General features: G+C 38.2%; 2 protein-coding genes across 2 annotated transcripts; one reads left to right on the top strand and one right to left on the bottom strand.

Moving 5' to 3' along the window:
* Positions 1 to 7,026: 7,026 nt before the first annotated feature.
* Positions 7,027 to 28,190, top strand: LOC140242398 (betaine--homocysteine S-methyltransferase 1-like). The gene is made up of 7 exons (XM_072322133.1): positions 7,027 to 7,042; positions 16,467 to 16,657; positions 18,009 to 18,203; positions 19,245 to 19,356; positions 25,775 to 25,974; positions 26,819 to 26,900; positions 27,916 to 28,190. Exons 1-7 carry the CDS (start codon positions 7,027 to 7,029, stop codon positions 28,188 to 28,190), a joined length of 1,071 nt encoding a protein of 356 aa, XP_072178234.1.
* Positions 28,191 to 31,009: 2,819 nt separating this feature from the next.
* Positions 31,010 to 55,586, bottom strand: LOC140243038 (NADPH oxidase 4-like). The gene is made up of 17 exons (XM_072322777.1): positions 55,528 to 55,586; positions 49,093 to 49,188; positions 48,554 to 48,664; positions 47,933 to 48,014; positions 46,975 to 47,072; positions 46,377 to 46,404; positions 44,404 to 44,476; positions 41,518 to 41,598; positions 38,161 to 38,377; positions 37,374 to 37,538; positions 36,414 to 36,476; positions 35,391 to 35,451; positions 33,968 to 34,040; positions 33,104 to 33,223; positions 32,292 to 32,412; positions 31,367 to 31,539; positions 31,010 to 31,130 (listed from the first exon to the last, which is right to left on the bottom strand). Exons 1-17 carry the CDS (start codon positions 55,537 to 55,539, stop codon positions 31,010 to 31,012), a joined length of 1,695 nt encoding a protein of 564 aa, XP_072178878.1. The 5' UTR covers positions 55,540 to 55,586.
* Between the last annotated feature and the right edge of the window lie 12,123 nt (positions 55,587 to 67,709).

Raw genomic sequence — 67,709 nt, 5'->3', positions numbered from 1 at the left:
GAAGATTGTTGAAAAGAGAGCAAGCGAAGAAGGAAAATGTACGTTTTTTGTATTCTGTTTTAGGCATGGGGATGAACAATGGGCAAGATAAGGCATATCGAGTTTCGTACGTGATTTGACGCCTTGTAGCCATAGGACATAAGTGTGATGGGGCTAATCCGTTCAAGACTTTATATACAGCTACGCAGTACTGATACTCAATGCGTTTTTGTACACCTCAATCTATTCAACAAGTTGTGAACGGGAGAATAATAGTCTGCCTGCATTACGAGTCGGGCAGCTTTGTTTTGGACCCTTTGTAATTTGACCAAGTTAGTCTTGGTGCATGTGCCCCAAACAGTACAACAGTAGTCTATGTTTGGCAATACCAGTGAGAAGTATAGTTGCGCAGCCATTTTCATGGTAATACAAGACCGAATGCGCCGAATACAAGCTAATGTGCAGGCCGTCTTTTTTATGATACGTTCAATGTGAAGTGACCAATCTAGACTGTCTGTGATAATTACTCCAAGATATTTGATATCATTGACAATATCCAGATACTGACCATCAAATTCTAAACTCATATCTAAACCATTTCTTTTCCTTTTCGAAGCAAATATCATAACTTTTGTTTTTTCACCATTAACCCTCATTCCGTTGTTCTGAAACCAGGAAGAAAGAGTGTTTAAATCTTTTTGCAGCGAGGCCTGAATTGTACGAACATCCTTAGAAGAGTTGAAAATGGCTGTGTCATCGGCATACAGAGAAATTCTCGTCTTATCATGAAATTGCAATCTACTATGTCGTTGATATATACACAAAAAAGAAGCGGCCCAAGGATAGAGCCTTGAGGTACACCGGATAACATTGGAAGGAGCCCACTCATTACACCTCTGAAAGACACACATTGTTGTCTATTTTTTATATATGAGGCAAACCACGTAAGTTCGTTGCCCTGAACACCATAATACGGTAGTTTTTCTAGCAGACCTTCATGCGGTATGATATCGAATGCTTTTTTAAGATCTAGAAATACAGCGCCGGTGATTAACCCTTTGTCTAAACAGTCCAAAATGGAGTCGCAAATTTCTGTCAGACATGTAGTTGTAGAATGTCCTGGACGAAATCCAGATTGTCTCTCAGATAACAGGTGTTGCCTGTGTAAATAATCATATAATTGCTTTTGAACAGCTTTTTCAAGGATTTTTGAAACGATGGGCAGAATTGATATAGGTCTGAAATTCGACATCTCAGTTGAGTTTTTGGACTTTGGAATAGGAATGATTTTCGCACGTTTAAAATCATTGAGTACGTCACCAGTTTGTAATGAACAGTTAAACAAAAGAGCCAAAGGTTTTGCTAGAAAATGAGATCCACATTTGAGAAGTCTTGGGTGAATATCATCAAGTCCTATACTCTTCTTACAATTGATTTTATCCAGCTCTTTCTGTACAAAATTTGTTGTTATCTCATCAAAAGTAAACCTTGAATCTACGGTTGCTAGTGTACACATCTTATTCACATCAATTGGGGGCAAGTTGTTATTCATGCTCCCTATACGACAAAAGAGAGCATTAAAGTCGTTTGCCAGCTGTACACGGTCAGTGACAATTTCTCCATCTACAGTGATGCTATTATCTTGAACCTGTTTTTTGTTAGGTAGAAGGTTGTTTAAAACTTTCCAGGACTTATTGGGGTTATTACAGGTTTCAGACAGTCTGCTTAGAAAGTATGTATACCGTTCATAAAGCTGTTTCAAGACACTGTCGACCTTGCCGTCATGATATATAGGCATATGCTGCTTCTCCGCTGTTGTTTTTACATTGTTCTTGATAGTATAAATTGTATGCATTCCATCCATAGCATATGATGATAATGATCTGAGAACACAAATTTGCGTCTTCTTTCTTCTTCTTTCTGTTAATGGACTTTGCCACGATTGTGATTGCAATATGGTCAACACATTCGTTGTAGATTTATTTTGAATAAATGTTGGACACGTTTCCTTGGCAGCATATCCGTGTATCAAACTGTGCATATATCTGTATTGATGCAGACACCTCTAGCCGCTCTCCCTGTGACGTACCGAACTACAGAGGAGCACCCGTCCTTCTTGTCCATTCCTGATCCAGTGAGGGGTGAGGGCGCTATATCAAAGTGGCCGCAATAGTCCTTTATGATACACAACTCCGTATCTGAATTTAAAGTAAATGACAAGCATGTATGTGTATACATTTAACGAAGTTGTATGATTATTTCGTCAGAAGTCTCTTTCCAAAAGAATTAGAGATAGATCTATTATACTTGTATCAGGAGTATTTCATTGACATGTACGCCTACGCATTACTTCGGCCTGGTATATGGTTCTAAGGTAATAATGATTCCTATGTTTTGGTAAAATAAGGTAGTTTTAAAGGGGCATTCCACATGATTTTCATAATTTCACATCATTGAATATATAAATCAACAGCTCCATGTATAGATTTGTGAAATTTATTGTGATCCTTAAGCAGAGAAATCAATATTCTAAGAACCTAAAAGAAATTACACTGAACAATGTTGATGACATAGGAACCTCATATATTTCTGAAATGTAGCAGTGTACCATCACAATACAACGGGCTTAGCAAGTTCACCTATGTATTATTTATGCATGCTTTCTTCTTTTGTGCTGCTTCCTTGAGCCCCTACGTATGCATTCTTGTGGTGAGGCTGCCATGTTATCATCCTTGTTCATTGTAATTTGTTATAAATTTTGAAAACATTCTTATTCCTCATTCAAATCACTATAAATTCTCAAACTCTGTACTAAATATTAACAATTTGTAGTTATTCATTGACATATGTAAAAATCTGAAAATCTCTAAAAAAAAAAAAAAATCATCTGGAGGTCTCCTTTAAGCCGCTTTGTCGATGTTGATAGAATAATGTATGTATTCTCCATATCGTTCAGATACTGATGAGCAATGACAAGTTGTTCTAGATTTCCCATCTTCAAAGGGGCGGGAAGTTTCAGCTGAAGTTCTTTTTTTTCAATAACTTTCGCCGCAGGAAATAATGTATTTCCCGTGGACCTCGACTGTCTGCTGTGCTCGAGGAGCGACATCGTGGAATTCGGTCAACGCTGCGCCAAACTCAAAATCCCGTACGTGGGACTGTGCTGTGGTAACTCGCCGCACTACACGCGCGTGTTGGCCGAAACGCTGGGTCGGACCACCGAAGCGTCTCGCTTTTCTCCCGATATGTCTCTCCATGGTTTCTACGGCACCAACAAAACCAAGCTCAACGACTATTACAGTAAAAACAATAGTCTGTATGCGTCATACAAGAAGTAGTAGTAGTGCCATCTGGAGATAGATTGGTTTCGCGTGTAGATGACAACCGTCCAGTAGCAGTACTATCTAGAGGCGAGTTTAGAAAGCGATATACGCATGTTTTACTTATCCACATTAACTTTACCTCATAATCGAGCAGAAAGTTGCGAAACAGAGTGGATACTGATCGACAGCTTTTACTTAGAACAAGATTTCATCTGAAGTGCAGTCTGAACTGAAATATCCTGAAATCTTATTCAAAACCTTTAATGGTGTTTTAGAATGCTCGTTTTTGAAATATGAGACAAATAGAATTCAACAAATTGAATTTGAAGACAAAAGATGACAAAATATGAAGAAATGATTGGAAAAAGCAGTAGAATGACCAGCTGCTTTTACGTGTTAGCTGGGATTAAACTGTGTCGGAGCTACACTAAATGTCGAAGCGAATAATTACAAAAACATATATACAGAAAAACACATTACGTACAAAACGTGTTTGTATTTTCCGATGTGTGTTTTTTTTTTCCTCTGTTTTATGAATGTACGCACGTTGATCAACTTTATAGGGCTTACACGTGACAAGCTCACAGAGGAAAACATTAAACAACAACAAGAACGCACTCATGTGTTACTTCTTGCTACTGTCCCCACGTCAGAAGCGTCTTTTGATAAATGAGGCTCCATTTTACATCATGCCATACCGCTTATACCGAATTTCTTCCCGAGGTCAATAGTTTGGTAGTGTATAAAGCACATCACTACTTCGTTAACATATTATATTTCCGTATATATATATATATATTTATACATATATCATATATATATATATATATATATATATATATATATACATATATATATATATATATATATATATATATATATATATATATATGTATATATACATCTATGATTCCCTCCAAGTATATTCATCTTTTGAATGAATTCGCCCCTGACACAGTGAGAGACAGGTTTACTTTGCAATAATGGCAATCTGCATTATCATTATTCTGAGTCTTCAACTTTCAGTTCTGATTTGATGCGCTCAGAAACGCCCGTATTGAGAGCTATGCAAATGTTATCTATCACAATTCTCACTGGTATATTATTCTTGATCCATTTATTTTCATTTAAGCTCTTGTTGGGTATTACATGTTCACATTTTATTGTCCATTCCTTTGCCGCCATTGCATTTTATTAGGTTATTTTATGTGATTACTTTGAGAATTGTGTTCAATGTAGAAGGAATAAAAAAATCATTTATGATCTAGAGTTTTCTCACTTGCGAGAGAACGTGTAAAATACATGGCTGAAAAAAGATTGTATTATAGTGGTACAATATGTGAGATGTTCTAGATTGTTTACTCCGAACGGCCAACAAAACTTATTTGCAGTCTAAGAGAAGGGCTTTAGGCCTAAAAGCCATCGCCTTCACCATGCGCGACAGTTTTTCTTTTCATAATCAGCTGTTTTTAAGCTATTATTACCACAAAAATGCTTAATACCATATTTGTGAAGGGCGGACATGCACTTAAGGTGTATCCAGTGTCGTAATGTCCCGTGTGTTTTCTTATTATCTTGCTTACGTCTTTACATCAGTATAACCAATTTGGATTTATGGTGATATTTCCATTATCCATCTATGCATTTTCCATGACATACAATTTCGTTGGTAGGTATAAAATTGAAATAAAATACTGGATAATCAAGAATAACAAATAAGAAAATTTAAAAATGCGTATAACAACAACAACAACAAAGACACAATGAGAAATAGTTCGATTGTAAAGATTCTATCTATTCACAACTGGTTGTCATTTTGCGCAGTTATAACAAATTTTCAAAGCCTCTACAGGCGCGGTGGAGCACCCCAATTTGCATCTCATTATCGCCCCGTTCTATCTGAATTTCCAACGGGCATCCACGGCTGCCCGAAACTGTGTGCATGAAAAAGTCAAATCTTTACCTTCTCCTTGTGCCGCTATGCGTGCCGCTAGTAAACTCAAACTTCCCACACTATCTAAGTTTTTAAAAACCTTCCTTTTGATGAAAAAATTATGAAATTTGCTGCACTAGAACTTGAGATATTAAAGCGTTTTGAAAATCACCTCTCGCAAAACATGCTCTCTGTTTTTTTCCGACTGGACTATGGCCGGGCTCCAATGTGTCCGAAACTGGCAACATAAGTTCATCAGGCCTCAATCCATATATGGTGAAAGTTTTCGCTTTGTACCACCTGTACTTTTTGAGAAATCAACTTGTTTCTACAGGGTTTGGAATAGAAAATTGTAGTCGGCGAAACAATTGAAAATGACGTCATTTCTTTTCCCGTAATATTGGGCATGCGTGGTACGTGAGATTCAGGATTTCGTGCTCATTGTTGGTTTGCATGTGACGCAGTCAATTTTGCTGAGTGTCGCACGGCGGTGATTGCTGAGCTGCTGCCGCGCACGCTGCATGCAGCAATGCGTTGTGTGTGCTGTGACATGCAACGCCACAGTGACGCGATTAATTATACATGGGGCCGACCTGTACGCTTTGCGTTCGTGTCATTTTTGACATCACCTTCTGTTTTTTTCCGACACAACCATGGCCGGGAATATTATGGTATGAAATTTAAAATGCAAGCAGATAAATAAATTTCGGTGTACTTTGTTTGAATGGCGCTTTTGTTCCGCAATCACACTTCGTGAATTTTAGGATGATTTTCGAGGCATATTTTTGGTAATTTTGCTCGCCAGGTTTTCGCTAAAATTTCACATTTTATCATTGTCAAATCCTTTAATATGTTATATGTGCATATTCGGACATGTTTTCAAATTCAAACTAACTCAATTTTAATCCGAAAATAGGTTTCCTGAAATTGTTATTAGCTTGAGAAGTTGTTTACTTTTTCTCAACTACGCGAGTACATGTTGTTTACTTTATGCAAATGAGGCTCGGCTGCCGATGGATTTCTGCGAGATAATTGGGGTGCTCCACCGCGCCTGTCTATATAGACCACTTCGTTTTACAATAATAGGAAAGTTTCAAGACGAAAAAAAAAAAGGGAAGAAATCTCATGACATTTCTGCCAAACGTTTGATTGATTTTTTTTTAATTGCTTTTCAAGACATTCTATAACCCCTTTACTAAATTTTTCAGAAGTCCAGAGAAAGGATGAGAGAGAGAGAGAGAGAGAGAGAAGCAGCCCACTTTTTTGTTTGTTTGTTTGTTTGTTTGTTTCTCTTTTTTATGCAATTCTCGAGCAGGATTTCGTCTTGCGAAAAGTATTTATTACCCCTTAAATAATCAAACTGGAAGGAAGGAAAGGGGGGGGGGGGGTGGGGTCGCCGATAGCCTCATGCGCCAGTGCTCGGCTTCAATTCCTTGAATTTATCTCACAGACAGTAGACAGGAATTACATAATCTACATTTGCTTCTGCGCGAGACTGTCCTTGAGCATTCGTACGGTTTTAGCTTGATTAGCGTTTGCCGTCATGTTTGGGAAAGCAGCACGTATGTTATGATAGCAAGAGAGTTCGGCCAGTTATAGAGACTGACTGTAGGCCCTATGTAGGGCACGAGCAAACCGATACAAATTGACAGCTTCCACACGCACAGCAGAGTCGAGATTCGCCTCCCTTTACGTCTGCTGCCTTCAAATTACATCAGAGGTGTATATTGATTGCCGACTGCTGACAATTAAATTTGACAAAAACGACCAATTTGCTCAACTGGAGGAATAATGCCGAAATCAAAAGGTGAGAGTATAACCTCTATTTCAACTCTTCGATCTTATGCGATTGCGGGATATGTTTGTCCCTTGTTCGTGAGGTGATCAGACTTGCCTTCATCATTGTCCTTCTCCTTCCTATCTTTCGTCCTTCTTTTCTAGAATCATCGTTCCTTTTCTCGTCTTCTCTGACCTTCTTTCTTACCTATCCTTCCTGAAGCTCTGATTTATGACTGAAGCCTCGTTGAATATTCTCTCATCTTAATGACTACATGATTAGTTTTTGTTTGCGATTAGTTTATTTTTTTTCCTGCTTTGTATTTACTTTCTTGTGGGGATGAACCAGATTTCACGAAATAGACTCGTTTATTTCTTAGCTGCACTGCATTTGTGTTACATATCATAGTTTTGCCTGTGACATGTTCACATTGCACTTCCTGATAAAAGAAAGCCTGATATCTACCATTGTCTATAACCCTGCATCACAAAAGCAACAAAAAGTCACAGACGTGGAATTTTTTTTCTTCAGATTTTGAAAGAGCAGACACTAAGCTTGAAATGATGTATAACATAATGCAAATGGAATCTCCTACCCCATATTTGAAAGGAAGCACGCACTCTGGAAAAGTGTGTAGGCCCCTATACTGAGAAAAGAGGCTCTGAATTATAGGGTCTATATTGAAGCACTTTATCTTATCTTACCAACCATGCCCTGTGCCTTGAATGGGGGGGGGGGGGGAGGATAAAAACTCCATAGCAACAATTACAAAGAAGGGATTATCAGATTACGCTGAGATTGAGCATGCTCTGTTAAATCTTTCTATCCATAACTATACCACCTTTCAAAGCTGCAGCAGCAGCATCCTTTCAAACGTCACTATAGAGTTGAAAGTGCAGAGTGTGTAAACATGGTAAAGGGTTTGCAAGAAATGAAAAGGGGCCTCTGAGATATACCTGCTCACATCACTCTACAAAGAGTGTTCTAGAAAAAACAAATGCTAAAACACGATTCCATTCATTCTATGGTCCCAAAACTTAAGAATAATGTAGAGAAGAAGAACTGCTAGCTCTTTCAGAACATACGAAAAACTCAAGATTTACTAGGTTAACCCACTTCACATAGTATATTCTGAGTCCTCACGTCCGACTTTTTGTTAGTTTTGTGATTCACGGTCTCATACTACGTGTTTTGATCATACACTCCTCCTCTCCCTCTTGTTCCCGACAAATTTGCCCGAGGAACTCTTCTTCAGGTTCTGTCGTAGTATAATGGCTTTATATCCCCTTCTAGACTATAATGTTTATGTCAGGCAAGTCTTTGGTTTGCCGAACATAGAAGCAGAAAGCGGACCCGAGAAGAGTTTGAAGGGATGACACAGTTTCCGCTGAGATGAGGCTTCAGGTTTCCAACGTTTTTTTTTAATGATGACTTTTTGAGATAATGAGAAACTTCATATGAAATAATGTAAGAATACACTAGGCCTATATTCTGATAAGATGAACTCAAAGTTTATTAGATGAAAATTGGTTTTGTAATGGCTGAGATATCCAAAACAATGCGATCCTAATAAAAGGTGAGACCCTCCTTTTATTAGGATCGCACGCTTTGTTTTACTTTGTATTTGATATCTCAGCCATTTCAGAACCGATTTTCATCAAATAAACTTTGAATTCCTCTTAGAATTGTATGCTCTTTAACATTTCATGAAGGGGTTTCTGAGTATCTTGGAGAAAGTTAAAAGCTGAACCCTCACCTCAACCATTACTTTTGATTTCGTTGGATATTATTTCATGACAATTGTTGAGCTGCCAGCGGCTTTTTGTGGCCTTTTGAAAAGCGTCTCCAGGATACCTTTTCAAAATGTGAATTTTTAACCCTGATTCATGCAGGTAACACTCTTGATTGTTAAGCAGCACATGGGCGTCATCGGGAGGGTGCTCTGGGGTGAGGACGCACCCCCCTTCAGATAAAAAAAAAATAAAAAAAATCACCACTTCAGTCTGCGAGCGACCTCTACACTGGACGCTAAATATCTATTCTTGTTTTGTTTTGTTTTGTTTTTTTATTTTGCACCAGGGACAACAAAATCGTGGGCAAAAACGATTCTCATCCTGGGCTCTGTCAGCACTGATTTTATACATATCTACGAGTATTCTACAGTGTTTACCATTTATCGACCGTACTGCACATCCGTACGGTACGAAGCACGTACGTTTGCTTGTACGTGTGCTACCTATGCAAGTATGTAGGGTCTATGTACAGCACGTTACTTCTGACCAAACCATATTGATGATGCGAGCCCAAGTGCGAGCCTTAGCCTTATAAAAAAATTTGGAGGGGCAAGTATATTATTTTGCCCACCCCCCCCCCCATAATTCCCGAGACGAGAAGATTTTCTTGTTTGTTTGTTTTTTTTTGCCAGAAAAAAAAAAGTTTATCCCCATAAAAACATTGGAAGGGCAAGCATATTATTTTACCCCCCCCCCCATAATTAATAATTAGTGAGATGAGACGATTTTCTTGCTTTTTAACCGAAAAAAAAGTTGTACTGAATTGTCTCCATAAAATGTTCGAGGGGCAAGCGCACCATGTCTGCCCCACTCCACATAATTATAATTCCTGAGATGAAAAGATTTTCTTGCGTTTTTTTTTTGTTAGAAATCTGTCCAATTATTCCCCAAAGTGTGCACCAGATGGCAGGTTGCTGAATTTCAGTTCTGAAAAAGCAAAGTCTCTCTCGTGTGGGAGAGGAATACCTCTTCACACACCTTCCCCCGTTCGGTCTATTTTCCATGGATTTAATACACCTATAGATTGACAGGTTTACAAATGTTTCATCGAAAGTGTGCACCAAATCTGTCACGTCACTTAATAAAGAAAATGCAAAAGTTCCGTCGTGGGGGAGGGGATATTATCTCCTTTCAATTAACAATTAACCCTTTCCCAATGGCGTAGCCAGGGGGGGGGGGGGCGATGGGGCAGTCGCCCCCCCCCCCCCTTAAGATTTTGACCGGGGATTTGGAAGGCGGAAAAATATAATCGAATATGGGAGAGGTATCTTACCACCCTCCCACTGCCTTGTCCCTTCTGTAGACTTAGTACACTATGGGGAATGACAATTTCCGGATTTTCCACAAAAAGTGTGCTTCAGATCGCTTTATTTCAATTCTAAAAACTCAAAAGCTCCGTCGAGCGGGAGGGGGTATCCCCCTCCCACATCCTCCCCTTTAATAAGCTCTACCTCACTATACTTTTTACATACACAGAGAGGATGCACACTCGGAATAAGAGCCATTAACATTTCACCGAAAAAAAAACCTATTAATTTTGTTTAAATTATTATTTTTTGGAGGGGGCTGCAAAAAATTCAAGTACAGTTGTATTGCACCAAAAGTTTGCACCAGATCGCTGAATTTCAGGTCTGAAAATACAGAATCATCTTCGTTTGGGAGGAAAAATACCCCTTATGTACACCCTCGTGTGCATGCTTTTTTTTTCTTTTTAATTGCTTAACAGACAACGTTCATAATATTCAGTATAAGAATTAATACAAGAAGTTAAAACTAAATTACACCATTTTGTAGGCAAATTGTTTAATAATGATTTAGATCAAAATGTACTGCTACCTAAGGCTACGGTCACAACCCCCAAAAACAGCCTGCTCGGCGACCCGTCGGCGAGTTTTTAGCCAATTTCGATTGGAGAACAACCGGTGATCAACCAGTGACCGACCAGGCACCACTGATTTTTAGGGCATCGGTCAGTCACCGCTGACGTGTTTACAACATCATAATGCAACTAGACTTGGAATTTGTCAAGACTGACAAATTAGGTGATCCGATTTTTTTTTTTTAATCAATGATTCGAGTCCTGATCGCAATAGACATGACCATATACGTTTCATCTGTGTTTAGAGACATTCACCAAGATACAGGTTGAAACATTTATGACCTTTGACCCTAATTTACATACCCAAGATGGTGTCTGATCAAGTAGTTGTTATTTTATGAAATAATGTACGTGACATGAACTAAACATGTGCAAAATATGGGGATGAAAGGGGCTGTTTTTCTCGAGTTATTGCAAAGAAAGTTGCAGAAAGAAAGAAATATCTCAATACATCGAAGATAAGTTTGATTTCAACCAAGTTTTTTGACGTGATCTCGGCGTCGTATGAAAAATTAAAGAGAACATAACGATAGCCCATAGTCTCAGCTACAACATATTAAAATCTGGGAGAAATTCACCGAAGAGTAAGTGAACTAGTGCTCGATAAAGACCGCCATGTCAATTTTCATTTCTAGAAAAATTCCCTCCCATAGAGATAACACGTAAACTGGTTAAATTTGACAAGGTTACATTATATCCATTTTCACGAGGTGAAGACATCATCCGATTAAATCTTTGATGGAATAGAACTTAAAGAGTATTAAATTGGCTACAACATACTAAAATCTGGAAGAAATTCACCGAAGGGTAAGTGAGCTATTTGTAGATAAAGACAATCATGTCAATTTTCACATCTAGAAAAATTCCCTCCCATAGAGATAACACGTCATAATGAAGATAAAGAAAGAAGTACATATGACCTTTGACCCTACTTTGCACAGACAAGATGGCGTCTGAGCAAAAAGTGGTTATTTTGTGAAATGATTCTTGTAACATGGTCTTTACGTATGCAAAATATGGGAAAGATAAGACATGTATTCACCAAGATACAGGATGAAACATTTTTGACCTTTGACCCTAATTTACATACCCAAGAAGGTGCCCGATCAAGTAGTTGTTATTTTATGAAATAATGTACGTGACATAAACTAAACATGTGCAAAATATTGGGCTGATAGAGCTTGTTTTTCTTGAGTTATTGCAAAGAAAGTTGCAGAAAGAAAGGAATATGAAAATACATGGAAGATAAGCTTTAATTTCAACCAAGTTTTTGGGCATGATGCCGACTCCGTATGAAAAAAGGAAGGGCACACTTACGATAGCCCAAAGTCTCAGCTACAACATACTACGATATGGGAGAAATTCACCGAAGCATAAGTGAGCTAGTGCTCGATAAAGATAGTCATGTCAGTTTTCATTTCCAGAAAAACTGCACTCCCATAGAGATAACACGTAAACTGGTCAAATTTAACAATGTTACTTTTAATCCCTTTTTACGAGGTGATGCCGTCATCCAATCAAATTGTTGTTATTATATATCTGAAAGACCATTTAATAAGCTACAACATATTGAAATTTGGACGAAAATCAACTAAAGAATAAGTGAGATATGCTTGAATGAACTTGAAATTTGATGACGTCATTTTGAAAATTTACTTTTTTAACTTTATTAAGAAATTTGATATATTTTAATCATTTTTCCACCATTGCCAACCCATGAAATGACATGTACAACTCATCAGCTTTCAGAATATGTAAAGAAAATGGGGGGTCACCGTCCATCCTGACGAGTAAAATCGGATTTGAAATTGGCAGTTTTTTGGCATTGTTGCACTGTATATCGCCATTGACGCGCGCGCGGAATTTCAACTTTGACGGACCCGTATGACGTCATTTTGAGTGGGATTGACTTGAAACTTGGTAGAAATATTCCTTGACATTTCAGACATCCGATCAAAGTGAAAAAACGGGAAATTTTCATTGCATATGAGCTGTGCGTGCGTATATGTGCGCGCGCGTACGCGTCCGTCCGATTTTTTCAATTTTTCAAAAAATGCTCCAAATGGTCTGAAACGTGTGCAAAAAAATTTTGAGCTCGATTTGAGCATACAAATATTTCAACGCGCGCATACGCGCACGTATTAAGAGAAAATATGAATTTTGATAATATGAATAGAATGTGCATAACTTGAAATATATGTGACGTAAATTTCATTGAAAAATTCCATTCCATTAATGAGATATGATTGAAAATGTGTTTTCATATAATGACGTCATAGTGACGTCACGGTCGACTGATCACTACGATTTTACTTGACCCGTTGTCTTTGGGACATGATACACATATGGTATAATTTTGACATTGATAGGAAGAGGACTTTCTGAGCTAATCGATACACAAATTTTGTCCAGAAATAAAGAAGAAGAAGGAAAACTAGAGATTGTAATTTATCATCACTGACAAATTAAGGTGATCCGATTTTTTTTTTTTAATCAATGATTCAAGTCCTGATCGCAATAGGCATGACCATGCAGGTTTCATATGTGTTCAGAGACATTGGCCGTGTGATGTTTGGATTCTCATTTAGAAAAGGGAGTCATATCTGCCATCTTTGGTACCAAATCTGTATACACTATAACGAAGATACAGCAACAAGTACATATGACCTTTGACCCCACTTTGCACAATCTAGATGGCATCTGAGCAAAAAGTGGTCATTTTGTGAAATGATTTTTGTAACATGGTCTTTACGTGTGCAAATTATGGGAAAGATAGGACATGTATTTACTAAGATACAGGATGAAATATTTATGACCTTTGACCCTAATTTACATACCCAAGATGGTGTCCGATCAAGTAGTTGTTATCTTATGAAATAATGTACGTAACGTGAACTAAACATGTGCAAAATATGGGGGTGATAGGGGCTGTTTTTCTTGAGTTATTGCAAAGAAAGTTGCAGAAAGAAAGAAATACCTCCTTACATCGAAGATAAGTTTGATTTCAACCAAGTTTTTTGACGTGATCCCGACATCATAATGAAAAAACAAAGGGCATGTAACGATAGCGCAAAGTCTCAGTTACAACATATTAAAATCTGAGAAAAATTCACCGAAGGGTAAGTGAGCTAGTGCTCGATAAAGACAATCATGTCAATTTTCACATCTAGAAAACTTCCCTCCCTTAGAGATAACACGTCATAACGAAGAAACAGAAAGAAGTACATAATTGACCTTTTGACCCCACTTTGCACACACAAGATGGCATCTGAGCAAAGAGTGGTTATTTTGTGAAATGATTCTTGTAACATGATCTTTGCGTGTGCAAAATATGGGAGAGATAGGACATGTATTCACTTAGATACAGGATGAACCATTTATGACCTTTGACCCTAATTTACATACCCAAGATGGCTTCTGATCAAGTAGATGTTATTTTATAAAATAATGTACGTGACATGAACTAAACATGTGCAAAATATGGTGGTGATAGGATATGTTTTTCTTGAGTTATTGCACAGAAAGTTGCAGAAAGAAGAAATACCTCAATACATAGAAGATAAGCTTTAATTTCAACCAAGTTTTTTCACGTGATCCCGACACCGCATGAAAAAACGAAGGGCACACCAACGATAGCCCTACGTCTCAGCTACAACATATTAAAATCTTAGAGAAATTCACCGAAGCATAAGTGAGCTAGTGCTCGATAAAGATAGTCGTGTCAATTTTCATTTCCATAAAAATTGCACTCCCATAGAGATTACACGTAAACTGGTCAAATTTGACAAGATTACATTCAATCCATTCTTACGAGGTGATGCCGTCATCTAATCAAAATGTTGTTATTACATTAATGAAAGAACATTTAATAAGCTACAACATACTGAAATCTGGGTGAAAATCGACAAAGGATTAGTGAGATATACTCGGAGAAACTTGAAATTTGATGACGTCATTTTGAAAATTTACTTTTTTTACTTTATTAAGAAATTTGATATCTTTTAATCATTTTTGCCAGCATTGCCACCCCTCGAAATGATATGTACAACTCATCAGCTTTCAAAATATGTAAAGAAAATGGGGGGTCACCGTCCATCCTGACGAGTAAAATCGGAGTTAAAATTGGCGGTTTTTTGGCATTGTTGCACTGTATGTCGCCATTGACGCGCGCGCGGAATTTCAACTTTGAAGGGCCCGTATGACGTCATATTGAGTCGGATTGACTTGAAACTTGGTAGAAATATTTCTTGACATTTCAGACATCCGATCAAAGTGTAAAAACGGGACATTTCTATTGCATATGAGCCGTGCGTGCGTATATGTGCGCGCGCGTACGTGTCCGTCCAAATTTTTCAATTTTTCAAAAAATGCTCCAAATGGTCTGAAACGTGTGCAAAAAAATTTTGAGCTCGATTGGAGCATACAAATATTTGAACGCGCGCGTACGCGCACGTTTTATGGGTATAGATGAATTTTGAGAATACGTGTAAAATTCGCTTGACTTGAAATATATGTGACGTAAATTTCATTGAAAAATTCCATTCCATTAATGAGATATGAATGAAAATGTGTTTTCATATAATGACGTCATAGTGACGTCACAGTCGACTGATCACAATGATTTTACTTGATCTGTCGTCTTTGGGACACGATACATATATGGTATAAGTTTGACATTGATAGGAAGAGCACTTTCTGAGCTAATCGAAACACAACTTTTGTCCAGAAAGAAAGAAAGAAGAAGAACAAAGAATCCGTACAGATACAGAAGGTGATCCGAGAGGATACTCGGATCACCTAAATAGGTTCTCACCGTGGGAGGGGGACAACCCCTCCCACACCCTAAACCCTCGCTCGCTCCGCTTGCTCGGGCTCGGTCGCGTTCATGACATCAGTGTAAGAATTAATACAAGAAATTTATTTAAATGATACCATTCTATAGGCAAATTGTTCATTAACAATTTACATCAAAATGTACTGCTACCTTAAACAAGTGGACTGTTTCAAGTCGATAAAACAAGCAAAAACCTGCATCACATTGCACCATTTACAACATCAAAATGCAAAAACTTCTCACCGTGGGAGGGGGACACCCCCTCCACCCCATCCCACCACCTCCCCCACCCTCCCCTCGCTCACTGCACTCGCTCTTGTTTCGTCGCGTTCATGATATTCAGTGTAAATATTAAAACAGGAAGCTTATTCGGATGATACTATTTTATAGGCAAATTGTTCAATAATAATCGACATTAAGATATACTGCTACCTTAAACAAGTGGGACTGTTTCAAGTCGATAAAACAAGCAAAAACACGCATCAAATTGCATCATTTACAACATCAAAATGCAAAAAGTTCTCACCGTGGGAGGGGGACAACCCCCTACGCACACACCCTCCCCCATTTGCTAGCTCCGTTCGCTCGGGCTCGATCGCTTCGCTCCGTTCGCTCGTTCTCGGTCGCTTCCCTCCCTCGCATACTAACAGCCCCCCGAAAAAAGTTGAAATCCTAGCTACGCTGGTGCCCTTTCCCCACTTGGTTTCCCTAAAAAATCCTATAAGTCTGGGGATTGAGAGCTTCCTGAATTCCAAATGTCTGTCCAAAAAATCTCGTTACATTTAGTGTCAAAACGCACCCCCTTGGAAAAAAAGCTGGTGACGCCCCTGTCAGCATCAGCATGACCGAATAATATCACAGTGCATAACCCAACATGGCTTGACGATAATGACGCAATAATATACAAAGTTCACGTGACACAACAGATCGTCTTTCATCAACATCCAGGTTTACTCGAGCGAATCAATGAGGGCGAAACCGTCATTTGCGCGGAGGGATACCTCTTGGCCTTCGAACGCCTTGGCTATCTTCAGGCGGGACCTTTCACCCCGGAAGTTGTCGTTGACTATCCCGAATTGGTGAAACAAATGTACAAGGACTTTGTCAGGGCCGGAAGTGACGTCGTGCAGGCATTTACGGTATATATCGTAAAATATTCAGGTCACATATGTGCCGACTTGTTTGTCTTTGATATCTCATTGCAAAGTGACCTCGAAATCGCTGTCAGAAACCAATATAATTGCAGAAAGTTCATTTAATACCGAAATATCATATGTTCAATGGAAAGTACAATACACTGTGCTGTTAATCGTGGAACATCATGACTATTGAGCTTGTATAGCTGTGTTGTTTTATTGCAACGTTTACTCAGTCTTTATGTAAAGACTACAGAAGCTTGAATTGGAGGAACATAAACACTTGTCAAGATGAAATAAAATTGATTAAGTCCTCTTCTGCAAAGCAATAGCCTCTTGTGGTGTCTCAAGAAAGGCGCCTATTCATTCTGTTTTTGGCTGAGCAAAATAATACAAGCATACAAAATAATGATTAACATGCATGCATTTCTTGACAAATTTGTTTACAGAGATAGAAATGTCTGGCAATGGTCTAATGGTTATCATACATCACGTAGAATATCATCATCGTAATTGGTGATTAGTGCTATGAGATGTGTTATTGTTGAGCACGATTAGTTTTAACTTTATGTTTGTGCTATATGCATTTACTCCCAAACCGTTTAAATTTCATCTTTACCAAACGAACATAATGCAATCTACCAACGGTCCTCTTCAGATTAACCCCAATAACCCTTATCAGCATAACACTTTTTGTGATAACCTTGATTCTTTCGACTGGATGTGGGCGCGTCTTGTGTGATGTGGTCACTATCATGTTTGTACAGATACGTGTTACTTCGGTTACAGGTCTTGATTCCGCAGGTTCGTTATTCGGAAGGTTCGGTAATCCGAAAATGAAATGAGGTTCGTTATCCCGAAGGCTCGTTATTCCCAAAATGGAAAAAGGTTGGTTATTCCGAATGTTTGCGGATTCGAAAATGAAATAAGGTTTGAACCCCCTCCCCTGCCAAATACCAAAGGTTCGATAGTACGCACCGCATATTTGTTTTCGGATAAAATGAAACATATTTCATTTTCTGATTAACAAACCTTCGGAATAACTGAAATAATTTCATTTTCAGATTTGCAAGGCTTCGTACTAACGATCCCTGTTTCATTTTTGGAATAAAGAACTTTCTGAATATTGAACCTTGCTCCAGTTACGGATTAACGAACCTTCGGAATAACAAACCTCAGAAAGAACGCCACAAATTTTCGGATAAACGAACCCTTTTTCACTTTCGGATTAGAGAACGTCGAGGTATACGGAATTCGCGTGATTCGGAATAACGAACCTGGGTAGGTTGTAACGAACATTGCCTTTAATTTCGTGTCATAGTCGCATTATTCTATCTTCCCTTCCTCTCTCAAGTACTATGGGAACCGTCATAAGCTGGGCGTCGTAGGCCGAGCCGAAGAGCTCGAACGTCAGAATCGCCTCGCTCTGCAGATGGCCCGAGAAGTTGCCGACTCGACAGGAACGCTCATGTGTGGCGACATTTGCAACACGTTCGTCTACCAACCTGGCAACGAGGGCGCCATCCAGGAAACGAAGGATATGTTCAGGGTAAACTACAAAGATCTGGGGGTGTTTCATCAACGCTTGTCAGTGCCGACCACTGTCGGCGCTGACCAATTTCAGCAAAATCCTTGGTTTTGATTGGCTGAGATGCTCTGGTCACCGACTGTTACTATGGTGATTCAATTTGTCAGCGCCGACAAACGTTGATGAAACACCCCCCAGAATGAGGGTGACCTTTACAATTATCATTATTTGGACTGCCCTTCAATCAGAGGGGGGCAGCGTCAACATTAGTGAATACCATCAATTTTTGACATAACTCACTCGAGTCCAAAGGATATCGTCGGTGGTAAATCATCATAACCATCATGGATGTACGCCCCTGCTTGTCTTCACCTACCATATCCAGAACCTCGTCTTCGACGCTATTGATAGTGTTCAGGATGTTTGTAGCATCAATTTCCCATCATCCGAGCGAGAAAAGTTTTGTCATTGTTTTGTAGCGCACTGAATGCTATAAGAATTTATATAGACGCTTGTAGATGTTATTGACGAGGTTGTTTTTCGTCCAAATCTTGTTACCAATGCCTTGTGCCTGTCCTGGTCCTGTACGTTTGGCTATAAGGGAATATTTTGTTGAGAACGTGTTAGTACGTATGTGTTGGCGTTATGAATACTGTTAGGCTACGGGGTTACTGCATTTGTGGTACAAATCATGACATGGAACCATGTGGACGTTTAGTTGGGTTTGTTTTGACGTATAAGGAATCTATTGTGACGCAATTTTACTCCGTGTTCAAATTTGTCTTTCAAATAGTGCATGGAGTAAATTCAGGCACACTAGTGACAAACGCCTCATCAAAATCGCAAATGAAATGATTGAATTATAAAGAATAAAATTCTGAAATTACAAAAGTATTTGGTACGCAGTGTTGCAGCTTTGTAAACTATATGAGATGACAATGTCATCATATTACAACTCAATTTTGCCTCATTAATCCTCTCAACATTAACATCTATAAGGTACCATATTTAAAAAAAAATTATCTGTTTCTGCTAATGAATTATGCTTTGTTATGATGTCAGGAGCAAATTGAGTGGGCCGTTGACGAAGGGGCGGACTTTATCGTCGGAGAAACTTTCGATCATTGCGGCGAGGCGGTGTTGGCGGCTAAAACCGTGAAGGAATATGGCAAAGGTTAGTACATATACACTGTATTTCTCCCAGAAGTGGAAAGGAGGTCACCCCACGAGCTAGACACTCACGAGTCATACGTCTCACGAGCTCGACATAAAAACAGGATCCATGAGTTATACACCCACGAGTCGTACAGCCCATGAATAATACAACCTACGAGCTATACGAAGTAAAACAGGCCCATGAGCTAGACATTATAGGCAAATAAATCCTAGTGTCCAGCTTCTGGACCTTATGGCCCGTGGGTCTATTTTACTTTGTGTCAAGCTCGTGGGCCTTGTTCACTTAGTGTCTAGCTCGTGGGCCACATGACTGTATAGCTGTGACTCGTGGGCTGTGACTCGTGGACTTTATCTCATGGGCTATATGACTCGCTGTGGGTGTCTGGGTCTGCATCCTTGGAAACAGCTTCGTAGATAAAGTATAACGAAAGCCTAAACTTTAAACTGTAGCGAGAAGGCGACTTGTACTTGCCTAGGTACATTTTTTGTAGGGACGATCAGGGGTGAAGGCGACTTCTCCGAGCTCGCATCAAAAAGGCGCTAAGGCGTCCTCTCAAAATTCACTGATCTGAGGCACTAAGTTGCCTTTTGTCTCAAACAAGGCGTCTACAGGCAGCAAGTCACCGATTCGCCTTTTCGTCCAAAACAATTACGACGCCGACACTTGACCGAGGCAAATTTCAACAAGCCTCCTCGAGTCACGCTCATGTAGCTTACGTAACATGATTATACAGTTACCAGCTACTGTATAGTCTTTTTAAAAATCCTATAGCACTTCTATCTTAGCCAAGCAATAATTGATGATAATCACAAATTATATATTATTCGCAGTATAGAGTGACTTTCCGCTGAATCACTGTACATTCTTTAACATTCATGAGATTAAAGAGAAACTAGTCGATGCTTTGACTGTTTGAGAAGGCATTTGTGGACACACATGTCAATGACCTACGGAGTTCTTGTCTGAGCGACCGCTTTATTAAGCGTGACTTGATCTGAGTTATGTGTCATGAAAAAGAAACGGTCCTTCTCACCGATCCATCACAATATGTCACCAATGGGTAGGCCTTCTGTGGAAACTCGAGGTGCATTATTGTTATTATTTTTTATGTTAAAGAAGAAATTTATAGGAAATAATATAGGTTTTCCCATTCATTTTCAAACTTTTTTCATTCAATTTCACAAACTTTCACTTCAATTTCGTCGCGGAATGTCGGGAGTAGGCCAATCTTACTTTCAAATTCGTCTTTCGTCGTTCATTTTCAAATAAAGTCCATTCAATTTAGTCATTTGGCATACATTTTCGTCATTTACACTTCAAATTCGTCAGTCTCACTCGCAGCGCTCAAAACATTAGGATCGATTTCGTCTTTTGTCAGTCGTTTTCGTTAAATGTTCATTCATATTCGTCTCATATCTCTACCCAGCGTGATTTTCCAGTCATTCATGTATTGTTTGTTTGTTTGTTTGTTTGTTTTTTTCTGTAACCGTTCACATTTTACATTCAGGAGTTAACATACACACAAGTGCCCCCCCCCCACACACACACACATAACCACAGATACAGACACACAAGCAATCCGAGTATACACTGATACAAACAGACGTATACCGTCTCGCAAACGAAAACACTGACAGTCCAAGCATGGACCTACCAAGCAAGTACCCTGTGAGGGATAAACCTGAAATACCCTCTCAGGGCTATTCAGCGGCTCAACGAAGCGTTGCGATCGTCATCTCTATTCTCATTGCCGGTCGTTCCGATCTATGACTGGAAATTCTGCGGATTTTGCTGGCTCGTGCGAGCGCTGCACACTCGGCGTGAGCTGGGTGGCCTTGTACACCCACATGCAGGCCGGACAAGTCGCAGCGTCACATACCAGTCGGAGAGATACCACACACTGTCTTCACATCCACCCCCAAGTATTGTAGAAACCCGCGCTAAGATGGTTTTAACAATTTGTACAAAATCGAAAACTACACTAAGTGCACATAGTGGTTGCAGGATGATAACACCGTAAACAAAATACACAGTCCCCCACACTCACGTACGCACACAAGCACAAGCACCCACAGCAAAAACAACAAGGGTGTCAACAACATCAAAAGCAAAAACAAAACGAAACCTGGCATCATTCAGAACGTGTTGAATTCGAGTATCAAGATACAGTTGTGACTTGTATCTTGAGAAGAACGTGTAACCATTTTTTTTCTTTTCAAATCATGTTCATGATGTATCAATTATTAAATCTGTATTTAATAGTCACGCATCCAGTATCAAACCGTATCACTCTGTGACTGAGAAAACAGCCATCTGCAGTGTGGACATTATATACGCATCTATAATATAAGAGTAAGAATATCTTCTATAGAGGATCAAACGCAATTTCAAAACCCAGTTTTGGCAACTGAATAGATTTCGTTCTCCTACCTGGCCGTGGCCGGTACACTTGCCGAACTGTAAAGACAGTGGCGTATCTAGGGAAAACGGCGCCCGGGGCAAGCCCACGAAAATTGCGCCCCTAATATCTGAAAAAGTGTTCAACCCCAACCCCATCCCGGTAGGGACTTTAAACAAAGTCCACATGATGCTTTTTCAAGCACTTAAAAGGGATCTTTTGAGGGTGATTTAAATGTAATGAATTTTGATAGATTTTGGCGAGCGAGCGCAGCGAGCGAGCAGAAAATTTTTGTATTTCAGCTTACAAAACATGGAATTTTTGTCATTTTTTGCTTACCAAATCTTACAATTCTAATCAAGATATAGTGACAGCCTTATAGATATCGATTTGTACCAAAAAACTGAGGACTTTAAAAAATACTCTAAATTAGTGCGCGCGAGTGAGCCGAAATTTGTAAATGTCCTCGTCATCATGACGTATTGTTCTTATCTTTTTTTATATATAAATTTTGGCGAGCGAGCGCAGCGAGCGAGCCGAAAATTTTTGTATTTCAGCTTAAATTTGTATTTCAGCTTATTTCTGCTTAAATCTCACAATTATAGTGACGACCTTATAGATAACGATTTATTCCAACAGACTGAGGACTTGAAAATATACTCTAAATCAGTACGAGCGAGTGAGCCGAAATTTGTATATTTCTGCGTCATCATTACGGTTTTTTCTTATCTTTTTTTATTTTTTTTTGCGCCCCCTCCCCCGTATGCTCGAAACCGTTGGCGTCCTCTTTTGATCCAATCGCCGATCGCTTCAGAACGAATGAAATTGCAGTCGCTGCTCCGTGTAACATTTTCCTGCTAAATATAAAATGACATGAGTGAACACAATAGACATTATCATTTTGTCCGCGTCATCGTCACGTTTTGTTCTTATCTTCTTCTCTTTTTTTATACAAATTTTGGCGAGCGAGCGCAGCGAGCGAGCCGAAAATTTTTGTATTTCAGCTTACAAATCATGAAACTCTTGTCATTTTTTGCTTATTAAATCTTACAATTCTAATCAAGATATAATGACGGCCTTATAGATAACGATTTATACCAACAAACTGAGGACTTGAAAAAAATACTCTAAATTAGTACGAGCGAGTGAGCCGAAATTTGTATATTTCCGCGTCATCATTACCTTTTGTTCTTATATTGTTTGATTTGTTGTTGTTTTTTTACGCCCCCCGCCATGTTCGAAACCGTTGACGCCTTCTTTTGATCCAATTGGCGATCGCTTCAGAACGAATGAAATTGCAGCCGCTGCTCCGTGAAACATTTTGCCTGCTAAATATAAAATGACATGTGTGAACACAAGTTTAGACACTGTCATTTTGTCATCATCACGTTTTGTTCTTACCTTCTTTTTTGTGTAAATTTTGGCGAGCGAGCGCAGCGAGCGAGCCGAAAATTTTTGTATTTCAGCTCACAGAACATGGAATTTTTGTGTGAACACAATAAACATTGTCATTTTGTCCGCGTCATCATCATGTTTTGTTTTTATCTTGTTTAATTTGGTTTTCTGCCCCCCCCCCCCCCCATTCTCCCTCCCCCTTCCGGGCGAGGTTTTTTTTTTTTCTTCTTCTTCTTCTTCTTCTTCTTTTCTTTTTTCTTCTTCTTCTTCGTTTTTTTCTTTTTTTTTTCTTCTTCTTCTCCTTTTCTTTTTTTCTTCTTCTTCTTCGTTTTTTTTCTTCTTCTTCTTCGTTTTTTTTTGCGCCCCCAAGGAGTGGCGCCCGGGGCACGTGCCCCCCTTGCCCCCCCCCCCCCCCAGATACGCCACTGTTTCTGACATAAATCATGCAATAAAGTTGACTCTGCTTTGAATATAAGAATCTTTATCTTTATCAAATTTGAGCACTGGAAGAAGTTCGATGCGGCTACGAAAAGTGCCAAATCTGTGACGTCACCACGCGTGTGTATGCAACCCAGTGGGATTTACGTATCTATAGGCAAACTGTGTGCACTTTTCAGGAAATTGGTGTGTAATTTGTTGTCAATCTAGAATAAATCGTCCGCCAAAACTATATATTCACGTCGTGAAATTGTTTGTTTGTTTGTGTTCTTTGGAATCATATTTTACACCCATAAATTTACGGAAAAAAACAAAGTTTTAAAAGCACAAAACCTATCGTCAGCTCAACATTCACGATTGCCGTGATCAGCTGTTCCTTCGTACAGCCACAATTTGCTGTTATTACAATCGATCATTGTGGGGGAATTGCGTATAGCTGAGGTAATCTTACATACTCATGAAGGATGATTTAAGTCAAAGAGCTGTAATTGATTGGAAATCATTTTTACACCATAAATTTACGGAAATGCGACGTTTGAAAAGCACAAAACCTACCGTAATCAGCTCAAGATTCGCGATTGCCGTGATCAGGTGTACGCACAACAGTACCAGCAGAATCGGCAGTGAAGAGGTATTCCTTGACGCCGTGATTTCAGCTTGATTCTTCTTCGAAATGGCATGATGAAGGTTTGTTGGATAGATGTGACCTTCTTTTTCTCTTGTGTGTTGGTTTAAATTCTAATTTCTACCTCAACTTGCTAAAAAAAACCAGTCTAACAAAGTAGGAAACTGCAACATTTCCGTGCTGAGCAGCAGTCACGATACACGGGTCGTGTTGCATGCAAGCATGCACCGCTGCTGCAGAGATCCCCATAGTATAACACGTAGGTTGCTTGTAAACAAGGGGGTCCTCGGCGCAGTTGACCAATCGTGAACACGTATTTCGCTCACGTGTCTTGGTAAGCAACAAGGCTGTTTACACGTCTGGGAGACGATTTGCATAAACTTACGCATGTTTCAGATGTTTCAATTTATGAATGAAAGTGAGTAGCATGACATCATGTCATGACCATATCGTCTGGTGAGAATGAGAAGGGCGTTAAGTGGTCTTGAACAATGAACACTATGGGTTTTGTGGCAACTTAACGCCCTTATCATTCTCAACCGACGATATTTGGAATAAGCAGAGCTTTCAGTAGGTTCCAAATGTATCAGGGTTCAACGCAGAATATCTAAGACAAGATCGCCAAAAGAACAGTCATTTTCGCCGTAAGCGAAGGCGATTTGGTCTTTAGACGTAATATTTTGGCCAACATTTGAGATTGACATCCCACTTTTCTTTTCAAAATTCCACATTTTGTAGGTTGTATTTCGAAATGTTGATATCAATCAGAAACTAGAAAATTTCCCCTACAACGTGATACCAAAATGTCAATTCGGTCCCTTTAAGGTAATTCATTTTTGACCTTTTTCGGGCTGTAGGGCTAGCGCGAAATCGCATTTGCCGAGAAGTTTCGGGTTTTGCCAGAGCGGGTCTCATATAGCCGTACGGCAAATCAGCTCATACACATTAGGTGACGTCGCTCAAATCCGATGTTCCTTGTAGCGAACGGAGCTACGTGGTCATGGAAATCGGGTGTTTTTTCAATCTCAAAAACAGTTTGGGGGTAAAGTTACATCGTCTAAAAGATATCCAATTTTGTTAACTAGCTTCTTAGCTTTCCGTAGATATCAAACTTGTCATATTTCTAGATTCTCTATAAATTTCTACTTTAAGTATTACAACCCGGGATCGCGTGCCATGCAGCGTGGGGATTCCATGGAGTGTGAAGGCTATCCCGGAGGCTTGGACAATATTATATTCGAGAATGCTCGTAAATATGGCCCCTAATTGTGTAAAGCTTTATCACTGATCTCTTGGGTGAAAGTACACACACAGCCGTATAATCTCTGCTGGTGTCGACCGTTACCGATCAGCGTACACTTCGATGCACATAGTGGTGACACATGGGCGCTATTCGTGGTTTTTCGAATGTACTCTGGTGGGCAGCGAATGAAGGAAATCGGACCACCCGTGTTTTTCCTCGATGCCGCGACTTTAACGTAGATGTAAAAATGTTCTTAGAATGCTTATAATGTGCAAAAGGCTGGTATCACACGAGACACTGACATTTTATTCCATAGGCGTACCCGCCGTCATCACGCTAGCTTCACATCTCACGAAGACGAGTGACGGCAAGTCGTGTACCATCGACGGTGTCGAATTCAACGATGCCCTGAGGCAGCTAGAAGCCGCAGGGGCAGACGTAGTCGGCTTCAACTGCACAAGGGGACCCGGACCACTGATGACGCTTGTGGAGAACGCTCTACAGGCGGGAATTAAGGTGGGATAGCTATCTTTCACAAAGAGAAAACATTCAAATTAATCCGTTAAATCTATGTAAGTTCCTAAAAGAGGCTGCCATGCTAATCGCCCACATAGTACTCTGTTCAACCGCTCTTGGAATACAGTTACAAAAGAGAAAAAGAAAAAAAAAGAGAAGATTGAATTGGTTCAGAGGAGAGCAATCAAGATGACATGTGAAGTAAGATTATTGTCCAAATATTCTGAGAGACTCGAATCTTTTGGAATTCCATCCCTTTTGTATAGACGTGAACATGCAGATTATGATTAAAGGGTTCAAGATTTTGCATGATTAGATGGAAGACGTCGATCCAGCTGTTCTCTGTGTTATCAATGATCAAGTCAAGTTATAGGTTTGAGCTGTATAATGGAAGGTGTCGAATTAGTTGCAGGTTAAAGGGCAATTAATTCGTTGAATGGTCTTTGCGCTGATACTGTCGAGACAACATCAGGTAACGCCTTCAAGTCCAAAGTCAATGACCACCGGAAACAGAAGCATAATGAATTTAATCAAGACTGCATATATTGACCACCCCGTGGATATACCACATTAATTGAACTCTTCAGGCTCAGGACTGAATCTGTTGAATGGTCCTTTATACAAGTCTTTGACTTTCTTGGCGTCATCACAGGTAATTCAGGTATAACAAACACCTGAGTGCATTTTCTTGCTAAGTACACAATCCACTTGGAGTAGATCGCTCCTAGTTTCTGTAAAGAAATGGATTTACGCTCGTGGGACATTTTGAATCCGTTCACGTCATGTTGCGATGATAATTAACACATCCATGTATCAAACTCTGTGCATATCTGCACTGATGCAGACTCCTCTCGCCGCCCTGCCTGTGACGTACCGAACTACCGAGGAGCACCCGTCCTTCTTGTCCATTTGTGATCCAGTGAGAGGTGAGGGCACCCTATTTATCAAAAAAAAAGCATCCTTTTTAGGATATAGGCCTTCTAGTACATTGAAAGAAAAAATAGGTTCCACTCTGCACCTTTATGTGTGACATAATTGCAGTGCACCTTTATGAATACAACGTTCCACCTTTCTACTCTTACAGGTGCAAAAATGCACCTGTATATGTGCTTTTTCTTATAGATTGCAGTTGAACTGTCATGCAAACTACAAGCCTTTATCAATATATACCATTTTTGCCTTTCCATTTTTTCTTGCTTCTTTTCTTTGTTTTTACAAACGAATTACATTGCAAGTACTTATCAGGGTTACTATGAATAGTATACATCAATGTTTTAGACAACATTGTGTGTTTTCTGTGATTCGTTCTAATGTGGATCAAGAGATTGTTTCAGATGTTAAATTTGCAGTTGGAGACAAATTAGAATCAACTGGCACGGCATACATTGTGCATTTGTAAACGAGAATTTCGGAGCAGAAAAAAAATAGTCTAAAACGAACGAAAAATATGAGCACAATTCGGTGAAGTTTGATCAAAATCGGATAAAAGCTCGGGAAATATCGGAACAGTAAAATTTCGCGAATGTTCTCGAATAGTTGATAATGATATCCAAATGTGTGTGCGAATGATGTCATCTAAGAAGTTTCCCTTGATCGTAAATAAAAAAACAAACAAACACGAAACTTCATTTTTTCTGCCGTTAAAGTGTTTAAAATATAATATTATTCATGGCTGAATAACTTAAAGAAGTAAAGTTCACTCAAAAGTAAATGAATTTGAAGCTTGAGCGTAATTGCTTTGGAACATGAAGAAAGGAAATGAAAAGGTTAAGAAACATCCCCAAACAATGTGACAAATGTGAGGCGATGACGTCATCACTCGTTTGCGTAGTCACAATGACTGTTCAAGAACTGTTTTGTGAAAACTGGCGAAACCTCTCAATGTCAAATCTTCCATAGCATTCATCCTATTTTGATCAAAATTTTCGCTTTTTACTGCAGGAAATAATGTATACCCCGTGGACCTCGACTGTGTGCTGTGTTCGAGGAGCGACATCGTGGAGTTCGGCCAACGATGCGCCAAACTCAAAATCCCGTACGTGGGACTGTGCTGTGGTAACTCGCCGCACTACACGCGCGTGTTGGCCGAAACGCTGGGTCGGACCACCGAAGCGTCTCGCTTTTCACCCAACATGTCTCTGAACGGTGTCTTTGGCACGAACAAATCAAAGCTCAACGACTATTACACGAGTATCGCTAGTCATTATGCTTTATAAAATGATATATTTAGTGGCATACAAATCCAAATTCTCTATGCTGTAAATGTGAGCCACTTAGTAACTGTACTTGATATGTCAACTGTACTTGTCCCACATGTCAGCAAGTTAGACAAGAATATGCACTACGACTATTTGCACCTTCTTGTTTTTCCCCTGGTCAATGTCTATTGACATTTGTGTGTGTGTGTGTGTGTGTGTGTGTGTGTGTAAAGTCCACGTGTTACTTTCATCAGCACTTCATATTTCATAACGCGCCTGATTACAAGTGTATCCATTATTATGCATTATTACAATAGAAACCAAATTTGGACTACCAAGCTATTTAAGATCTTAGCTTTAGATTTGCGACACACTGTTGTATGACTCGGCTAGTTGCAAATTAAAAAAAAAAATAAATAAATAAATAAATCTGCGCATGCGCGAGACGTTAGTCTGTTTACATTGTCCAACCCGGGAAGAGACTCGTCGTAGACATCTGAAGGGAAATCAAACCTAAATATAAATGCGGATTGAGTAAATGCACGCAGCAATATGGCAATACCAATCACTGAAAGTTTGAGGAAAATCCGATAATCGATTCAAAAGTTGTGAGTTTTTAAAGTTCCGGCGCCGTCATCGCTGGATAAGAAGACTACTACAATTTATGACGTCATGCATGGACAACAATATAAAGAAACTTAAATACAGCCGGAGAAAGAGAATCAAACGCTCCTCATATTTTCACTGATGTGTGTGTATCCATCTACTGATATTGCTGCTTTCACTCAGGCCACATTCATATTTGGGTTTTGGTTTCCTGTAAGCGCGCTAATAACTTTCCAAGGAGACCAAATTGACATTTGTCTTGAAGAATTAATGAATTTGTTTCTTGATCCCAGTGCCACGCTTCAAGTGTGAGAATGAAGAGCACGTTTGGTTTATAAACCTGTCCTGTGTGGTGACTCACATTTCAAAATGGCTACCGTGTAGGCCCTATCGTACAATATGATGAGTGTAGCCAGCCACTTTGTGTGGAAATGTAGCTGTATAGATTCATCGTTTCATTTCTTTGATAGGCAAACAGACTTTCAAAAAAAGAAATGGAAGATGACACTCCGATGGCGTGTTTTTTTTTTTGTTTTTGTTTTTTGCGCAGTCATAATATAAACTGTATAATTTAATCGTTGTAAATGGTGGCGTTAATGATGCCCGTATCAATTAAAAACTCGAAATTACCTGTACCGTTCAAGAAAATGCTTTCCCAGGATTGACTCACAGAGGGTGACAAAAGGACGTTTGAGATCACGTGTGCTAGCCTAACTGACAGGAACAAAATCACTTGAACAAGGTATAAAGCACATTCCAAGTTGTAAGTGTGAGATAAAAAAAAAAATAATAATTTTAGAGGCAGCTGTGTTTGACGAAAATCTTATCAAAGCAATTATGATTTGTCTGGTATCAGTTTGTTCCGATCTGATCTAATCTGTGCTACGCTTTACCTCCTGAAAATAAAATTACATATGTTGACGTAAATTTCCATGGCCTAGTGCGTAATTTCAATTTCTGATTTCTATAACATATCACCAACTGAGTCTTTGCTTCAGATGAGCTGTGAGTTGTAAAATCTTCACTAACAAAAAAAAAAAAAGAAAACGTACAATAAATCTCTGTATTGTCAAATGAACACCTTGGCCATAGTTCCGTGCGGGTGGTGCCCGATGCCCTGACTGCCCCTCGGATACGTACGAAGGCCTTGTCACCCACAGTATAGTGTAGATCAAACTTTAGTTTTTGTAAAGATTTACACAATTTGTTTTGTTTTTTTCGTCTACTAGTGATGGCGCTATAAATGATTGTGCAAATTGCCAAATAAAACCAGCCAGCCAACAAAATGAAATAAACACATGACTATTTGCTACCGTCAGTCTTTCAGATTATCGGATCCATAAGACATGTGAAACAAAACAAAAACAAGCACACAGTCCAGAAACTTGACGTATCATTTTATAAGGCAGACTTTGCAAGACATTACCGCCGCCCGTTACCAGAAGTATGCATAGGCACGCTCGATGAAGTATAGGCAAACAAATAAGATACTGACAATGTATGTTATGAAATATTAATTCCAACATTGCTCTCAAGGGATACTTAATACCTCTGTAAAGTCAGCGATTATCTGCTGACTTGATGAAACAACGGCACTTAAGGCACTTTTCAAAGCAAATGGCATGCTCCTGCGGTTTTAAGACAGTACTAAAGACAGTATTACAATTTAAGTTGAATGGCAAACATGAAAAAAAAAATATTGCCGAAACAACGGATCGAATAGAATCAGTCAAAATTAAGAATGACATTTTTTCAATGATAAAACAGAATAGAAAGAGAATGGAGTTAATATTATTCCAGTCCCATTTCTCAGCCATTGAAAGGCACATTCAAAGAATTTATTCGCAATTCAATGGATATAAATGGCCAGAAAATGATAAAATGTGTTCTTGGAGTAAGGTATCATTGGTCATAAACACAGACTAAAACCACTATGATTCAGAAATGTTCTACTACCCTCAAAATCAAATTATGATATCTCAAAACACTCATGGACACATGCACAAAAGAAATCGAAGTGATTGCTTTTCAGTAAGAAAAAAAAAAGGATAAAAAAATCCAAGATTTCGTACATGGAATCGTAGAAAAATAATAACTTAGGAATGTATACTTATTTACATCGCCTTCACTTTGAACTTCGCAAAATTAAAGTCCAGTCGAAATGTCAAGCTCTTTCGCCAAGAAAAATGTAGGTGTCACGAGAGAGCCTTTAACAAATGTACGAAGACGGATCAACTAAACCGCTCCTTATTGAAGTGTAACTTGACCTTGTCCTTATTGAATCGATTACATAACCGGTGCACCCTCGAAGATAACTTGCTAGGTCCGCACACGAAGACTCCAATGTCGGTTCTACAGAGAACAGAAGCAGACAGTCGTGATATTTGTGTTAGCAAAGATTAGCAGTAATCAATATTTATTGATCTATTTTTATCTGAAAGCAGCTCCAGACTGTCAATTTTAACTTTTTTTTAAAGACTAAGAATTAAGATGACGCGGGTATGCAAAAAATAAGGAAGAATCAACTCCAATTATCTCTTTGAGAATACAACACAACCAATATATTTTTCCTCGTGCAGTTCACTCACTTTGGATTACATATAGTGACGTCACTCAAAATGGCCGCCAGGTCGGGTCGTCCACTTGATATATGGCAGCACGTGATCGCTGAGCCACAATCTGATTGGTCCTGTTGAGGTCTGCGTTTGGAGGTGACGTGGAGTCGTAAATTGAAGAAGTCCGGTCGGTTCATCTGCCACAGCTGTGAGAAATATCGGGAAGGATGTGAAAAGTCATAACATCTGCAAAAGGAGACACTGTTGATAACACAGCTGAGAAACAAGATGAAAATGAACTTAACTAAAAAAATCATGGCAACGAGTATACATATCAATTTCGCATGTTAATGTTCTTGAAAGAGCTAGCAGAGTGACTGAAAACCTTAAAATTATCAAGTCATTCATTTCGAAATGAATTCTGTAGAGAGGAAAGAATCTTGAAAAATAATAATTTCTTAAAGTCGCAAAACAGAAAAGATATCTATTTGGCTCAATTTATTTTTCTTTCAATTTTCTGTTTCTCTGCTGGTTGCTTTTATTTTGTTTCCTGTAAGGACTTTCCAGTTCCAGTTTCAGTTTGTGTTCCACTTGTACATAAATGAAATCATTATGGCAAAATCAAGTTTTTCACATCAAAATATAAACAAGAATACTTAAAAGAAATAGATATAATTACGTATATAGCATGCGCACATAATGTTTCATCGTATTTTAAGGTAATACAGGTGGAGGGACAGTTTGCTATCGATAAGAGATTTGCTTGACTGGGACAATGGCCTCTGGGTTGTTTGAGTATAGTTTTTCTTCTTTGTTAAGCATGTTAAGGCAGTGATGATTGACGATACTTTCACTGTTCGTTGATGTCCAGGTATCTTTTCTACATTCAATTGTTCGATTTCTGGATAATGAAGATTAAGAGCGAGAGTTCGAGTGAGAATAATATGCTTCGTCGAACCTTGTCCTGAAGTGAGTCGATGGTTTCAGCGAACCACTGAAAATGGTCTTCCTCTCGACATATCCAGACAAAGTACAATCTCGATAGTTTCAGTCGACACAAGTCCTCGCCATCCAGGCTTCTGGAGCACCACAAAAAGAAGGGGAAAAAGTTAACCTGATTGGTCGTTGCATATTGATATTCTAGGCCTTAAATAAGTAGCCTAGTCATTGCTACTGTATAAATTACATTGTATTATAGCTTATCCATAATTCTAAGAATACCTTCCTTTTCTACTGCTGCTCTACGTACAGATAATAATACTACTCTGCATCCTTTCGCCCACTAGATAGCCTATATGATCATCCATCAGGTATCCGGTTTCTCACCTCAGATCTTGACATTATGTAATGATATTAAGTCATCCATGCATGAATCGAATAATATATTCTGATATATATTCATTTCCTTATTTATTCATTTATCTATTCACTCACTCACTCAATCAATCAATTCATGTATGTACTCATTTACGAATTACTATAAAAGCCATTCAGTCTGCCACATGCAGTTTCTTATCACGACAGCAGTTAAGCAACACAATACGGTATCATCCATCCATATATCTATCTATCGATCTATCTACCTTTTTATCTATTTCTATTATAATATATGCACAATACATGGGTGTATCTTTGAACACAAATATATTGCTCAATCGGCAGGTAACTCTACTCATCAGCCAGTCAATCTGTATGTCATCAATTTAAAAAAAAAAAAAACAAAATCTCTCAGACAATCGGTCTTGGCAGTAGATTAATAAAGACACTTACTGTAAGTGATGTAGCATCGCCGCAAACGGTGTCACGCCGATGCCCCCGGCGATGCAGACACTGACCCGATACCTCAACACATCCTCACTGGCACTACCAAGAGGGCCGTCCACCTGCAGTCTGCCAAGAAAAGAGACTTAGATGAAAAACCACAAATGTTGTGTATCTGAACCGAACTGAGTTGAGTTGAGCTGAGCTGAGCTGAATTGAATTGAATTGAATTGAAATGAATTGAACTGACTTCAATTTGAATTGATTTACCTGTTCCACAGCAAATTACGTTACCAACTTGACAAAGCAGTATTAGTATCATCGAAATTTTATGTTAACCATAGAAAGCAATTTCAAAAGTAGTAGAGGGTGGGTAGGTAAGTTAAACAATTACACAAGGCTCATTTAAAAACAATCTAAAGCTTGAAGTCCACACGAGAGAAAATTACGACGGAACCAAATAAGAAGATAAAAAATGTAAACAACGCCTATACAAAGTCATACTTACAGCTGAAGAGAAGGTTGAAAAAAGACCAGATAGTATTTTTTTCAGCTCTTGATTAGAAAAGGTGAGGTATGAACCAAAAAGGAAAACTTGTATTCTCTTGGATTCGAAAAGTAACACAATGCACGATCCTGAAACCGGTGCTGAGTAAGGATACAAATTTAGTACAAATCTTCTCCTGCCAACATAAGTCAACATCTTACGAATCTGCCAACATCAGTAGACGTTTAATTCACTGCAGGGCATGAAAACGAAGACCTGCAATCACGTTATTTTCTTTCAGTCAATCAAATGAAACATGGTGAAAAAAAGAAAGATAAAACAACATAAATGTAGCGTAATGAGTTATATTCGTTTGCATCTCATACCTTGGGTATGCCACCGAGACGGTATCGCCCGTGAGCACACACGGACGATCTTTCAGCACCCTTTGGAGGGAATCTGTATGAAGATAGACAAAAGAGGGCGCAAATCTACCGCCATTTCAGATTCAGCATTTATTATTATAGAGAGACGACTAGACAGACTCAGTTGTAGATATATTTGTGTCTTTGTATCTGTGTGTGTGATCTTTGAAAGATGAGTGGGCAAAGCCTGATCTTGGAGAACTCCACGATTACTGAAGGCCACATACCAAACTATTTTACATTCTATGAGTTGATACTGACAGTACTGTTAATGATGATTGTATCATGATGACAAGCATTATCACAATCGTTATCATTGCCCGTAAATTAAATTAAGTTATATCAAATTGAATTGAACTAAATTAAATTAAATTGAATTAAATTAAATTAAATTAATTTAAATTAGATTAAAGTAAATTGAATTCAATTAAAATCATTAATTGTTTGTATTGCAGGATACTTGTTTTGTTCACATGCTGCCAACAAGATATACAATGTATTTTATAATGGACAACATTCAAATGACATGTACTGTAAGAATAAGAAAACCACGTAATAGAAAATAATATTTTTTTTTCTATCAACATCAAGAATCAAATATCAACATATATTTTATTGGTATATCTTGGTATTATGTATATTGTGAATGCAACAAACAGCAATGAACTGATATGGATAATTCATTTCCATGTTTTGAGGGTACGATAAAATAATACATGTACAAAATTCTACAAATCATTATTTTAATGACCGGATAAGATATAGATATAATATTCGAAATCCCGCTGACACTTATATGACAAACATTGAATAATTATAACAACGTAGGTTAGAAAACAAGGTTGTCTGTGGGCATAGTAATAATAACATGAGGCAAATCGAGTTGCAAGTAATATTAATGAAGTGAATTTTGATACATTTATAGATATTCATTTACAGAGAAGTGTGGGAATGTCCTCGGGTCAATTTCATCTTGAAAGCATAATGATATAGCCATTAGTTTCAGTTTATTCGTCAGTAATACACGGCATCCTTTGGGTAACTGAACATTACCATGATTACGTCATACGCATTTTCTTTACATTTGGCTGCCAATCTCGTCTATGTCATCGACACAGAAATGTTGCAGGACCTGCGTGTAAAAAAAAAAATCAAACCAAACCAAACCAAACCAAACCAAACCAAGTCAAATCAAACCAAACCAAACCAAACCAAACCACACCACACCACACCACACCACACCACACCACACCACACCACACCACACCACACCACACCAAACCACACCAAACCAAACCAAACCAAACCAAACCAAACCAAGCCAAATCAAACCAAACCAAACCAAACCAAACAAAACAACACGAGTTACGTGAACTGTATTTACCTGTCCAGTCTCCACAAACTTTTAGATGCAGACTCAGTGTCGGGTCACTCGCCGATGGGCACTGGATTTATGGAACAAAGATATTTGGGGAAAATAAATTTATCAATCCGTAGATACAAAATCATCCAGCACATACATCTTAGCATAATCCGTAGATACAGAATCATTCAGCACATAAATCCTAGCATATTTCTTCCATAGAGTAAAAAAAAAAGAAGAAAAAGTCGTAGATGTGATGTTCGTTTAGCTTTTCCCTTTTCAGAAAATGATAAAACGTCAGTTCGTACTAGCTGGACAATACAGTCTGCGGTTGGTGAAAATCTTGTAGTTCGACAAAATGCCATTAAACTACAATGAATCGGTTTAACCTGAGGACTTTCACTACTTTAAACGAGCAAACCGACATTAATCTAACAATATATTTGAGATAATCGATATGTTTGTGATATGTTTGTGAAAGTAATTATCTGTTGACGTATCACAGAAATCGCTTCATTCCATATTACTATCACAGCGCCTAGCACACTTGGGGCATCATCCCACTTTCTACATTATCCGTTCATTGACACTAAAAAAATGATATTTATGGTTGTGCAAAAATAGTTCCGTATGTTTCACACATGCCTCCGAGCGACAGCAATCCATAACTGCATTTGCCATCCGAGACCAGCATTGAGCATTTTTCCTTTCCTTATTATATCCTGTGCCATTACTAGAGGTAATACGTATGCATTTGTATTGTAATTTGCACTGTTTTATTGTATTGTCTTGTTTCTTGGTAAGAGAAAGATAAATTAATGAACAATATAGATAGGTAAATAGATAAATGAATAAATCAGTGAATCAATAATGAAAATAATGATAGAAATACAAATTTCAGTGATAATAATAAATGACATTAAAAGTAGTTTTATATTGATAGTCAGGCATCATCACTTTTGAAATTCATTCTGAATCGATTGGGACATATAAAATAAAGTTAAACTGAAGAAATGTTATCGAGCATTTAGCATGGACACTTACTGATGTTATTGTAAATGGATGCCATTCCAGATGTGAGACGGTTGGACAGTTGAGAAGGATGTACTGTAGAATGAAGCAACATCTTGCAATTAGAATATAATATATCATTTTGTCACTTGTTCAAGATGATCATTCAGAGGTAATTGTAAATATTGTATGTACATTTATCTCTATCTATCTATCTATCTATCTAACTATCTATGTTTTCTCCCTCTCTATCTATATAACATATACAACATTTATACATACAAACGAGATGTAAACATACATAGGCAACAATGTAAAAATATTATTTGAAGAATTTAATGAAATCTGCTGAAAACATTAAAAATGGTTAAAACATATTACGTGATAATTCTAATATCTTCAGATTTTTTCTTGTTATGTTATCATTACCAGTGCAATATAATTGAAAACATCTATTTTTGTCTAGCTGGTGATGACATCGCTTGAAAAACAAAACAAAACGAAACTGCCGTTTATTTGCTTTTGCATCCAAACTCTTCATTTGTGCATATATCGTGTATTAATGATTCTAGAGTAAAGATTCTAGATTAAAGATAAGGATTAATGTACAGTAATGATTTCATTTGAAAATGTCTGCTTTCAGCATACAAAAATGAAGAATAACTAAACCGCACGATATTGTGTTAGTGACAAATCACTACTTCTGAACGCACTGGAAAAAAAAAACGGTAAAAGAAAAAAGTAGTATAAAGATGCTTGACAACGATATACAAGGAATGACGTATGCATCTTCGTATGAACAGTTATATTGATACGACCTGGGTATTTTTAAAACAGGGAGAAAATGACTGATATCTCCAATCTCACTCCAGTGTGTCTGAGTACATACTTATACCTAGAGGACAACAAGACTGCTATGATAAATGATTGTACTGTAACTTTGACAATGCCAACAGAATGGTATAAACTGCAGTGCATGCTCAAATTCCTTACTTGCCCTGGTCGCGCACTGAAACTCTCGACCCTCAGGCGCAACTCCATGACGTCACCCCGATGAAAACGAACCGTTTCTATGGTGACGATCCGGCGTGATTTCAACCACCTCCACGCTCGTTCGACCAAGTACAAGAGACCAGGAAGGAGAAGAAAACGCCACGTCTGTGGTAGGATAGATCAGAACCCTTAATGAGTCTTGGAGATTAATGAGGGAAGGGGAGGGGGATGCTAGATTTTTTTTTTTTTAATCTGGTGCTTTGCAAATTTGAAGCGGTGATTTTGTTTCCTGTCCAGACAGCAGATGTAATAATCTCGTAAAAGGGCAAGTCAACACAATTCTTTGAATTCTGGCACTTTCCTCAGCTCGGCTGAGATATTCAGATCTTTAGTCTTAAGTCCTCCACCTTTTCACTCTTCAAAATCTCTTTAAAATAATCATCTCCTTTCCAGTAACTTAGAGAGACTAATATGCACTAACTTTAAAACGCACAGCTTCCAGCACGACGACAAATAAAGTATACATAGGGAACATTTCTCTTAGATTTTTCTGAATTTTTTCAGTGCTTACCCCATTGGTTACGGAAACCTTGTCCTGAGGAATGTCTGCTTGGATTTAAGAACCCTGTTATGATTATTAATGCGGCGAGTTAGATCATCTTCTCTGTTACCCCGGGGTTAAGAGCAGAGAGCTCACATAGGATGGATGTTCCAACGAGACTGTGTCTTACTCAACGATGACTTCGGTATCTTCAAAGCATGGACATGATAAAACCGGTGAGCTTACTCGAGATGTGTGCGAGGTAAAGGCGGGTTTCTCTTGGCAAATTGTTGAGGAATTGGTTGCATCTCCAGGTTCAGCTTGCGATTTGAGCATCGGATCGAATTCCGGTTCCGGTTCCGGTTCCGGTTGCCATAGTGACATCGACTCGGCAAGCGGTTCATCCGGATAGATGCAACCAGGGACATGTCTATCTGTGTTGCACTGTTCCTTTAGGATACCTCTGGAAGAAGAAGAAAAAGAAGGAGAAGGAGGAGGAGAAGGAGAGGAAGAAGAAGAAGAAGAAGAAGAAGAAATAGTAAAGAAGGATTATTAGAGGATGACGAATGAAAAGTAGTAAGATTAAGAAAGGAGTTGAAAAGAAGAAAATTATGCAAAATGTATAAAATCATCTTGCTGCCTTGGAAAACCTACACGAGTCTTGAATCAAAGCTATCCTCCGCTCTGTCTCCTTCCCTCCCCCTATCCCCACCCTCTCCTCTCCCTCTCTCTCTCTTTCTCTGCAATAGCCTTTTGTTTCGAATTGCGCCATACCGGAATGAATGCCCCCCCCCCCTCCCCCCGAAACGATCTGGGTTGGCTGCTGTGAAGCGAAGTCTACGGAGAAAACATCACCATAAGAAAAGAGGGAGAAAATAATTCATGAAAAGCTTCAAATGATATACATACATATTTTGTCCATTGGCCTACATATTCAAATCGAATGAGACCGTCACACAAACCTACACCTATAACGAGGAAATCCAACACAGCGCGACTGGATGCCAATGACGAACAAAGACATTGAGAGACAAAAATGTCATACTTTCATGGATCACAACTTTATACATGTATACATACACTCAGCAAATAAAGTAAGTTCCCCCCTAGCATTTTTGGATATATCTCAAAAAGTGTTTTACCGATTTTCATAATTCAAACGGAAATGGATAAGGAATTTTATTACTCATAACATGAGTGGCAAATCATTGGCACCAGATATCATTATTGGTGTGAAAAAATGCATTTTATGTCAAAATGCATGGAAAAAAAGTTGCACTTTAGTGATTTGCAATGACTTTTACACATATAATCAAACAATCATTCATGATTCTGAACATTTAAGCATGGTTGATTGCATATTTCTCTATCTCTTTTTTTTTTTTTCATGAGCATACAGTGAAGTATTTGATAGTTGATATGTCCACCATCCGCTTCAATGTCCAGCCGGCATCTCTTCCTCGTACTGTTAATTAAAGTTTACTTGGCACTGCTCAATGTTGGCCCATGCTCTCTGCAAGATGCGCTTAAATTCTTGCAGTTAAGTGTCATCTTTCACCTTCTTGCTCGCTTTCCGCTTAATGACATCCCAAAGATTCTCTTCTGGATTACAGTCAGGCTATCTTGCAGGCCACTCCATACGTTCGATGCCATTTCCCTCAACAAACTGATCTACAACTTGAGCGCATGATGCAAAATGGCCATAGGCACATTAATGTGATCAACCCAGATTGGAATTACAAATCACATGGCTTCTACCAACATTTTCATATTGAAAAGGCTATTGTTGAAAAAGTATGCATAACATCTGTTTAATAGGGAAGCACATTGTACGTGAAGAAATTCCTGAGAATTGCACAATTTAAAAAGGTCATTTGCTAACTTACATAGGAAATGTATACAATATGCTTCATATAGCCTGAAGTGCAACTTTTTTCCCATGCTTTTTGACATAAAATGCGTTTTTTTTTACACCAATAATAATATCTGGTGGCAATGATATGCCATTCATGTTATGAGTAATGAAATTCCCTATCCATTCCCGTTTGAATTATGAAAATCCGTAAAATACTTTTTGAGATACATCCAAAAATGTTAGGGGGGAACTTACTTTTTTTTGCTGAGTGTATATATGTATATATGTATATATACATATATGTATATACATATATATATATATATATATATAATATAAATATAAATATAAATATATATATATAATATATATATATATATATGTATAATAATATACAAATATATATATATATATATATACATATATGTATATATATATATATATATATATATATATATATATATATATATATATATATATATATATATATATATATATATATATATATATATATATATATATATATATACATAGAGAGAGAGAGAGAGAGAGAGAAACCTAAAATCATAGCTCGATCTGCGTTATCATGGATAGAAGGAAACAGAAAGGATCAAAGGAAATCTGTTCTAAAAAGTAATCGACAGCCATGAAATGCGCCCCCAATCTCTTCTGCAAACAGAGAGGCCTGCGTCTCCATGTGCAGACTAGTAGACAGCTGAACTTGACTACTGGACTTGTAACAATACACAGATACTCGATTCTACTTCCGCATTTCAGGAGTCACCTCTGTACCACCCCGCCGTAGATCGAAACCAGATGGAATTTTGGTCAAAGAACCCCCCCCCCCCCTCCCAGCCCCACCTATTTATACCGCTTACTGCATTACCCATTTGATTTTAATTACGGGAGCCGAGTGTGTCTCCCCTACCGGGTTCAGGGGTGGTATGACAAACGGTTTCTCTATGGCCCAAAGTGGCTGCTAATAATTTTAGGAGGGTCATGGTCAAATGGGTCGCCAAATCCTGCATTTTGCCCCAGAAAAAAAGAGGCGTCAAGGGCATAAGGGCACGTATGCGTAGTATACTATATATATAGTTGAGAGAGACATAATATAAATTATATCACATAAATAGACCCTACATAAACATATATAATCTACATCCTATGTGTGTGTATAATAATCGTTGTATTTGTTTGGAAAACTATAAAAAAGACATATTGACACGCTGACAAAGCTTCGTTTACTTCGCTGCTCATGAAATCAGATAATCAAGAAAAGAAAGAATTAATAGCTGGAAGGTTTATGTTACTTCATTGACAAACTAGTAATAAAAGTGACAACGATTTTTTGTTTTTAATTCTGGTGCATAATGTGTTGCTCCAACTTCCTTCATTGTTCTGCTATTATCTTGGGAGAAAAATTACCACCATCCGCTACACTTGCTTCCACGCCTCCCCCCTGAAAGCTGACAAGAAAGTTTTTAACACTTTGGATTCATCCAAGGATGGTCCGCCCGGAAACAGACAGACACGAATGTTATCGAAATTGATGTTACCATGGCAACGAGCGTCCGAAACCAACATGGAATGCAGGGCGCCCCCTCAAAGCGCTAATGCTCTCCAGCGAGACAAGATGTACATGGAATGTGTGTCTCGTTGAGCACGTCGAGTGTCAAAATTAAGCCCCAGCTATCGATATCTTGTTGTACGGAAAGGAAATTGATAGAGACGCTGTCGTCTGCCCTTACCCCAGTGGATGGCAGACGAGCAAAATAAAGAAGACCAGAAAGGCGCGGTGGGAGAACCAGAATACGTTGTGTCTGCGTCGTCTGGAAGAAATATTGAATATATCCGAGTGATGACGTCAGGAAAGGTCTGTCTATGCAGAAGACAGGAGTGTATCAAATTATCTCGTTCCACTTAGAATGTGAATACACAAATACATAGGACCTAAGTGACAGGATTAACACAAAACACACAAAGACAATAGATTCAAGGAAATATAGTGGAATCATTTCCATTTAGCTGCAGATATACTCTGCAAAAGGCCACAGACTTTTGGACATATGCAAGCCAGTTTTCAGAAAATGCTATGGGGCAATTCCACGCCAAAGTGGACATGACATCTAAAATTTCAAATTCATATTTCCCACGCAATTTTGGTATCAAATGAAAGCTTAAAGTTTGAATTTTATGGATTTGAGTAAAAATGTTTAGTTTTATAATATATTCGGAGTCAATTTTTCAATTGTTTAACTAACCTTATTATTAACCTTATTGTTTAACTAACCTTATTATTAACCTTATTGTTTAACTAACCTTATTTTCAAAAATGCATAAATTACAATACAAATGTAGTATGGCCTGTATTCAATATTTGAGAAATAAATGTTATGAATTGTTATGTTTAGAACTCAGTCAATATGAAAGAAACAGTTCATTTAATATTTTTACGGTTTCCATGATTTGTTACGCTTCAGTGACTTCCTAAAGGTGACCTTGTATTTTGTCCTTCCGTTACCACAAAAAGAGGTCTTTTTAATATTTTATCAAAAATAGTGATATAAAAACCATAAAATTTTCAGTGCAAAGCAAGTTTAGGTAGGCCTATAACTTGGCACCCATCCATCCACGAAACCCCTCCTCTTTGAATAATTATAAATAAATTAAAAATGTCCTTCCGTTACCGAAGCTGGTAACGGAAGGACAAAGTTGTGGTAACAGAAGGACTGAGAGTCTGTTTTTAGCTATTTAATGTCCCTAAGATGAGAACACAAATGTGTCAGAACCTACTCTAAGTACCCTTGACTACATTAAAATAACAAATGAAGCCACACCTCTTTCCTGAATGAAGGTCGACCCAAAATTGGCTCAATTTTGTAATTTTGTGAACAAACCCTATGGGAAATAGTGCTCTTTCATAAAACTCATAAACATCTGATAATTTTTTTCTTTCAATCACTTTGATTACTTGACTTTTGCCTAACTATTGTTAAAAAGTGGTCTATGACAATTTTCTTTGAAAAAAAAAGAGGAAAAAACAAAGAAATACAAAAGAAATTCAAGAAACAATAAAAAATAAAAGAATTGAGATTGATTTTGCAATTTTTTATCACTGCATTTGTAAAATACCTCAAAATGAAGATCCACACCAAAAAATGTCCGTAAATTATTTCACATTAGTATTTTTTATGGGCTAAAATGTAATTTATTGAATAAATTTGCATAATCAATTAATATAATTAGGAATTAGCAGTATTTTGAACAATCTAACTATGGTCTCATGTAGATTACTCTCCAGGGTGATGTGTGCAGATTTCAATCATGATTCTGCAAACAGTGTAAGAGATCACACTGGACTACAAGTATTAACATTAAAGTTTGAAATAACATCCTTCCCTGTATGCACACAAAGCTCTTTGTCCTTCCGTTACCATACATTAATGAAAACAATGTGTTATAATTAAAAAACCAGTTGACATGTTTCAAAGTTGAATATATAAAAGTAAAGCTAAAACTATTTGGATCAAACTGTATACCTGCCACATATGAAAAAATTATTAACCTTAGAGAGGTTTAATAAAAACTAACCATAACCCATCTTCCCTATACACTTTACACGGACAATCTGCATGTCCTTCCGTTACCGTCCTTCCGTTACTAAACACACATGGACATTATGTGATCTAATTAAAAGATAAGTAAACATATTTGAAAGTCAAATATATTCCATTATAGCTAAAACTATGGCAATTAAACTGTATACCAATAAATTAAAATAGCTCCATAAACTTCACAGAGTTTTGATAAAAACTAATTTGCCTGAAAACCCATGTCCATTTTGATGTCCTTCCATTACCGACCTCATTGATATGCATATTTCATTACTCTTTAGCAGGTATGACAAAAATTTTGGTGGAAATTGTAGTCTTTGGCTCTGGTAATACATCTCTAAAGTTTAAAATGCTGTATCCATCAAACTTTTCTTAGAGTACTTTTTTAAACTGTGAAAATTCTGTCTGAATGTCCTTCCGTTACCGTGGAATTGCCCTATGGTCTCTAAAGACTAAATCCCGCACTTAAACTGAAACAAATTAAACAAATGCTTCACTTGTAATGATTTCAATAGAAAAATAGATGGCACGCCGTGATGACGGAAGAAACCATAACTCCGAGAGTATACTTAAAAATCTTATATTTTTGACGACGATAAATAAAAGATGTCTACAGAAAGTGATAAGGCCTACATTCCATCATAAAATAATGGCCTATTGCATAATGCCATCAAAAGTTAAGACGAATTTATTTTTATATGTGAACATTCTTTGCACATGCACAGTCATGTAATGTGTGTTGACTGCGAAGTATACAATTTGTTTGTCAATTCTACTTCGCTAAACCCCCCAACAAACAAACATACAAACAAAAACTGATATCACGATATTTTCATCAAACTATGTTACTACGTTTGAAGTCATAAAAATCATAAAACTACCATGATTGACCAGGGACCTGTTTCATAAAACTTGTTATCAGTGATAAATTGTCATAGTTGTTAAGAGCAAATTTGTCACAGAAATGTGGCAGTTGTTATTGACAACAAGTTTTATGAAACGGGACCCTGAACTGCTTACCGGAAGTGAGGTAGTGACGTAACAAATATAAGCAAAAGGATAAGTAGCATACAGGAACCCGTAATGCCAGCAACTGGAAGAGGACAAAAAGGAAACAAAGAAAGAATGAATGAATTAATGATTGAAAAAAAGAAAAAAGAAAACCGACAGTGCAAAAGTCTGAATCGCAAGGTTGCGAGGAAGGCGGGAATTGACACCTCTAACCCTGTCATATGACTGCGAATTCCAATCACATCAAGCAAATACAAACCAGCTACTCCTAGCAGCGGCAGGATATATATATATATATATATATATATATATATATATATATATATATGTATATATATATATATATATATATATATATATATATATATATATATATGTGTGTGTGTGTGTGTGTGTGTGTGTGCGCGCGCACGTGTGTGTTTGTGTGTGTTTGTGTCTGTACGATATGAGGAAAACATAAAGAGAAATCTTTTTATAAGAAAAGTATACATTCCTTCGACTTGTGCTGACATATTATAATTATGATAAAGGTTATGTTATTCCCCATGCTTTCTGAAAGGGGTAAATCAAGTGCTCTGTCATTATGCTAGAAAAGTGAAAATATGTCGAATTTTCTTCATATGTTTTCTTGATGTCGTTGTCCATACCTGACGTCACAAACTGTAGTAGATATTCTCATCTGGCGATGGCTGAACCAATGGATTGTTTGGGTTTGTTTTTTTCTCAAAGTTCGCTGGCGTGTCCTACTAATATCTCTGCATTCCCTCAATTTTCACATAATATTATGTGGCTTTCAATATGATTTGCTGGTTTATATAGGAATCATCATTGGCAGTCGAGGTTAAATTTGCTGACATTCAAAAGAGATACCTAAATAATAGCCATCGCATGTAATAAACAAGCATTGAAAGGGTGTGCAAACTTGATTTTCTGCCTAATCTAATTAGCTCCCTCACATTCACAAGGCTAATGATAAGACTAAACAGTGCCGTACGGGTGAGATTTCTAGAAGCAGGCATCAAAAACAGGGTCCCCACAGACTTGGGTATTTTGTGGTTTCAGTGATCCACTTGTAACTCAGCGTCCCCTCGATGTGCATGCTGGGATACAATTACGTCATCCCAGGTGCGCTACAGAGTAAATAGTTTCTTTTCTTTTCCTTTTTCTTTTTCTTTTTAGCAATTAACGTTTCGTTGACATATTGCAATTATTTCAAATATGTAGTCATAAAGGCAATTTTCAGGGGCGGTTTCTCCAGACGTATTTGGTCCAAAAAGAGAAAAGTGTATAGAAAAAGAGATTTTGCCCAGCAAGGGGGCAGAAATTCTAGCAGCTGCAAATAATGATTTTGTGGAGTTATTGTGCCGCGGTTATTCCTAATCCCCCGTCGATTCCAATAATGGATGTTTTACTCATGAAGGAACAGGTGACACCCACCTGAACTCTCTACTCATTTTCCATTTCGCCATTTTGGATTCTGAAACTGTGGGTAATCTTTAAAAAAAATAAACATATGCCCCCTCCAGCTCCCTTAAATATCTTAAATGACAAGGCAACGAACAAAGCGATTGAAGCACATTCATTTCTGATAATATTTTGTTTTCGTGTGAATTCATCATGTTACCAATGTGAAACAGAACTTTACTACGAAACATATTATTTTCTAAATTATCTTTGTCACACAATATATTTTTTATGTTCATTGGCGTACTATGTCCATCTATGTATATCTTTGTCAAGCGTTATTTTGTTGACGTTTAAACCCGTTAATTCTGCATTACTGTATCATGTGCAAGATTTTGCAGCCGTAAACTGCCTACCTTCCTCTCGATAGTGCTCGGTAAAAGGAAAAAGAAAAAAGGTTGAGCAAACGATGCATATATTATAGTATCCCTCTCAATAGTCTTCCAAACTGCATATGCTCATCACGCATAATACTGCAGAATTCGACAGCATGAATTGTCGTAAAATTTGCCACTTACCTGTTGAAAAAAGAACTGTGCAAGGATTCTGAAATGAAAAAAAAAATGAAAAGAAGGAGAAGTTAAATTTGCCAGGCTCCTACAATGAAAAAATGTCACACGCGTGCAGTGTGAAAGGTTAAACGGAGTATTTTGTCTTTTTGTGTGCATTCAGATCATGCTGTATACTTCAGGAAACAAACACTCTCATAAGCTTAACCCAAGGACCACTAGAACACATGCTCTTACCCTAACCAACAGCCTTACGTGTGTATGGTACATTATTATTGTTATTATTGTTATTATTATTATGATGATTATTAATTTTATCATCATTATTATTATTTATTATTATTGTTATTATTATTATCATTATTATTATTAACATTAACATCATTGGTATTATTATCATTATTATTATTATTATTATTATTATTATTATTATTATTATTATCATCATTATCATCATCATCTTTTATTCGTCTTTCAATCACAAATATCAATATTGCATAATACAAAATCAGATCATTATAATTAGCATTTTTTTTCAAACTTTCTCGAAGATTATGATTTAAATGTCATGACATCTGGAATTTATCAAGCAAGCGCCTCTGCCTACCTGTCCAGGAAAGGTAGCCACATTCACGTCCGGAACATTGGCGTTGAATCCTTGAGAAAACCTTATCGCGTTGATGGCGTGCGCGGCGCAGTGTACAACTGAAAGATGAAAGGCAGGGGGGGGGGGGAGGGATGTTGGTACAGAATTTGAAAAGCTGCCACCAGTATTCCGTTTACAAGGTAAGATCAATGTTTGTATTAGTCAATTTGACTGTTATTTTTTAATGATTATTTCAAGCAATCCAGTTACACCCTATATTGTAGGCTGATCTTATACGTGTACTTTTCACGTCCATATAAAGTAGTCAAGTTTAGGAAAAGTCCTTTATATCTAATGAATGTCATACTCTCATTCTGTCTTATAATGCAATATTCCTTATCTATAATCTTATAAGCGTATATCAATAACTCACACTACATCATACATTTGACCAAGGAAACCATTTGGGGTGATGTTCGTTATTTCGAAGATTCGTTAATCCAAAAATGAAATAAGGTTCGTTATTCCGAAACACACAAATTTCGTACACCTAGATGCTCGTTAATCCGGAAATGAAATAAGGTTCGGTAATCAGAACATTATATTTTGTGGCGTTATTCCGAAAATTCGTTAATTCGAAAATGAAAATAATGAAGTTCGCTACTCCAAAGGTAATTCTTTGATGCGAAAATGACAAGGAGGTGCGTGATAAAAGCGAAACTTCCGAATTGCGTACCTTATTTCGTTGTCGGATTAACAAACCTTATATTAACGAACCTTTCTTTTTTTCGGATTTTCGGATCGACGAACCTTCTCGGTTAACGAACCTTTGGAATAACGATCCTTCGAAGTAACATACCTTATTTCATTTTCGGAATAACAAACCTTCGGAATAACGAACTGTATAACCCAAGGAAACAGGGTGGTTTCATAAAACTCAAAACTTTAACGGTTTGATGGAGTAGAATCGTTCACCTACCAGTGGCTACACAGACGCAAGCTGCAAACAAGACATGTGTGAATCGGTAATGATCCAGCCACCTGCGAAGTGTACGCCCTGACTGAGGAAGAAATAACAATGGACTGTAGTTCATCACCAAGAATGGCCTCGTAACTATCATAGAGTAAAATACCAAGTGTGACAAAGCATTTCATCATTGCCTTTGAAACTTGAAACTGTTACCGGGTCGTTTTGATGATTCTTATGAAAAACGTAAAACAACATTTGAGCTTTGGTCAAACTGAGATATCGAAAATGTAACAGAATATTCTAATGAATCCTAGTTTTAACCAAGTTGTCTACTTGTAGATTTGTTCTCGCAACGGGGGGGGGGGGGGAACTAATGCGTTGTAGTTGAGACACTGGACTCTCAGTCAGGAGGTCCAGAGTTGGAATCCTCTACTGTCTGAACATCTTTGGATAGTTTTTTTTTTCATTACTTGTTCACATGGTTGATATTATTACCATTATTTTTATTACCATTACATCATTACTATACTACTAATCAACATGATAACACTATCATCATTATCATCATTATTTTTCTCTTGCAGGAGGGAAAGCGTGCAGGCATAGTTTGCGGAATGATTTGCTTATTACCAAAGTTGATTGGCGTAGTCTGGCTCCCAGATGTTTACAGACTGGAAGTAGAAGTGCAGCACAGTTGAGATTCAAAATAGCAGCAGACGCACGGGATAAACACAGGGCGATCTGCCGAGGAGAGTACGAGCATGATAGGTGAGCACGACTATAACTACATTGTACAATAGGCAAGGACCAGTTTACTCACATAGTTACAATAACATAGTTAGATTATAACATATACATAATGTAATTTACCTCTAAAACAAGGGTAGGTAAATTGAAGGCTCCTGTTTCTCTCTCAAATTGTTGTTGTTGTTTGTTTTGTTTTGTTTTTGTTTGTTTGTTTGTGTTTGTGTGTGTGTGTGTTTTTTTTTTTTTGGGGGGGGGGGTAAATTTCTTTCTAATTTTATGCTGGTTTTCTAACTTAACCCAATTTCATCTAATAGTTCGACAATATAAGATGTGGTACGAAGTATAGTTGCCAACTCAATGCTGACGAGATGACCATGCCTGTAGCAAACTTCTCCCGGTGTTTGATCGGTTGGCATACCTACCCCTAGTATTTCCCTGAGGTAGTAATACTTTGGCTGGTACTTGTAATGAAGAAACACACTGGAAAATACTGCAGCATTTGCGAGGATCCATAGTATCTGAGTAAGCAGGTAAAAAGGGAGAATGAAGATTGGTAGAGTCAAACAATGTTTACTAGCGTGCATATGACAAAGATGTATTATATGTGTATATATTACATATTCCTCTTTGAAATGAATGCATAAGATATGAATGAAGTACATTTATCAGTTAAACACACACAGGGAAACGCACCAGACCAGTCACACAGTACCGGTACGGTGATATAAGTATGCCAGATAGAGTGGATTCCACTCCATTTACCGAGAAAGAAAAGAAGAATCACATGAATGAGGGAAGAAAGATTAAAAGAACAAAATAAAGGAATACATGAATAAAGTAAGAATTTAACAGTGCTGACAGACGAATTGTATTAAAAAAATACACGCGTATGTACAAGTAACGTTTGCTTGATGTGAAACGCATACAACACAATAACGGTGAGTATGACATTTTATAGGCCACATGTAAAAAGTAGTCCATTCTGTGCTGACTTAACTTTCCTGTTGTAATTCACACTCACATCCACAGTTTAATTTTAAGATTCACCAGCTTTGAAGGCGTGACAAGCCCAGAAATGACATTCAATAGCAACAAGAAAATGCAAAGACGAAATTTGTAGACAGAAGGAATGCGAATGAAGGGGGGAATGAGCAAAAACATGAATTGCTCTCATACAGATGTGAAGAAAACAAATGTAAATCACTCCACGACCGTTACCCACCAAAACGAACCCATAACCTGTAGTTTGTTTCCACTGACAAACTCAAGAAAACTTTCCGAAGATTTACAAACTTTCGTTTCGTCAATAACGAAATGATCGTGATAGAAACCTCATGAATAAATCAGTGCATCACAAAAATGTCAGCAAACAAGTGAGGGTTCATGTGCAACAATACATAAATTATTTTCAAATGCGCTGTTATAAACATGGGCCGTCATTCCTGTTTTGAAACTAAACTCTTTTTTTCGTGAAGTGCTTGTCTTAGAAATGCTATAACAAAACTTCCTTTTTTCAAGAGGGTCTCGAACAAAAAACCTCCTGTAGCCACGATATCAATAAATTTTCACCAGCACTAATAAAAAAGGCAAAAACGGTGCGAACTAGAATTTATGTGTTGGGTTCTTAGTGAGTGCCTCATCAGCGTTTAATGTGTATTTGATTCGTCTATATTTATTTGGGAAGCACAACTTCTAGAACAATTTCGAGCTCTGTTCCGCCTGTAGACGGTCTCTCGCCATCGCCACCATCAAATAAATCATTTCTTTTCTCGTAACGCTTTTTGGAGGAACGACTAGGGGGTCAGACTGGCCCAGTGACCTGGAGAAGGGACTTTCTTACAGGAAAGCACCTCCCTTCCCCCTCCCCCCCCCCTCCGACAGCCAAGTGAACTAAAATTACTCCGACTAGTCCGACATGATCATACTGATGTTTTTCCAGAGTGCGAAAAATTATCAAAATTAATATCATTTCATTTTTGTGTGTGTGTGTGTCAGTGAAGTATCATAATGCGCATTAAATTTTTATCTATACAAGATTTAAGTAACTTATCGAAGCCAGACAGAAACTTGAACTCGCGACCTCCTAATTTTAGGGAGTGAGTCCCTTTTAACCGATTGCTGTGATCTGAAACCGGAAAATCATGATCATTGTCATTTTATCGACGGGCAGTATAGCACCAGTAGATTGCAATAGATGGGCCCATCAATCATCCACATTTTCCTTGATGGGGAAAATGATGTAACGACAGAATAATGTATGTCCGTGTGTGGACGGAACAGGATAGGGTGTATGATATTTATGTACAAACAGGGAGATGACCTCCTTGGTACCAAAGAGTCCCCTACTTCAAACCTTAAATTGTAGAATTTAATGTACAAAGTGTGTGTGTGTGTGTGTGTGTGTGTGCGCGTTTGGTTTCATGTGTTTCTGTGGAGCACACGTGTGCGTGTTTATTGGTTTTCTTCAGCGCTTGCGCCATATTACTTATTCGTCCAAGAACTCACCATGTCCTGCCCACTGGATGTCCACTATCCAAACAAACAATTTGAAAGGCGCCCTGGAACGAGACTAGCAAATTCACCGGATAACCGGCAGACAGATGCACACTGACAGAGGAAGTCATTGACCACCGCTGTCAGTTATTTCTGTCTATCATGTCTGTCTGTCTCTATTCTCTTCTTCCCACCTCTCCCTTCTTCCCTCTCTTTCTCTCCCTTCCTCCTTTGTCTGTCTGTCTATCTGTCTGTCTGTCTGTCTGTATGTCTGTCTGTCTGTTTCCCTCTGTAGTTGGATTGGAAGATTGCGGCATTTCGTGTGCGACCCAGAATGTCAGCCTACTTCAAGCAAATAAAGGTAAGTAGTTTTTTTATTCATTTCATAAATGAGAAACGACAGCGGAAGGGGTATTATGATTTCGCCTATGAACACCTCATTTAACACCAACCACCCATGTCTCTAACTTTTGAAAATGTCAAATTTAATCAAATGTGTGCACTTCTTCTTTTTTTTTCATGTGGATGGTGTAAGTTGTAGGCCTATTCACGTACAATAAATGTCAGAAGTCTTCATCCGCCCCCCCCCCCCAGGAACTTGACACATCATAGAAAACTGATAAAAGTCGTTTCGACATGGGATTATGACATCATTTAACACTGAACTATAAACTTTAGGCCAGATTTACGATCCAGATGAATTAATCATAACACATAAATTATTTCAGCATTACTACATTACTACAAGCTACATGATTCTCTCCTCGTTACGTGGTTCGTAGTTACGTCCTGTTTGAGGTACAGTATCATTGACTACTTCAGTCGTTCTGCGGCTCAAATAAGATATTCGGAAAGCTTGGTCTAACCACTGTACATGGAATTGTGATGGTAAGATATCCAGGCCCCTGACATCGCAAATCCACACTAGTTTAACGTTAGCTTTAAGAAATGGAGGAAAATCAGATGAAAAGAATGCTAGAAGATTTTGTTGTTTTTGTTTCAAATCGGACTTTAAAAAGTGACGGAATGCTGATTTATTCATGGTTCACGAAACGGTGATCTTAGTAACAAGCACACAGAAAGTAAATTGGCATAGATGATGATGATGTCACCTTAAGAGAGTCATGAATGACCTGGACATAACTCTACACTGAAGATTTCCTCTTGTGGCACGAAATCAATAAGAATATCATATTGTATCCTTTGAATTGAAATTCCTATATTTTTCATTCCTTTTTCAAAGTATCTTAGTTTTTTTGTGTTTTTTTTTGCCATAGGCATTGCACATCAAAACCATCGCATATCAACGCACATTTTAGCCAAGTGGAGAAGACATGTATGAAAACATGACAGACGGATACCAACGCTCTGCAGATTCCACGATGACATCATCTGACTATCAAAACGTTCCTGAGAAGCTGCTGCCACGACGAAAAAAAAAAAAGCAAAATGTTCTCTTTCTATCTATATGAACAGTCCAGACAAGGAAATATTAAAGAAAAAATAGATTTATCCCAGACAACGGGGGAATATGCAAGGTATGGGCAAACAAAAAATATGTATACTCGTCTGATGTAGTCATTTCTATAGTTTTTTCTCCTCTTCTTCTCCCTCTCCACCCCCCCCCCGGCCTTTCTCTTATTATCCCTTCTTTATAAATCGTCTGTTTACTTGCATGCTTGCGGTTTTAAGGTGGGGGATCGAAACCTGGACTTTGTCGAGAGGGCAGACCCCATCGGGACCGCCATCTTGTTATTTGTGACGCGCTCTCAGCTCATTTTACTTTGATCTGAATGTATTCGGGGGGGGGGGGGGGCTGGGAATAAAATATAATGTTCGTCGGCGTGACTGCAGCTCCATTTAGTCCGCCACGACAGCGGTTGTACTTCCGGTTGTTGTGAAAAAGAACGACTTATATACAATGTATGTACATACTCGTGTAGTACCAAAAGCCATCTCAAGGCTTCCATGTTATTATCTATATAACAGCTAAATATCTCAAAACAAAAACGAAGACATAATCATGCGTGTGTGTTAGAATTGGGATGGGATGGGAGTGCTGATGTAACTTTTTTAAAATTATTATTCTGTGTATGCGCAATGTGTAATGGGTTAACAAAAACTCATTATGTTTGTGAAATATCATGAACTAAATTTGCTTTTGTCAGCCCTTTCATGACGCTTTATTTCTGTACACAACGTCCTGTATTCTGTTATAGAACGAAAGAACACATCACGAAATGAGTTGACTAAATTAACTTCACTTGCTATTCAATTTTTCATCTTTGGAGGCTCGTAAACTGTCCCTAAGTCTTTTTGGAACCCAAATCCTTCATACTCATCTTGTTAGGCCGAAGTTTTGCCATTTCACATAACCTTTAGCAGTTAAAGGAACCCAAAACCCAAAGAGAAATGTGGATTGATTGAAAGCAGCAACATTAGTAGAGCACATCAGTGAAAGTTTGAGGAAAATCGGACAATCGATGCAAAAATTATGAATTTTAAAAGTTTTGGTGTTGGAACCACTAGATAAGGCTACTACTTAAGTTTATGACATCATTGTGTAGACAACAATATAACGAAAACATAAAGAAAATTCAACATGCTTTCACTTTTCTATTGTAATGAAAAAGCATTTGACTAACAGCTTTTGGAAAGCAGGGGGAATAATTACTACCCTTTACATATGTCAGTATCTAGTTGATGGAATGTGTAACTTTCATGAAAAATGAATTTTAGTGGAATTCTCTTTATATTTTCTTTATATTGTTGTCCACACATGACGTCATAAACTCTAGTAGTCACCTTATCTAGTCATAACAACACTAAAACTAGTAACTTTTGTATCGATTGTCCGATTTTCCTCAAACTTTCACTGAAATGTTCTACTAATGTTGCTGCTTTCACTCAATCCACATTGCTCTTTGGGTCTTGGTTTCCTTTAATCAAGACGGTGATCACGGAACGACGGCTGTATTTATCCAACTTTATATGACACACACCAAAACACATTAGAATGTTCGAATGCATATAGACCAAATACCTCTTGCATTAAGTTGCCTGGGCAACAGCCCTTGCCTGAGTTATCTTTATTTTCAGTAATTGAAATTGCTTGACGTAATGAAATGATTTTTTTCTTTCTTTTTACCAAGGGGATTCATTGTAACACCCACTATAGAACAAGTTATGATCTGACCGTCGAAAGCAGGACACTTCAATGTATATAGGCCTAAGTGATATAAACATCGACCATGCTCAATCATAAATGCCAAACTTTGTGTCCTACGTCACCTTTCTTCTCAAACCTCACTCTCAATACTCCCAGTTTCGTTTTTACTCCATCGCTGTGAGAAGTCAGAGGTCAAATTTACTTTGAATGGCATATCACATTTAATACAGGGACATATAATATTATAATATGGCTCTTGCTCAGAAACTGGTCCGTTTTAATAATGCGACTCTGGTTTCTATATTGCTCTAAAGGGTGGGGTCAGATCGAAACAGACCCGAATTATTCCGGGCGGGGGGGGGGGGGGGGGAGGGAGGGAGGGCAGGGGGAGGGCAGGGAGTTCAGAGGACTCTCAGACGTAGTTTCTCCTCCCAAGCATCGAACTTTCAACAGTGCTTTTCGCACGATAATATGAGTGACAGTTTCCTTTGAATGCTGCTATGTGTATTGTGCATTGTAGGCTTGGGATTCTAACAAGGTACAGTACATTGACTTTCGGGGATTATACTGAAGTCTTTGTTTACACGTAATCCGAAGAAAATCCAAGAAGGGGAGGGGGGGGTGGGGGGCAAGAGGAGGGGAATGTCACGTAAAACTGGCAGACTGCTGGGCAGCTTTTACAATGAACTCCGGCTGTCAGTCAGTGTCATGTCAGCAATCATAACAACAGATGTTTGGATCTGCCGCCCGGCGGAGACTGGGGGAATACCTTCTAGCTTTAGGGTCGTCATGGTAGCGAGGTATGAAATATGCCACAACCAAAATAGCCTGTACCATCGGTGCATGCACGCCGTCGAACTCTCAATCTCAGGATCTCGGACGATACACTAGCACTTCGACACATATTGATGATGATTGACGATGATGATGATGATGATGATGATGATGATGATGATGATGATGATGATGATGATGATGAACAGCATTTATGTGGTGCTATTGCATATCTGTTTGTTAAACATCTAAAGGGCGCAGACTCCTGAGTTAGTAAAGACCCAAATATCAGGCGAAAAATGTGAGTCATGAGTGAAGCTTTGACATTGTTCCACCAGATTGTCAATTTCACCGATAAAAATGAAGGATATGAGCTCCATAGCCAAGGGGCAATAGAGGTTACATTGAAACTTAACCTTACTCCAATCTCCATATGTCCAACTCTAGCTCTGACTCCGTTTTCATATGATGATGATGTGTGCTTGATAGACATCTCGGAGGTAGATGTGCAGGGGTGTAGGGGTAGAATGACTTCTTCCTAAAGACGTTATGAATTATGAAGAGGGTTGTGATGACCCCGGTACATACACTATGGGTGTGATGAGAGGAGATAGGAGTGAATGTTTGTTTGAAGATCGATGGAGCCAGATGATCGATGTGGGACCTCGACCTGGAGAAGAATGATATTTCACTCTAATCGACACTCCGGTGATTTGCTGTTTCTATACTTTCCGACGATGTTATCCCGTCTATACCGAGACACATTATGTGTGGGGGTTTGGAGAGTTTTGTATCTTCTGCAAGACGGATAGAAAAGGTGATGTTCGTTATTCCGCAGGTTCGTAGATCCGATAATGAAATAAGGTTCGTTATTCCGAAGGTTCGTTATTCCAAGAAGCTTCAAGTAGGTAATTCTGAAACACACACAATCTCTGTACTTCGAGGTTTGCTAATCCGAAAATGAAAAAAAAAAGAGTTTGTTAGTCGTTTTCCCAAGGATCGTTAATCTGAAAATAGATTAAGGTTCCTTATTCCGAAGGTTCGTGAATTAAAAAATGATATATGAAATAAAGTTCGTCATTCCAAAGGTTTGTTAATTCGAGAATGAAATAGGAAGTAAGGTTCGTTATGCCGAAGGTTCGTTCATTCCAAAAATGAAATAAGGTTCGTTATTTCGAAGATTCCAAAATTGCAATAAGGTTCGTTATTCCGAAGGGTCGTTGATGCGAAATGTGTTTGTGCCATTCCTTCACGTACAACCTGTCATATGGAATACAACTGTATGGTACACACGATCTACGAACTGCAATTATTCCAACCCTGCGCTATAAACCTCTTATCTTCAGTCGTTTGGGGATTGCAAATTATTGCAAATCTGTGCACTCAAAAAATACTTTTACAGCTTATAAAAAAAAATGACAGGAACTGCTCAGCAATAATTTCATTTCCTCTATTTTTTTTTCCCACGAGCCACTTTCATTTGCATTCTGATAACTTACCATAAAATCATTACCCGGTTTCATAATACTATGTAATGAATCTCTATACTTTTTTTGTTAGTCTTCTTACGGCACAATGAATTTGTGCCTAATAATGATACTCCATATCTACTATTAGCGTGATCAGTCGGACAAGTTATTCAGGAAGGCCTACGGCAAGTTTTGGATTATTATTAGGAATATACAAACATGACACGAGAAAACAATAACTATTACTTGAATGAATCGTGATAGGGATCTGCTGGTGAATGCCATTTATATAACAAATCAAGGATATTATCTTCTTTTTCCATTTTGTTGGCGTCGTCTTTTTTTATCAACATAATTATTCCGTTGCCAGATGCCGAAACTTCTCTGCGTGGTAGAAGTATTAAACGCGGGCATCATTCGCGGTTTATATAATCTTTTCATTCTATACCTATATCAGAGAGACGATTATCATTTTTATGAGACATTATACACTGCCAATCATTGGTGAATTTGGGATGTTGCTCCTGATGGATCGGCCCGGCTGACCTGCGTACGTGTCTACATGACACGTAAAACGGGATTTCTTCATATCCAGTATCAGATAACCGGGTGCTTCCTCCGTAGACAGCGCGGGAAAAAAAAGTCATCTGCGGTTTGACAGGTTCGTCCTCACCACAACTTGCCCGACAAAACATTTCCTCTTTGAATTTCGCGTCACAGAGGTGTAAATTGATTATTTTTTCTCTCTTCCTTAGGATAAGAAAGAAATTCTTCGCCTGTTTTCTCATTTAGGTGGTGAAAGATCACTTTCTTGCACTTCATGCTTCTTAGTTTTTGTGGCCTTTTTTTCCTGCCTTAGAAAGGTATTATTATCAGCTCTCTGATTCTTTTTGTTATAATTATATTATTCAAAATGACCCCACTGAGCTGAATAGATTGAAATCACTGATAATGAATTTGTGTTTCCTGTATTCTCATTTTCGATAACTCTGTTTATCCAACCCATTACGTTATTTTCCTCCCCTCGGTTACGGTTTGCGTCGATCTTTCCTTAAGCCTGAACTAGGTTAAGCTTTAAAGTCTCCTCAAGAATTCTTGGCAGCAAAAATGAAGTGCAGGAGAAATTAAGTGCCGTATAATACCTTCAAATTTTTCCCTTGTCTGAATGATTGATCATGTTCTCGCCATAAATCCACATATCTTATGGGAATTCGCAGAACTGCCATAAGTAAACAAATGTACAAACTTGCCAAGCGCCACCTATATATAAAAGCTCAAGCAAAGCATTAGTTCGGTATGTAGGACAGGGCAAATTTTAGAGCGATTATATTTCGTTTTCGAAAAAGAAGAGAAATAAAGAAGCCCATGCACTGATTTTGTTTAACAAAGTGTCAAATCTTCAAGTCATTTTGTCGAAATATCGCGTGAACCATGTCCGCTTGTGAATAATTTTGGTAGGAGTCAAAATGTTTTTTGCCATGGCCATCTCTCAACATCCAAAAGTATCACGACAGGGGTACCACAAGGGAGTGTACTTGGGCCTATACTTTTCCTCATATTTATTAATGATATTTCCGAATCTGTATATTCATGTTCCTGTAACGTATTCGCAGATGATGTAGTAATTTATTGTTCGCATAAAGATACTGATAGAGTTACATCAATGTTGCAAAATGATCTGAACTCAATATATAGATGGTACAAGAGAAACAGATTATGTATTAACTTAGATAAGACTAAGGTAATGTTATTAAGTCCACGGTGCTCCAAAAGTTTGAACATTTTTCTTGATGGAAAAAGGATTGAACAGGTTCATGATTTTAGGTATTTGGGTGTTATAATAGACGACCATCTTCAGTGGGATGCACACATACAAAATCTTGCCAAATCTATTTCTATGAAATTATTTATGTTACGTAAAATGAGTCATTTTTTTTTTTTTTGGATAAAGATTTACTTAAACTTTTGTATACTGCAGTTATTCAACCGTGTATTGATTATTCATGCTCCGTTTGGGGAAATTGCTCTGTTAAAGATAGAAATATTCTTTATCGATTACAAAAGAGGGCAGCACGAATTATCACATCAAATTTTGATTACGAAACTGCAAATGGGAATGACATTATCAAGGTTTTGAATTTACAAGTATTTGAAAATAGAAGGAATTATTTTTGTCAACGCTCATGTATAAATGCATCCATGGACTTGCCCCCACCCGAATGTGCAATAATATTGAGATGATTTTTGACAGGCATGGGTTTAATACAAGAGCAGCTGATTCTTTGAATGTGGTACCACCTAAACCGAATGTGTAGTGTTTTAAAAGCTGCTTTAGATATGCAGGAGGAAATGTATGGAACTCACTACCAAATGTTTTAAAGAAATCAAAGTCATTATCAGCTTTTAAATTGTTATAACATAAGAAAATGTATTTTCACTGATTTTATCAAACGCCCTGTTTTTACATAATATGTATCATATTATTTTTTGTCACACTGTATTACCCAAACTTGCCTTGTGAAAAGTATGTGTACGTGAGTCCTTGAATGTGTGTTATGGGTATACAAGCATTCAACTGCATGGGCATGACTGCTAGATTGCATGTAATCTATTTTATTAGTGTAGATTTATACATTATTTCTATCTGCTTTTTATGGTCGTGGGCTTGTTGATTCAAGTCCTTACTGGCAGAATTTTTAAATTCCTTTTGTACACCAAATGGTTTGATTGTGAATATAATCTTGCATCATTTTATTCGCTGTTTTAATATATCCTTTTCTATCATATTGTTTCGTCATATCATACATAGATCTGGTTACTACTGATTTCAACTAGACGTATTGCTCCTTTCAGCTCTGATTGCTTGTTTGTAGTGGTTTTTATGCTTATATTTATGTAACATGATTTTTATATTTATATAGTTGAATTGTACAGGACTTTGATGTAAAACAGCATTCACTTGCTGATCTTGTTATCCTGTCAAAATATGTTGAAATAAAATAAAATAATAAAATGAAATAATTTATGACAGACTTTCTTACGACCATGGAGTAAAAACACCGAACATTTGCAATTGGCATGACAAAGGCAGGAATAATGATCAACGTCTTTTACAGTTTGCAACCCACACTAAATTTGCAAAGGGATGTGAAAAAACAAGGTGTATGCACCTGAACCTGACATTTGTTTGTATGGTGAACACCTTTCAGCATTTGACCAATAGTCATAACGAAACATTTAAGTGCTATAACGTGTGTGTGTGTGTGTTTGTGCGCCGCGTGCGTGTGTTTGTGTTTTATATCACTTTTGTATACATGGTTTGATTTGAAAATATATATATTGTATTGTATAAAAAAAAGAAGAATGTGATTCAGCAGCGCATGTGAGAAGAACAGCTGCTTATTCTTGTTCAAACTGATTTTTATTGTGAAAAAGAGCCTGATATTGAATGAAATTCAAATAAAGAATATTAAAAAGGTGTGTGTGTACGTGTGTGTGTGTGCGTGGTTGTGTGTTACCGCGATTCAGAGATAAATTAGAATCATAACTAACAAAGGAAATGTTGAACACAAACAATCCTGTACCCTCTAGGTCTGCCCCCATATTGTTTGTTATGACAAAGGCGACACATGCTTCTCTTAACGAAACTTGTGTGGAAAACTGACAGGGGTTGGGCAATATAAGGACTGTATACTGCAGACTCATCTTTTAATGGGTCGTTATCATCTTGTATGCTGTGTGAGAAAAAGCGAATCCTAGTCATGCCTGCTGATGTGTCTCATTGCCATGGCAACAACATTTAAAGGCATGATACCATTTGCAGATGAAACAAAAATCCAGCATTAGTGTTTCAAAATATTTCTAAAAATGTGAGTTAGGGATAGATACAACCAATGTAAAAATTTGAATCAGTATAATCAATATTAAGTATTGTTAAATATATAAAATTTAAACAATAGTTATGGTTAAAAGTTTCTAGACTAAACCGTATACAGTTATGGTTTATTGAGAAAATAGTGATATCTCCATATATTTTGGGCTTTATTGCAAATATGGTAGGATGTTTCGTGATACAACTGACCTGACCAGTATGCATCAAAATAATGTGATATCTCGAACATTTTTGTGAATCACTGCTCCCAGTCGTAAATGGGACCTTTAAAGTACGATAGCTTTTCTCTGGCGTGGTGATTCTGGTGGGGAGAGTGTTTTTCTCTCCCCTCGTCAGGACAGGGGAGAGGTGGGGCGGAGGGGGGGGGGGGCGGGGAAGTGAGTGAAAGAGGGAGGGGATGGGGATGGGAGAGTAGGTCCTACTCAACGTCCTCAGCAACTAGACAGGAGGTTGGTAAATTTGAGCAAATCACTAGCTCTTAACTTGTTGGCTTGCCACACCCTTCCTTACACTCCCTACCATATTCATTTCGGCTTACTGCATCTTCCGGATTTCTTTTTCCTTTTTTTTTGTGGGGGGGGGGGGGGTGGAGGAAGGGATTTCTTAAGAGGGAAATGCAGTGTATGACTGCACTGTGTGCGTATTTCCTCTTAAATTTCAGCGACAGTTATACACCTTTGGGATATGAGGACAGGTTTGTGGAATATCTTTCTGTTTTGTTTTGTTTTTTTATTTCTGTTTCTGCTGCCTTCCAGTCTCTATACACACTATTGAAACAACAATAATGATTACTACATGTACAGTATGTTTAATGATGATTCTGATGATACTGATACATATTATACAGCTACATAGAATTCAATTTGCAATGACAACAACAACAATGATATAGTGATAGTTATTGTAATGATAATGATTATGTAAAGAAGGAGTAGAATTTGTACAAGAGAATTTTTTCCAAGTAATGGATATAAGAGACACTTACAACATGCATGACATGATAAAAAAAAGTACAAGTGTGTAAATGTCTGATTGGTCGACTCTCACGTTACGTTTTTAAGCATTCCTCCATATGCGAAACGTTTGTACATGTACCTCAACTTAACAACTTGAATACGGTATAATGGAGCTTCAACGCGCCGTTGTCTGTTCGACGCTCCCCTCGACAATATATGCATGATCACTATAGTTCCTATATCTCTAATTTACTGGGGACGTCGGGTTCAGGTATATGCTACATTATTTTCTTATAATTTGGGGTTCTGTTCTTCATCATTTTTTTTTTTCATCCAGGTCGTTTAAACATGATACGAATATAATAGGAAGTTCGGAGAAGTGCGAGAGATAGGTCATTCAGACCGTCAGACTATTAAAGGGGTGCTGTTCGTTATTCCGAAGGTTTGCTATTCCGAAGGTTCGTTATTCCGAAGGGTCGTTAATCCAAAACACACAAATTCCCTATACCTAGATGTTCGTTAATCCGAAAATGAAAAAGGGTTCGTTGATCCGAACATTTGTGGCGTTATTCCGATGGTTCATTATTCCGAAGGTTCGTTATTCCGAAGATTCATTAATCTGAAAATGAAATTCGGAACAGTGAACCTTCGGAATAACGAATCTTCGGACTAAAAAACCTTCGGAATCACGAACCTTCGGAATAACGAGCTGTAACCCTGTTAAAGTGACACCACACAATAACAGCAGGAAAACAACAAGAAATGAAAACACTATTCAAACAAACACGGAGAAAAATAAATGGCGAGTAGGAAGGTAATAGAGGTGACTGTATTTTGGTTTTCCTTTAATCGTAGCCAAAATAACCAAATTAAAAGGATAAACGGATCAATTGTCATGTGATGTTAATGCACTTTTGCAGGATGGGCCACAGACATCAGAAGTTGGTAAAATGTCTGCACCAATACTGTTTTTTTTTTCTTCAGATATTTTAGGTCAGCACTGAAGAAAATGGGCCCGGGGACCTGCTTTAACCCATAGAGCGAAGAATTTCGATACAGGAATCTTGTTCGTGTCATCGTTAAAAATGACACCAGTTCAGCTTCATTGCATATATCTTCCATTTTAGAAAGATCAAATGGAGCCGGTTATTTAAAGTCGTTACATCTGCACAGAACAGAACTAAATTTTTTAAAACGTTGCCAGTTCGAGAGCGAAACAGGAAGAGAAATGTGTTGCCAATTTGCCAATCAGGTTTAAATTTAGCCGATTAAAAGGCTTTTTAAGGATTCTGCAACAGAAATAACAACATTTTTGAGAGACAAAGGACTCAAAAATACATCACTAAGCAACAGGAATGGAGATTCTGAGACCTTATGGGTAATACACACAGTCATCTCCGTCATATGCATATGAAATGCTCAAAAGGCGAATAACAATGATAACTTGAATACAAAGAGATTTTTCTCCTCCCCTGGGGAAAATTTCTTCCAGGCGCTGTGGCATAGTGGATAAGACTCCCGAGTACGCGAGCATACTCTTGTACAGTATGTCCTCTTTAATGAAGCGTCAAAAGTTTATATTTGGACCACGACTTATGATACAACCACTAGCCTTGTGTATGGATATAGATAACTGTCTTGATGAGAAACAAAGATATGGATTTAGAGTCCGAAGTACTATAAACACTATAAACGTCTCCATTATACATTTGAAACATGATTTCAAGGGTATAGCCAGTACCGGTTAAATCATCGTGGTGAACATTGATGGAGATATGATAGGACTACATCCCGTTCAGTGTTGATAAAGGAGCTTTTCAATTTGTTTTTCACCGGCATCACTGCCTCACTCTAAAAGTTTCTCGTTTGCCCATCCCTTGTGTCATTCTTTGTCGTCCTATTTTTAAGCACAGCTTGAGTCATATTCGGTGAGTGGTAAATGGCTTTTTCAATCGTCTGCGGTCGGTGAGGAGATCGCGCCAAACACAATCGTGACAATGCCATTTGCGGTCTTCTGTCTGACACGCATTGTGAAAACCACCGCAGTTTGCGAAGCAACAACTCGACTCTTTCGTTGTTGATGAGAAAACAGCACAGAATACACGTTGAGAATAAATGCATTGTTGAACTACAACAAACGATGTTGATGGTCATGCTTTTTTTTTTAAGTACACACTATCGTGTTAGATTAAACAACGCATGCAACAGTATAAACCGGGAAAGAATAGTTTGTAAATTGTCTTCGTCAAGTCATGAAGTGCCAATAGATTGCAGGGCTCCCTTGCAAAGCAGGCCATTGGGGCTCTGAACGGGACAACCCTGCTTTTAAAGAAAACATGAATAAATAAATAAATAAATAAATTGGTTGATACGGACTGAAATTGAGTGACACACGCTCAAAGAGGCGCAAGGTAGCAGTATACGGTGGTCCCACCTTGCTGGTAGCAGTGTCCACTATTTGCCAGTAATCGCCATAGGATGGAAACGCATTTGTCGTAGCTAATTATTAATTTGATTAAGAATTACATTGCGTAAAATAGTTAATATGTGCAACATGAAAGCAGATGTATTGGTGAGGAAGAGTTGGACAAGGTAGTGTAAAAGTTTACTTATAACGAAACGCGGCAAGCAGCTAATGATAATAACGTTCAAAGAGTGTATTCATTTGTCATTGAAAAGCATGTTGAGGTGATGACCTACAACCATATCAACATTGCATCCCGGTACAAAATGCTGTATAAATCCATAAGTTCAAAAGAGAAGAAATAGCAAAAAGTTTTGAAGGGGATCAAAGTCCTGTTTGAATCGCCTGTTGCAATGGACAGGTTTACATATGTTCCCAAAATGTTAATGTTCATACACGCTCCTCTGTAGGTCTATACCGTGGTATTGTTTCATATCTGATGCTTCATGTTGATAACCTACAGAATGTGGTACATTATTGTGTACACGCAGATCCAGTACACACGTACCTTGAAGCAGCTGTGAAACATTATTAACACAGTCATACAGCTTTCAGCGCAATGGAAGGAGTGATAACAAGAGCTCTTGACTTTGAACATCGAAAAGGGTAAACAATATCAATTTTGATTAAAATTCATAGATGGAAAATGCACAAGAGAAACAAACGTAATAAACTTTGTACTACAAATAGGCCATAATCATACCAGACTCTGCCTCCCTCTCTCTCTTCTGCTTTTTCTATTACTCCTTTTGAAGAGGCGATATACATTGTAAATAGCGACAGATAATTACAAGTACCGCAGCCTCCTTGTTCTGAGATTAACTACGCAAATCAATCTACAATTGGCATCGTCATAAATGACCCCTATAATACCCAGAGGATTGATGAACGGGTTTTAAGGAGTATATTAGAGTCATACATTTCTCTCAGGCTACATGCTTATTCGTACTTGAGAACTTTACAGCGACTTACCGAAAAGATGTATTTTGGTCCGTTGTTTCGGAGCCAGCTGCGAGCGGAGCACGATTTCGTAGGACTTCTCTTGACTGGGCGCCCAGATAAGTGAACGCCGGTCGCCGTCGTGATCACTTTCGAGTTCGCTGAGGACGTCGACGACGCGAGGCACGACATGGCAACGTGTGATAAGTCGATGCTTATGCAACTAAAAAGATCCGATCATGAATACAGTGTCGATCGATTGTCGGAGATGGTGACACATCGATGGTAACAAAAAGGGACTTCAGGTTCAATGACCTTGACTTCACTTGAACAGGTTGGAATTGTTCGCTCGTTGTTGTTTTTCTGATTCTTTTCTTATTCTTAGCCGTCAGCTGGTACAACAGAGCACTTCGTAACTAGTGGTAATACAATACTAGTATGGGTGCTTGCGTTTACTCACTTCGGTTCTGAGTCACATGAAGAACGAAGGTACAAAAAATGCCCAACGGATAAAAGAAAGAGGCTGCAAGTTCACGGTGGACTTACTGGTGTCCAATCAAATTTAACACTTTCTCGGTAGAATGAAGGACGCGGTGGTAGGAACACAATGAAGAAAATGACGATGCGCGTATCCTGGCCATTCTATAAAACACAATGAGATGAGATGATGACGGTGAATGGACAGCTGGTTACTGAACTCTTGCAGCCGGTCTCACACTGTGAAACCACGGATTCAATGGACAGATGGAGCTCCGATGCTATCCCAGGAGATTGGTCTGTACAGGTATACACATTATGTGTACAAAGGGTGATGCTGAAAGATTTATATAGAGCAGTATCATATCTATTTTTTCTATTCCTACACTTCTTAAAATCAGGATCATGAAGTAGCAGTCACGATTAGACCTTCGAGTAAAACACTGACGTCACCGTGCTGTAGGAACGTGAGGACCTTGGTCAAGACTATCCCCACATATATATAGATGTAGATTTCAAGGTTCAACTTTGAATTTTGATGCATTTATGGCTTTAGTAAAGTATAAACAGAAAACTGAATATGCTATAGCACAAAAGAAAGGTAAATTACAATTTCATTTGAGGAAGTGGTCCATGCTTTTGTAATGGTTGATCCTCTATTTTCATATATCTCATAGACATCCATCTTCTTGTGTTATTCCATTATGGCTGATAGTTTAATGTGACTTGTTTACTGAACCCTTTTTAATGCTATAGGCTGGACATTTGTACATTGTTTTTATTGTGTGCTTTGTTTGTTTTATGGTTGCATAAAAAAATAAAAAGAGAAAAAAAAATGGTGTGGGGAAAAAAAAAAAAAAAAAAAAAAAAAAAAAAAAAGACTATCCCCACATCATTCTGTCTCGCCGCGTTACACACAGAGGACATCCCAGGAATGTTTTGACATCAGATTTGCCCGTGTCGACATGAGCGTCAGATGATGATATGAACGGAAGAAGTTTGGCGCGGAAAGAGAAACAGGAGGTAAATAGCCCCGCGAATGACCCTATACTGAAGACACGTCGCTCGAGGCGATTACCCCTGTTTTGTTCCCCCTAAAAGGTGATCACCTCCTCTGAAAGAAACAAAGCCAAACTCACAAAGACCTCACTTTAGATAAAGAAGATGTCGTCTGACCACAAGATAAGGTCTTTTCAGAAGAGTAAAGCAAGTATGAGGATTATCGTCAATGCTCCTACGCTACACTGCTTTCAGAATGATTCTTATGATACTTTAATTGTCTGCGGGGAGCGCAAATTGGGGCTAAGTGGTACAACCTTTCCTTTGGGGAGGGGGGGGGGGGGCTGGGGGAGCCACGTAGTCAAAACGGGAGATGATCGTTCCAAAAATAATCATACAGACAAGGTCACGGAATCGCCCACCGGCTCGCCGGTGATTTCCCCCTTTCAGAGTTTCGGAGAGCACCCCTTGTGCTTTGAGAATGAGGCGATTTGTGGCGCTTCGATAACTACAAGGGTTAAGGAAGGCCGCAAATGAATAATCGAAAAACCTTCGCTGTAGATTCGGAGATGGAGACGGTGGGCAATGCGGTTTTATTATGGGGAGAGGGAAAACGGTGAATCGAGAATACTGCCTTGCGTTGTGGGGGAACGGATTAATAAGCTCATCCCCGCTCCTTAGCAGTCTGGTTAGTTGCCAAGCAACGGCCAACAGTTCTCTGTTGCACTAGAGAGTGACAAGATACACAACATTCACAAGACAGGTAACTTGTGTCCTTCAAACATCAGTAAATACGTCGTGTGATGCCTCTCACAAGACAGGAAGCAATTTCTTCTCCTACATATTGTACAGGTAGCAAGACAAACGTTAAAGTTGGAGGAGCCTGTGGGGTAAAATGTTTTATACTCGATTCTTGTGCACTCCTTTCCACTCCCTTCCATTCAATTCACGAAATGTTTCTTACAAAGTGGGGCGAGGTATAGTGCAAGGCTTTGATCGATGTCGAGTTTCTGTCCCCTTCTCTTGTCGAGGGGACTATCCTTTCTAGAGTCAAGCTCTGCTTCCTACACGCGCGACAATTCAGAAAAAAAAATCTGTTTCCAATGGTTTCAACCACCGACTGACAACGAAACATCACACAAAGGCTTTCTGCCCAAGAATCGTGTAGACGTCATGTATATTAACTCCACGGATTACAAGTTCGCCTGCAAGTGCGAAAAATCCGAAGAACGGCGAATATTGGCGATGAACTACACTTGATTGCGACAACCTGAAAGTTGGCCAAAAGTCATCAAAGCGATAGTACGAGATCACGACATCACTTTGTCACTATAGCAACCGAGTGATCTACAACGCTCGTATTGTGACAGACTGAGGAACTCAAAAATCCACACGGATGCTCATTCA

This window comes from Diadema setosum, chromosome 19 (assembly GCF_964275005.1).
Source record: "Diadema setosum chromosome 19, eeDiaSeto1, whole genome shotgun sequence".
Lineage (NCBI taxonomy): Eukaryota > Metazoa > Echinodermata > Echinoidea > Diadematoida > Diadematidae > Diadema > Diadema setosum.
Note: the sequence above shows the minus strand (reverse complement) of the source record. Positions and strands in the feature narration are given on the sequence as shown.

Coding starts and splice junctions, on each gene's coding strand:
- LOC140242398 (XM_072322133.1), top strand. Junction 16,658..18,008: donor ACGTCGTGCAGGCATTTACG/GTATATATCGTA, acceptor TCCTCTCTCAAG/TACTATGGGAACCGTCATAA. Junction 25,975..26,818: donor CTCTACAGGCGGGAATTAAG/GTGGGATAGCTA, acceptor GCACTGATGCAG/ACTCCTCTCGCCGCCCTGCC.
- LOC140243038 (XM_072322777.1), bottom strand. Junction 47,073..47,932: donor TTGCGTCTGTGTAGCCACTG/GTAGGTGAACGA, acceptor TTCATCTTTCAG/TTGTACACTGCGCCGCGCAC. Junction 31,540..32,291: donor TCGACTCACTTCAGGACAAG/GTTCGACGAAGC, acceptor TATTTCTCACAG/CTGTGGCAGATGAACCGACC.